At 32.1% G+C, this 60,948-nt stretch overlaps 3 protein-coding genes across 3 annotated transcripts; all 3 read right to left on the reverse strand.

Annotated features, from left to right (window-relative positions):
- Positions 1-4,220: 4,220 nt before the first annotated feature.
- Positions 4,221-8,678, reverse strand: LOC134688587 (mitogen-activated protein kinase kinase kinase 1-like). Its single transcript, XM_063549395.1, has 5 exons — positions 8,595-8,678; positions 7,718-7,854; positions 6,684-6,824; positions 5,630-5,719; positions 4,221-4,614 (listed from the first exon to the last, which is right to left on the reverse strand). Exons 1-5 carry the CDS (start codon positions 8,653-8,655, stop codon positions 4,546-4,548), a joined length of 498 nt encoding a protein of 165 aa, XP_063405465.1. The 5' UTR covers positions 8,656-8,678; the 3' UTR covers positions 4,221-4,545.
- Positions 8,679-8,856: 178 nt separating this feature from the next.
- Positions 8,857-12,710, reverse strand: LOC134688193 (uncharacterized). The gene is made up of 4 exons (XM_063548664.1): positions 12,599-12,710; positions 10,309-10,416; positions 9,692-9,839; positions 8,857-8,951 (listed from the first exon to the last, which is right to left on the reverse strand). Exons 1-4 carry the CDS (start codon positions 12,647-12,649, stop codon positions 8,857-8,859), a joined length of 402 nt encoding a protein of 133 aa, XP_063404734.1. The 5' UTR covers positions 12,650-12,710.
- A 17,629-nt stretch (positions 12,711-30,339) lies between these two features.
- Positions 30,340-59,410, reverse strand: LOC134688588 (uncharacterized). Its single transcript, XM_063549396.1, has 12 exons — positions 59,302-59,410; positions 54,065-55,831; positions 47,648-47,733; positions 43,705-43,868; positions 42,758-42,875; positions 39,477-39,584; positions 38,858-39,005; positions 37,976-38,110; positions 34,544-34,680; positions 33,612-33,752; positions 32,518-32,607; positions 30,340-30,706 (listed from the first exon to the last, which is right to left on the reverse strand). The coding sequence occupies exons 2-12, from the start codon at positions 55,752-55,754 to the stop codon at positions 30,638-30,640; spliced, it is 2,886 nt and encodes a 961-aa protein (XP_063405466.1). The 5' UTR covers positions 55,755-55,831; positions 59,302-59,410; the 3' UTR covers positions 30,340-30,637.
- Positions 59,411-60,948: the final 1,538 nt, after the last annotated feature.

Raw genomic sequence — 60,948 nt, forward strand, 5'->3', positions numbered from 1 at the left:
TAATAAAATCTTTACAAAATAACAAAGAACAATATGGAACCATATAGATCTAAATAGCAATAACAATAACAGAATAGTAACCGCCAATATAACTTACACAATTATTACCTCCAATATATAAATCACAATATAAATAACATCCATGTTAAGAAGAAAAAGCAGGAACAACTTGAAGAGCATTAGCATGAGTCTTTATCAAAAATTTACTCATTCGCCAAATATATTTACAATAAATACCCTAAAAATATAAATATAGATTCTTACATTGATACCAGTGGATTATCGGATTTATCCAATAGAGATAGTTAAATTATCAATTTTAAAGTCCGAGCCGCCTCTCGATTGGATAAATCCGATAATCCACGAGTAACTATGTAAGAATCTGTTTCTCTAATGATTAAAAAGACATTTTCTTTTTTAGTTAACCGAAAATCCCCTTCGAGTGCCTTTCACATTGCACGAGGTTGTCAATTTCATTAACACCTGTTATCATATTTTGATTCATTCAGTTACCTAAAAAGGTCATGACCCTCAAAATCATCCAATGATCTTTTGAGATCACCAGCAACCACATGTTGATTAATTTTTTTTATATGGGTTCGGAAAGCGATAAATTTCCATAGAGTTTGAGAAGTATTTTTATCACTCACATGGTATTTAAGGGCTGCTTCATACATAATAGCCACAAATGGAAGGCGCTTCAAATCTATCTATATGTTTTTAATTGATACAGTGGAAGAGTATAAGTAATTTTTAACAGATGGTTACCCCATTTCAAAGTGACTTCCCTTGATACAATGTATATTTTATGGAAAAATTGTAAACATAAAAATAAAATTACTTTTAACTAACTATTCTGTAAACTTTGATAAAAATAAGGCCTGGTGATTTGTTATGTGTAAAGTTCTAAAAACTGAATTCCTCCGTCAGATGAAAGTCTATTCAAACAAACCTGTACCCAACCCAACCAGATTCATTTAAATTTATTTATCCAGTTAAACCATTCAAAACTAACATTTTTCACAACATGATTTGCCATCTGTTAACAATTTATCACACTCCAAATACAACCATTGGATTCCTATAAAAGAGGGACGAAAGATACCAAAGGGACAGTCAAACTCATAAATCGAAAACAAACTGACAACGCCATGGCTAAAAATGAAAAAGACAAACAGAAAAACAATAGTACACATGACACAACATAGAAAACTAAAGCATAAACAACACAAACCCCACCTTAAACTAGGGGTGATCTCAGGTGCTCCAGAAGGGTAAGCAGATCCTGCTCCACATGCGGCACCCGTCGTGTTGCTTATGTGATTCCAAATCCGGTAAATAGTCTTATTCGGTAGGTCAAATTCATTAAAGGGAAGGGGATTGTACTTATGATGCAAGGAACATATCAGATATCATTTGTGAAAGATATAAATGATGAAAGTCTTTTCATGAAAACGGATAAATACAAATAAACTGTGTGCTCAAAAAATCATCCCTTTCTTAAATTAGATAATTAGTCGATCAACCATTCCGATAAACATGTACAATGGCAATAAAAAAGGTTTTACATAAAAATAATGACAAAGATTACATCATATCAATTGGACCAATGGTTTCACAGAAGATTTTTTTTTTAATTTAAAAAAAACCAGTAAATGTCAAATAATGGCAAGTATTACAGCTAAAATTACATATTTCTTTATAAAAAAGAAAAAAATGCCATATTAATGTTTTTAAACCTTTTAGTGCTAAAAACCAGAAATATGTGTGAGAAAAATGTTTGGTGAAAATTGCATATAACAGAGGTAAAAGGCACATAGAAAGCAAGCAATATATACAATGTTTGTAAACACTAGCAAATTTCAAGGGATCTGAAACTGAAAAATAGCAGTATTCTGCAGATGTTTTGATAAATTAAAATAGGTTATAAGATTGTATCAATATATCTTTGAAAATAAATACAGAATAGAAACTTTCACTGTTATTTCTAAAAAAAAATAAACAAAAGGTGAAAAGTAATCAAATTTCAAAGAGAGGCTTACAGCGGTAGGATGTTATTAACCAGAAAATATGAACAAGTTGCATAACATAGACAGCTTTTGAGAAAAACACCCAGCTATACACTTATAATGTACAAATACATTCATATGACATTAAAACACAGAAGCCAAATAATTTAAACATAAAAGCCCTATAAATAATAAAATAAGATCTAGAGAAACATATAATCTCTTCACATGTATTTTTATAAAAAAGAAAAGAAATACCATAAGAATATCTTCTCATAATTACAACTTACTCAAACACTATATATCACTTTAAAATCATCATTTCATTCTAAAAAATTTAAGGGTTCCTCGGAACCCAGTGTCTAGCCTACTTTTGCTGTTAGTCCCAAAAAAAATCTAGGAAAAGATTATTAAAAATATCCTCTAGATACTATCTTTTGATTAAAAGAAGCTGCTGTCCAAGTTTGGTAAAAATCCAAGATGGTTAATGAAACTTATACATGTTTTAAAAACTTCAACTGCAGACTGTCTTTGTTTTAAAAAAGACTGCATGTAATGGCAACTAGGTGCATTTATAAGTAAAATACAGAAAAATAGAAAATAATTTTTTACAAATTTCTTTCTAGATACTAGCTCTTGACCATAAATAAGCATCTGTCCAAGTTTGGTTCAAATCCAGGAAGTTTAAGAAATTTCTTAAAATTTGAAAAACATTAAACCACAGAGTGAATATTTGTGGAAACCGCCGCTGCCGTTGACGGGATGTAGGATAGCCATGTCTCATTATTGCAACAAAAGACATAGGCTTGACAAAAATGAAGATTACAGATAACTATATTTCACTTTCTTGTCAAAATCCATTTTGTTTCATAACATGTGTTATATATCTGCTAATTCAGATATGTGTGTAGCATTTATTATTTTGATTGCTGGCCAATCAACACAAATGACAGATAAAATTGTTGTGATTTTAGGAAATACTGAACACACATAATACTAAAAGTTTAATTTGTGTGTCAGTGTGAAATTTACCCATAGCTAGTCTTGCATTAATTTAGAACTTAATATGGGGATGAAGTCCCTAATAACGGTAGACAAATCAATAAAAAAAATCTAAAATTTCGGGAAAATTTCCCGAATTTTTCATTCTACTAATGAACTCAAAATCATTAACTTTTTTTTCAGATCTACTTCCGTTTCTGATCTTGTTTGCATGAGACTTTGAATAAAATCTATATTTATCAACATATAAACAAACATAGGAAGGAATTCAACACCCAATCATTTTTAATAATTGTTTGAAATGAAAAAAAACGTTACCTGGATACCAGCGTTTCTTTGTTTACATTGAAAATAACGTCACAACTAAATCCCTAACAACAGAACCGATATCGGAAACATTATGATATTTCCATTTCTTTTATCAACATGATTGAATTTTTAAAAAAAAAGACAGACTTCGTCCCCATTCACAGGTAATGCCTGCCTCATATTATTTTGTACAGTAATCTATCTAATTCTGACAACTATATGGTGACCTTGAGATGTCTTTCTTATTGTGTTGTATTGTCAAATTGCTGCCTTATTGAAACATAAACAATGCCTGGTTTCATTTATACTGAGCATATAAAAATGATACATATAAATAACACTGATCAGAGGGTCTGAATAGGGTGCTAAAATACAAAACAAAGGAGAAAAATGGCCTAAGTAACAAACAATGAAGACCCCAGTTTCGACCCTGATGTACAGCATTAAATAATTACAAAATAATAAACAAACAGTCCAATACATTATCAACTGTTACCCTGACAACAGTTCAACATGGATTTCTACAAAAAATCATGAGACAACTTTTAAATAAATGCTACAAATCGTTCTACTGTAAATTCAGAAATTATTGCGAGGTTTTTATTATTGCAAATAATGCGACTAAGTTGTAAATGTAATAGTTAAAACTCACATTTTGTAATATTTTAACTGAATTAAGCATGGCTTTTCTCAAAATCATAAAAATTCAAATCGCATTCAATTGTCAATGACAAAATCGTAATAATAAATGCACGCAATAATTTCTGAATTTACAGTATATACCAAAATTACATTAAGTGATCACAAATTGTTCTATTTACCAAAATTACATTGATGTTTTATGTGAATATTTAAAACATTTAAATATCAGTCAAAAATATATTACTGTAATTAATGAAGTACAGATTTCATTTTAAATGATATCTGGGATGATAGCATGTGCGCACATATTAATTTCAACAAACTGTCAAGAAAAGACATGATATTTGGTGGTCAGTTTGCATATTATAAACTTCTAATCAGTAACTTAAGAAATGGCACCGGTCAATTAATGGCACTAATAACTGTTCAGACAGGGGACAGTTTGCTACATGTTCACATATTTCCAGGTCTTGTTGGAAGTTACACTTTAGTTCTTAATTTCATCTGTCTTTCATTTCTTTAGTTCTTAATTCCATCTGTCTTTCATTTTTTTAGTTCTTAATTTCATTTGTCTTTCATTTGTTTAGTTGTATTTCCAGTTTTTAAGTTGATTCTGTAATTCTTCACAACCAATCCTGTTCCTTACATCAAACTACAAAGTTAATAAACAATCATACTCCATTGTATATTACTCAGGGGGAATGTTGTATATTAGTTACTTAAAAAGTTGAGAATCATGTTGAGGGTTTGTATGTTTTCTTTATGTCATTGTTTGTGTAATATAGTGTGCTTTTCATTATATTTCATCATTTAAGTGCATCATAAGCCTATTTGGCTGGATGATATTTTAAAACATGTATTTATGTGTATATTCAGGTTGCACTATAATAACTATTTCTTCTTCTTCTTCTATATTGTGCTCTCTATTATATACGAACGATACAGTGACCTATATCTGTTAATTTTTGTGTCATTTGGTCACTTGTGGAGAGTTGTCATATTGGCAATCATATCATATATTCTCATTTTATATTGCTTTATAGAACCTTGCTATTTATGATAATCTTTGTACTTTTTACATAATTTGTAACTTGTTTAAGTTCCTGTTTTACTAAATGTTAGTATAAACCGACTCTAAAACTTCAATTTCTATATTCTACCTTCAGTAGATAAACATGATAATGAAATGTGTATTGACCAAAACAAAATGCAAGGTACACAGTTTTCTGTTATGGTGCAATAGCTTTAATAGATAACAAGATACTATAATACTGGACCTACTGAGAGCATATCACTTGAAAGCTCGATTTTATCAGATAGTTTCAAAATAAATATAAACCTGAATGAGTAAACCATCACCTTCTGGCCATGTATGCTGTGATTGTCTTAAAACATCATAAATCAGAACTAAATATAACCAATCTAACAACTATGAATAAAGGCTTACCTCAAAACATCTAGTTAATACAGAATGGAAAATACAACTATAGATAAAGGCTTACCTCAAAACATCTAGTTAATACAGAATGGAAAATACAACTATAGATAAAGGCTTACCTCAAAACATCTAGTTAATACAGAATGGAAAATACAACTATAGATAAAGGCTTACCTCAAAACATCTAGTTAATACAGAATGGAAAATACAACTATAGATAAAGGCTTACCTCAAAACATCTAGTTAATACAGAATGGAAAATTCCTGGCATTATGTGTTTATGAATGTACTGTTGTGGACTAATATCTTTAGTTTTTATCTGCAAATGTTAAAGTTACAATGATGAGATTAATGAGCCGATAGATATAACTATGGTATTAGTACCTTAGTAAGACACACCTCTAAAGTAGATAGTTATATCATTTTAACATTGTATCACAATAAATGTTATATTGCACATGTATTGTGAAAACACCAATCTGCTGAATTTTCAAGATTACAAAATTATCTATTTTTTCATTTTACTGTTTGCAAATTTCTTAATATCTACATGTTTTTTCGTCTCCTTTGATTCACTTCTGTCTGACATTTAATGTCATTGGCCAATATCAACAGGATCCAAACTTTAATTATATTTTCCTCTTCTAGTGACAATAATTATAGTGAAAGTAATTCCATTCTATTAATGTATATAGATATAGGAACATGTGGTGTGAGTTCTAATGAGACAACTCTCCATCCAAATAACAATTTATAAAAGTAAACCATTATAGGTCAATGTATGGCCTTCAACACAGAGCCTTGTGTCACACCGAACAAAAAGCTATAAAGTATGTAGTATGTTTATAATTTTTTCAAGATGGATGATTTTTATTTCCTAGTCAGACTTTTAGACATTTTATTTGTCTGTGTCTCTCTTACATACTCACATCAGCATTACATACAAAGTATTTCTGATCGAAGACATTTATTAATTTCTGATGGTAGCACCAGAGGAAAACCTGACCTCTCACAGTCACACTCCATTGTTTCAATGACAATAGAGGACTAATGATTCTCAGACTTTCGACTATCTTTTGACCCTTTCCTTTATACTAAATATATCCCAACATTATTTCTAACATCCTAACCCTCCTTCTTACCCAACAATCTCTATGGTAACATATCCATGAAGTTCTCAATATACCAAAACTGTTTTTCTATCAACATTTCTAATGTCATACATTTTTTTGTACATCTAAGCCCAAACAGTTTTGTACCCTGACGTTGCTATGGTTACTTACCTTTTCTATAAGTTTAGTTTTCTGGTAATGTCTTTCATTATACCACATCTGTTTTCCTATTAACATTTCCAATGTCATACAACCTAATCCCCAACAGTCTGTCACTCCAGTTAACTTTAAGCTGTCATCTCCATTCATTATCTATTAAAAATATATAAAGATTTCATTCAGTATCTATAATAAAAAGTCAGGTTTCCTTACAAAGGTCATGTTTCGTCACTCCAGCTTCCTCCAATAACAAAAACTCGTCACCACAAAGAAATGCACAACAGCGTTGAAAATACCGTTAATCAACTAAACTTTTCAGACTTCTATCAATTAAATCAATCAATATGTATACCCATTTTGTTTCATGTCTGCTGATATTTAAGTTGTATCTAACCTTCAATTTCAGGGGTGTTAATTAAAATACTAACTTCAATGGCATATTTTTGAAGATCATACATCGTAATGTTCTAACATGTAAGCCGTGGTGTAGTGGCATGGTTACTGCATCGGACTACTTACAAATGTTCCTGGGTTTATCCCCGGTCAGGAGAGAAAATTTCAGGGACTGAATTTTTGGCTCTCCCTTGACATCATTTGCGAGTATGGTCTTGAGGAAACGATGATAGTCCATGCAGAAAGAGACAATAAATTGCTGACCAGTGTTGAGAGAGAGACATATCTCTTGCATGTAAAGCACACACTTCTGGATTTCGAAAAAGAGCAGACTAATGCAGCTATATGGCAGCACTTGCACCCACAAAGCGGAAAGGATTTAATAAAGTTGCAATAACTTGTTTCCCAAATCCACTATAAATATGTTTGAACTAACTATGTTATTTCATTATTCATTTTTTACCTCACGAAAATACGCTTAAATAAACATGCTATTTCTTCAATGTTTTATGCTGATGAAACAAAACAATAATATAGACAAACCTCTGGGGGTGTAAGACATGGGGGCAAAGACTGCTTGATATATCCAACATCAAAGTCTGATTTACTGGGTACAGAGAGAGACAAGTAATAAAACAATAATATAGACTAACCTCTGGGGGTGTCAGACATGGGGGCAAAGACTGCTTGATATAACCAACATCAAAGTCTGTATTACTGGGTACAGAGAGAGACAAGTTTGATATCAGGATATGCTTTCTGATGGGGTCAAGGAACAACATATTGGAAGCTGAAATAAAAAAAGGTTTTAGAAATACAAAAGTCATCATGTATTAAACAAAGTTTGAAAAGCATTGGTATAACTGTTCTCCACTAATTTTACACACAACAGGAGCCCTAAGTGGAGCAGGATCAGCTCACCCTTCCAGTGCACTTTCAATCACCCCAATTTTTGTTTGGTTTCTTGTTACTCAGTGATTAATTTTTATGTTGTGTTTTGTGTATTGTTGTTTGTCTTCTTCCATTTTTCTCTTTTGCATGGTGTTTTTTGACTGATGAGTATGAATGTCCCTTTGGTGTCTTTTTCCATGGTGTTTTTTGACTGATGAGTATGAATGTCCCTTTGGTGTCTTTTTCCATGGTGTTTTTTGAGTGATGAGTATGAATGTCCCTTTGGTGTCTTTTTCCATGCTGTTTTTTGACTGATGAGTATGAATGTCCCTTTGGTGTCTTTTTCCATGGTGTTTTTTGACTGATGAGTATGAATGTCCCTTTGGTGTCTTTTTCCATGGTGTTTTTTGACTGATGAGTATGAATGTCCCTTTGGTGTCTTTTGCCTCTCATGAAGATAAATAACAGCTTCTAGTATTTGTAAACGGTACTATAACAGTCACTGCTACCTACATATAACTTACTAGTCCAATACAAATAGTTAATTCCACATTTATCATGTAGATAAATAACAGCATCTAGCATGTGTAGAAGGTATTCTTGTACAATAACAGTCACTGCGACCTACATATAACTTACTAGTCCAATATAAATAGATAATTCCACATTTATCATGTAGATAAATAACAGCATCTAGCATTTGTAGAAGGTATTCTTGTACAATAACAGTCACTGCGACCTACATATAACTTACTAGTCCAATATAAATATATAATTCCTCATTTATCATGTAGATAAATAACAGCATCTAGCATTTGTAAAAGGTATTCTTGTACTATAACAGTCACTGCGACCTACATATAACTTACTAGTCCAATATAAATAGATAATTCCACATTTATCATGTAGATAAATTACAGCATCTAGTATTTGTAGAAGGTACAATTACAGGGTTTAATAACATTCTACTCTGCAGTAAATCTTCTAATGTGCCTCCTGTAATAGAAACACAGTTTAAGTTACCATCAAGACTTGCTTTACTTAATCATCTCTTACCTTAATTACAAACATTTGTTAACATTTTTTTTTAGTGTAATGTTTAACTTTATCAGCAATTTGTCCAATTTTACTTTGATTTTTCAAAATGCTTAATATTTGTTAAGATTATGAACAGGAATTGATACTCAACAATATTAGGCAATAACATATGTTCATGTCCATCCGCAATAATTAATTATACACATTCATACAACTGTGTATATACAATTATCACATCATTTTGGATGAGTAAAATATTTTTTTAATTGCTTGATATTTTATTTCATAATCTCTCAACACCCACCCCCCTCTTAAAAAAAATCAACCTTTTTCAAGACAAATTTCTGATGGAATAATTGCATTTTATTTTTGATACTGACTTCATCAGCTTGTATATCAGCCTACTCTAAAGGGCTCGCTTGATATTTTCTTGCTGATAATGCTATCATTCTATATGTATCAACAACTTGTTTCCATTTGTTTGAAATTATCCAATTATCAATGAACTTCCTCACGCCTTTAATGATGACCCAAATATAATTATGTTAAAACACAATCAAATTTTGAACGAAAATTGGAGAATTGAACATGAAAAAATACTTAGTTCTAAAGAATGTGGTCGATATATTGCCAAACTAAAACTTAATGTATATATGTCCTTCCTAACTGTACACTGAATGTGACAATATGTTGCCTACCTCTAAAGAATGTGGTACAGATATGAATTTCCTCTATATCATTGTAGACAGCTGCCCACATATGATCTACAATGTGTTTATGTTGTCTGTTGAACAATTTCTTATATACTGTATTGTCAATGTCAAAATCATAGTTCTGGAATTTTACCTACAAAATATGTTCAATTTTTTTATGTTTTGATTATCATTTTATGAAAATCATTCTACCTGTTGATTGAAAAGACTGTAAAATTTTATCTGTTAGTTGAGGGGGGATAGGACCTTTATCGGGACTTCGGGATCGGGTGTTATTAAGCTTGAGATTTTGGGATTGACACTTTCCAGATCTGGGGATTCTTTTTCGAATTTCGGGAACTCTGGATTCCGTATTTTTAAGCCCAGGATTTTAGTATTTCATGTTTTTAAGCCTGGGATTTCAGGATCAGGACCCTTCCTATCCCCCCTCTAAGTTTGGGCAGAGGAATAACAAACTATAGTATGAACAGAAAATTTTTAAAAATCAATCTATATTATATGGCAAATACATGTGAGGTTGTATTAGCTGCATGCTTGTTATTTTCTAGCTAAAATATCCATTTTTATGAACAATTTTAATTCAGATCATTTTATTTAATAACCTTTTTAATAACTGTTAAATCATCCATCATGTACACGTTGCCAAAGTCACCAAAGGTTGTCATGGTTTCACCATATTTAGCATGATCTCTTCTGTAGTGTTCATCTAACTGTAAAATCAAAGAAAGAAAAGTTACAAGTTGGTTTTTATTAGGGAAAGATTCTTTAATATATTATTTAGTAGGTATATAGGGCCTTAGAAGCCAGCGAGCTAAGTAGTCAAACTACTTTATCACTAGCCTGTCAATCCTGAGGTTGTAAGGTGGAACCTAACAAGAGGCAGGTGAACTCCACTCCAATCTTAATTGATTAGGATTGCCAGTCAAACTGAAGTTCAGTGGTTCAAAACACCAATCAATCAATACTAGGTTTGTTCATTGTTGAAGGAAGTATGAGACTTATTGCTGCTGTTATCAGCATCATCATCATAGGTTTCTAATATATTCCAATTCCATAGATTTTAGTCATTCCAGATTTTTTGCCCTGATAATAAGATTGGTAATATGTGTAGTTCTTATCACAATTAATGAAAAATGTGTTGATGGGACACAGATGATGCACTAGCTTGCATATCATATAAAGTTATAAAAGGACATAACTGAAGAATATTAAAAATTACTCTATCCAAAAGGAGTAAGTTCGGTAAGGGCCAAATGGCCCTGATTATAAAATTGAATGATATAAGATAAAATATGTTTTAATTTGTCTTAAAGACATGGGAGAAAGTAAAATAGAACTATTTGTGTCAATATTTTATTCTTAAGCGTTGATTTCTACATCCAAAACAGGTAATTTTACAAAATTGGCTGAATTTCAAGGAAATAAATTACTTTCTGCGTAGCGTAGATCCCCGAAGTAGTGTTTGTTCGTCTTTCAAATGAAGTTGAATTATTTGATTTATCGATGAAAATTCAGTACATTTTTATTCAAGCTGTATGCTATTAAAATAGAAGAGCTCAAAATTCCAAAAGCATCTTTCTATTATTAGTTTTCAAACACCAGTACTACATTATCTAGAAGTAGGACACATTTCCTAAAGTAAGTTAGTCTGTCTCTTTTCAGGTTAGGCCGATGCCTTAAGAAAGTTTATTGCTATAGCAAGCTATAGCAAACTTTCCAAAAACCAGGAAATATAGAGCACAGGGTTTGACAAACTAAATATTCAAGTTAAACATGCATAATGTCATTTCAAACATTGTGTTCAAAGATCTTTTTTGTCAACGTATGTGCTCCATTTTACTTGTCCAATAATCAATGCAAAAATTTTCATTGATTTTTTTGTGGAAAATAAAATTGAGTACTGTTTGTGACGTCATCAGTAAAAAGCAGGAACGTAAATTTTCAACAAAAAGGCTTAATTCCTATCTAGTCTATGTATTAGCTATGATTCATTGTGATATTGGTCAATAAATCCTGAATTGAAAATTTAAGGTTAAAAAAAAACTCATCATAGATACCAGGACTAAATTTTGTATATACGCCAGACGCATGTTTCATCTACATAAGACTCATCAGTGATGCTCAGAGGGCCATTTTAGGGCCTTATCGAACCTACTTGATTTGTCTTTTGTGTTAATAAGCATTGTACATAAGTTTCATAAATTTGGTTGAAGCAAACTAAAGTAAGAGAATGAAAACCTTGGGAAGGTACACTACAGACAGACAGAAGGGTCAAAATCTTAATACCTGATAATAATACTCCGGAACTGATTTAGAGAAATAATTTCACCTTTCACTGATAAGCGTGGAGATAACGGTATTGCTCTCCACTTTTTGTTTTTTCGTTAAAAAAAAGGGGAAAAAAATAAATTACATTCTATTTTTATCAGAATCGATACACATATATTGTAATATTTGTTTATACATACCTGTGAATTGCTTATATTAATCATAAATCATTATTAAAACTGGTAATTCCAAACCAGGAAGAGATATCAATACAATAATAGAAAATCGATAATGACAAGTGTGAATTATTTCCGGAAACTTTTTCTTTCTAAACAAACTAGATATACATATTGATAAATTAGAATTTCATATATACTTATTTATTTTACGGTTGAAAATGAAATTTATATACTATAATCTAGATAAATTGTACTTTATTATTGTTACACAGAGAGAAATAATATTGAAATGTAGGTACCCTTCACTAGAAGGCTGGACTAGTGGAGTCAATTGTTAACAGCAAGCAATAATTGTTGAATAAAAAAAAAAAAAAAAAAGATAATAATACTCAGTACAAAAATTGTATAGGGTATAATGATATCTGTTGGGCAAGATATATCTTACCTTGTAGAACTTATGAGGTTTAAGATTTGGAGGAAATACAGTAGCTGACATTACTGGGGTATCATAATATCTCTTCAGAGCTCTGTATACAAACTCTCCTCTTGGCTGGTCAGAAAACCTTCAAAGAAAATATATTGCAATCATGTTGCTCTAACATGATCAAATCTGTCTTTACAACCTGGTGTCTCATTTGACATATCTGTACAACCTGGTGTCTCATTTGACAAATCTGTCTTTACAACCTGGTGTCTCATTTGACAAATCTGTCTTTACAACCTGGTGTCTCATTTGACATATCTGTCTTTACAACCTGATGTCTCATTTGACATATCTGTGACCTTTAACACTTTCAAAACTGTTTTATTTGCTAAGAAAGGCCATAAAATTTTACTTTCTGTGGATTCATTATCATTCCTTGGGTGCTAATTTTGAGAATTGTATTTTTCTGGTGTAGAAAAAACAATTTTAAATGCCATTATTCTCTATTCTTTGAGCCTTTTGGTCATTATCCTCTATTCTGTTAACCCCACCCAAGGGGGCTCTTTTAACAAATAATCTCTCAACCAAAATTGATGGTAAATTGTACTGAAATGTTTATGACTGATGCTATATTGTAACTGAAGTGTTAATTTCTATGTCATTTGGTCTCTTGCAGAGAGTTGTCTCTTTGGCAGTCATACAACATCTTCTATTTTTAATTAAATTGGATATTCAAATATTATGGTGTAGGACAATGTTCATTCATATTTTACAAAGGATTTTAAAATGTGTTATAATATCATATGTACATAAACTTTTAATAAAATCATCGATCTCATCCGTGTGCTCCATAAAAGGAGAGAATTACAAAAGAAGAAGATTGGCGGAAATTTTAAGGTACCATATGATGCTGTTACCGTGGATACTTACTCGGCAGACAGGAAGTAACACCATTTTACTGCACACTTGAGCTCATCACACGGTGCTGTTGAATGTTTACCCAGACTATGACATAAATCATTGACATCAGGGCAGCATCCATATGGCCATTGTCCATCCAGAGTATGATTCAGACCTATAAAACCTTCTCTTACCTGAAAAGAATAATCACATGAGACAGGTTTGCAGTTACCTGGTTTTTGTAAACACAGAGTTATTTCACGTTCTAGAAAATAGTAAAGCATGTAAAGTTTACTGAGTTTCAGATAGCAGTATATCACAATGTATATGTAACTATACTCAACACCAAATGAAGCACACAACCTCTCTTAAGGTCTTTGAAGTAAAGTATACTTTTCAAATAACTTTTTCAACCATGCAACCATGCATGTATGTTTGGCAAATGTTTGGTGTGAGCCAAGGCTTTGTGTTGTAGGCCGTACCTAGACCTATAACTGTTTACTTTTATAAATTGTTACTTGGATGGAGAATTGTCTCATTGGCACTCATAACATATTTCAAAGAGAGAAAAATATTCAATGCATGACCTAACAACACTTTAATTTGTGAATGCGCGTAGTGCACAAGTTAATTATCAGTGTTGTTTGGTCACCAGTTGAATATTCGTTCAATTTAAACTCTTTGATTAGTTATTGAAAATGAACACGGAATTCAGTGATAAGTTTGTCAATGAAAAATCTCCAATTATGGGACCGAAACTCCAGCTCCAAAAATTCAATTCTCCAGTTATGACTTAATAACTCTGTCACATGTATGTCTCTAAATCAGTAAAAGGCTTCTGTCAAAGTTTTGTAAAACTCTCTGAAGATTGAAAAAATAATTAATGTGTAACAAAGGACTAGGGGCTATAAGGGCCATTTTTGGCCCCACACCCAAATTTCATTTAATTTGTCATGTTGTAAGTCTATACCATAGACCTTCTGAAAATAATTTAATTTTGGGTCTAGCTTGTTTATTATGTTGCCTAGCAACCAATATAATGGCGGAGTTAAAGTCAGAAAACATGATTATAATACAGCTTTAATATATCTATAATTGAAATTAAACCTGTTTAGCATGTAGTGAACTTTACATTTGTATACTATTTAAATATTACATGATCAAATGCACATTTTTGCCAAATGCACTGTTATTTCTCCCTAGCAACACATCTGTGCCCATGGCAACCGCAATTTGTTTTCTATTTTACAAGATTTAGTTTTAAATATTTTGCAACAGAAACGCATTTAACATGCAAATTGTCAAAAGTAACAAACTCCAAAGTAAATGTTACGGGGAAAAGCAATATTGAAACATCAACTAACAAAACAAGACACTGGGTATTGCTGATATATACAGATTGTGCATCTAGTGCTAGTTGGGGTATCACTTATCAGCAACAAAAAGAATAATAAAAAGTCAAGAACAAATATTTAGCGCTAAGAAATCTTAAAATTAATTATCTAAAATAAATAGATAGACACATGCATTAAAAGGTGTTTTTAAATGTCAGTGTATTTCCTTTACAGTAGTTATGTTTCAGGTAGGGGTTGGAGGGGGCACTTCTGTTTACAAGGTGATAGGACGTGCCTCTGGAATAGTTCACCTTTTTAAACTTAAGATACGTGAAAAGTTAAGAAAACTAACAGATATATATGATGAGTACAATAAAGTTCCCATAACTTCTTTGACTGTCAACTTGTTTGGTGTTCTTGCTGTGTTTTGATTAACCTATTAACCATCCATTTTTTTCTCTTTTGACACTTTTAAGTATTACTCTTTTACATTAAACCAAATGAAACCAAATCAAAATGGGAAAAGGTAACTTGTTTTCCTACGCAATACATGAAAAGGTATATATTTTTTTTTAATGTAAAACAGAGTGAGGTAACAAAACAGCGACACCCCTATCAATTAAGTATGGAAGAACACCCCAATCCCACCCCCTCTAGACATATCATGCATATGTAGAGGATAGTAAGGGTTGACTTTTCGAAATTCATCATATTTGTATTATCTATTTCAGACTTCCAGATTTATAACCATATCATTCTATAGCATCACAAAACTGGTACATGCTACTATCTCAAAAGAATCTGCATTCCTAAAAAAAAAATTATATTCTTTATATATTACATTATTTGTTTTATTAATAGTTCTTGTCACTGTAACTAGTTTATCTTTCCCCTTCACTAATCTTAGTGTCGTATGGCTTGGTCTTTGATTATCATGACAATATTCATTATATTTACATCAAAATAGTTGAAAACAAGAATGTGTTTTTAGTACATGGAGGCCAAAATTTGCATTACTAACAAAGACCAGAGAATTCTAAATTGTAACAGGCGCAAATCGGCCGGCTTAAACATGTTTTTTTTTAGATCTCAAACCCCCTCTCCCTTTACCTCTAGCCAAAAATGGAAAAAATCAAACACACAACAATATGCACAGTAAAACTTGGTTTAAAAGAAGTCTGAGTCTGATGTCAGATTAAACTACCTTGACTGAAAAACTTTAACCTGAAGTGGGCGGGACACAAGGATGATCGGTCGAACAGACAAACATATGCACGGACAAACGAACACACCGACTTGAAAACATAATACCCACAAATGGGGCGTAACAACAAAACCGGGTCACATATTTAAAATTACACTTTATTTTTACACATGATTTTTAAACTATTCAAAACATAACGTTTAAAAAGGTTACAGAAATGTAGGATGCCTACAGACTTCAGGCACTTGTTTTATGCATGGGAAGGTCAAGTATCCATATACTGTAAATTCAGAAATTAATGCAAGGTTTTTATAATCATGATAATGGGGAAAATGCAACTGTGTTGTAAACGCAATAATTTAAACTCGCATTTTGAAATATTTTACATGAATTTCACAGGACTTTTCTCAAAATCGAAAAATTTAATCAATTTTAGAGAACTTGGTCTCTATGCTCATTACCAACAAAGAAACATCCAATTGGAATATAGGTAGTTTCATTTTCAAAATAAATTTCCTATTTCTTGCCAATTTAATGTAAATTTAAACAAAATAATCTTTTAAATTCGCCCCCCCCCCTTTTTTTCCTAACATTATTCATGGATCTGACCCTAATACCAGAGAGAGAAGATAGCCCCATTCAAAAACGAGATTTTGAATGGATAATTAGCAGAAACAAAAGAAATATACATATTAAAGGTATATCTAAAATTTCATAATTAACAAAAAAATGTCCTCAAAGTTGTTATTGGCATCCTTACACATGTAGTTCATTGCTTTCAGATTTTTTAAAGGAATTTAACTAGATATACTTACGGAAGTAAAATGTAATATTAGGAATACACGTTACATTTATAAACAAAAAAAATAAAGTTTCTATAGGCATATGAATGTATAAACTAAACTTTGTCAGATCAATAGGTCCAATTTGGACGGCAAATTTCAGCTTTTTATTGCTCTGCTTGACTATGTAAAACCAGACTGAATATTTTTGTTTACTGTACATGTTGAAAAAAATCTAAGTCAATTTATCAGTAAAGTACGTAAAAATGGATCCTTATTGTGTATGTGTTTATAATTTATACTTGTATTTACCATAATAAAAATATTGTTTACACTAAAAATGAAAATAAATATATTTAAAAATTTGGCTCTGGAAACTGTTTTATTGTCATAAACAAGCTACTGTCTAAATTTCCTTGAAGGTTTGACAAAACTATTGATGACTGAAAATTTTTCACCACAGAATCACAGACTGAAATTATGGTCTTAGTTTTAAAGGAGAATCATCTAATATGCCCTCCAGTAATTTTTTAACTACATACAAACCATGACTAAACTAAATTCATGATTCTATAATTATTGTAGGTAACCGGTCGATATGAATACATTAGAAAACCTGTAAAAGGTAAACAGTTAAATTCCATCTTTGATAAGTTTTTTGGATGTAGTGGATTTACTGTAATATAATCAATAATCTTCTTATCTCATATATGTTGTACGTTATTACTGAATAACAGTTTAGAAAAGAGAACTGTGTGAATTATTTTTTTCTAAATATGGCCATGTCTCGTCCACAAGGACAATGTCCTATACAATGTCAGTTGTGTGAAGGAGACCCTAAAGTAAAATGGAAGTGTCTGGACTGTGACTTATTGATGTGTAGTAAATGTAAGGATAAAGTACATTCTAAATTCAAGTCAGAAAAAGTCCATAGAATCATTGACATTAAGGAAATAGGCCAACTAGGCAAGGAAATGGGATCCACATCTGGTCAGCCAAAAGCAAGAGTAAGCAGTTCTCCAACTAATGTTAAACTAATTAACATTAAAGAATACAAGACCAAAATTGAGAACATAAATGTGTTGGCAGTATCCCTGGATGGTTCATTATGGATTGGTGATGGAAATGAGAAGAAAGGTTTCCACCTCTTCACATCATATACAGCCCTACAGAATGTTAAACTAGTAGGAGATATAGTAAAAGTCATATCCAGTTTTAATCTGTTGGTTTGGGATGTAGCTGTTACTCCTAACAATGATATCCTACTGGCTACAGGCATAACAGTGGGATCAAGACTGAAGCAGATCAAGGCGGGATCCAATAAAGTGTCTGATTCTATATACTTTGTAGAACTGTCTTATATCAAAAGTGTACATGTGACTAAAGATGGCAGAGTGATAGTAGGTGGAGATAATGTGGTTGTTGTTATGGATACAGATGGTAAACATCTGACAAGGTATGAAAAGGATGAATACAAGAAAGTTATATTTGATGGAAATATTCTGTCTATAACCAGTACCCTGAACGGTAATATGTTTGTGGCCCAGCCATATTCTAATCCAAGAGTATTTGTGTTATGTAAAGGAGCTGTCATCAATAATTATACAGGACCTCCTTCTATAAACAGGCACAATTCATTCAATCCTCTGTCTGTTATAACCACACCAATGGACAATGTTATTGTAACTGATTATAGCAGTCATACACTACATATACTGGACAACACTGGTCAACTACTGACCACCTATAATACCAAAGACATAGGTATAGAATATCCAAAATCCCTGGCCATAACAATGGAAGGACCCTTTGCAGTGTTGTATATAGGATGTTATACATGGTCATATGAAGACAGTTCTGACATTGGAAGGCTGTACAAAATGAACATTATTGGATGTTAAATAAGTTTTCTTTAAATATCTTAACATTCAACAAAAACAAAACAAGACAAGATAAAAACATTCTGATGTTGATGTTAAATGTAAACTGTATGTAACTGTAACAATAATTAGCTCATAGACATAATTTAGTCATGTGACCGTGACGCTAATAACGTTTTTTCATGATTAACTCAGGTTTAAAATAGAACTTAGAATTGAATTATATTTTAACAGTCTATTTGAAATAACATAAAAAATGATGTACACACTTTAAAATAACCCGTGTATCTATATGTTGCTTTTTTATTTTTTTTTGTTTATCATAATACAATATCAAACACCCTTCACAGTACACTCGATATAAAAAAGTAAGAGATGTGGTACAATTATCAATGAATTAACTCTCCACCAGTGACTACATGACATACAAATTAATAACTAACAGTAACCATACAGCCTTCAACAATGAGCATAAACCAAACAGGATCCCAAGCTATAAGAGGCCAAGAAATGACAAATATAAAACAATTCAAACGAGAACAGCTGGTTAAAGTAATGGAAGAATGTGTGTCTGGAACACTGTTAACTAGCTTGTAAATATGCCAGAGCATGACTGATTTTTTTCCTTTGAAACTTTGGTTTATCTTGTTTCTGTATACTTTCATTAGAGACTGCTCCATGGTTTTGAGTGCTCTCAATATTCAATAACAAACAGTAATGGGGTAACTAGAAAACAGTTAAAGAGAAGCCATCACAGCAAATTTTGTCAATTTTTACATTTATAAAGGGACATAACTTATGAATGGTAAACAATCATAATGATGATTTATGTTCTGGTTATAAGCATAGGGTACAAATTTCAGACTGTATTATGCTATGTTCTGGTTATAAGCATAGGGTACAAATTTCAGACTGTATTATGCTAAGTCAGTTAATAGAAAAGCAACAGAGACGCAAAATGGTAGGTTGCAACAGAATGTTGAAGATTGTCAATACTAAACACTTTAAAAACATCATACATATTTTCATACATTTCAAAATGACTATATATAGTTGGAGATGTATAACTTCAATAGGTGTGATCATAAACTGTGCATGGCCTTGATGGCTGGAGCTGATTACACAAATAGCATGAATAGGGTTTTTCTTTCAATAATTTTGCTAAAAATGTTTGGAAAAATGGAGAAAAAAATCCCAAACTATTCTATTAAAGGACATTGAAACAGCTATAAAACTACCATAAAAGTTACCTTTAAACAGAATTTAAAACTACAATGTACATCCCTACACCTGGATGATTTCTCTACAGTGTCTGATGTTATTCTGGGCTGTATCACTGAAAAAGAGGGAAACAAATAAAGAAACAGTGCCAGGAAACTAACACCACAAATTTATCATAGCAATGCATCTATATCATGTATATGACTATATATATATTTCAATGCTAGACAATAATCTAAACCCATCCTATAACATGTCACAAAACTTCATTAACAAATTATGCCACAGGGAACAATTACTTTCAAGCATCCTATCTCCTGTGTATGTCTTATTAAACCTATTTCAAATATTTCATATTGAAAGGGAGATAACTGTCAGTTATTAATGCTGTAAAATCTACTACTTGTTTGACATTTTAAAACTTTCAACAGTAAGATCAGGTCTGAAAAAAATCAATTAAGATGTTCTATTGATATTGATACACAAGTAATTTCTACATTAATAAGCTTTCAGCAAATGTTCAGGGACTTGGTGTAATAGGACTTTCTATTAATTCCAACTTGAGATCTTACACATAATTACCATAAGTGTAATCCCTGGTGCTTGGTGTTATAAGACTTTCTATTAATTCTAACTTGAGATCTTACCCATAATTACCATAAGTGTAATCCCTGGTACTTGGTGTTATAAGACTTTCTATTAATTCTAACTTGAGATCTGACTTATATTTACCATAAGTGTAATCCCTGAAACTCGGTGTAATAGGACTTTCTATTAATTCTAACTTGAGGTCTTACTAATATTTACCATAAGTGTAATCCCTGAAACTCGGTGTAATAGGACTTTCTATTAATTCTAACTTGAGGTCTTACTAATATTTACCATATGTGTAATCCCTGGAACTCGGTGTAATACGACTTTCTATTAATTCTAACTTGTGATCTTACTAATATTTACCATAAGTGTAATCCCTGAAACTCGGTGTAATTAATATTTACCATAAGTGTAATCCCTGGGACTTGGTGTAATGGGACTTTCTATTAATTCTAACTTGAGATCTTACTAATATTTACCATAAGTGTAATCCCTGAAACTCGGTGTAATTAATATTTACCATAAGTGTAATCCCTGGGACTTGGTGTAATAGGACTTTCTATTCATTCCAACTTGAGATCTTACTAATATTTACCATAAGTGTAATCCCTGAAACTCGGTGTAATAGGACTTTCTATTATATCTAACTTGAGGTCTTACTAATATTTACCATAAGTGTAATCCCTGAAACTCGGTGTAATAGGACTTTCTATTAATTCTAACTTGAGGTCTTACTAATATTCACCATAAGTGTAATCCCTGGGACTTGGTGTTATAAGACTTTCTATTAATTCTAACTTGAGATCTTACTAATATTTACCATAAGTGTAATCCCTGGTACTTGGTGTTATAAGACTTTCTATTAATTCTAACTTGAGATCTTACACATAATTACCATAAGTGTAATCCCTGGTACTTGGTGTTATAAGACTTTCTATTAATTCTAACTTGAGATCTGACTTATATTTACCATAAGTGTAATCCCTGGGACTTGGTGTTATAAGACTTTCTATCAATTCTAACTTGTGATCTTACTAATATTTACCATAAGTGTAATCCCTAGGACTTGGTGTAATGGAACTTTCTATTCATTCTAACTTGTGATCTTACTAATATTTACCATAAATGTAATCCCTGGGACTTAGCGTAATAGGACTTTCTATTCATTCTAACTTGTGATCTTACTAATATTTACCATAATTGTAATCTCTGGGATATGGTGTTTAAAATAGGACTTTCTATTAATTCGGACTTTCTATTAATTCTAACTTGTGATCTTACTAATAATTACCATAAGTGTAATCCCTGGGACTTGGTGTTATAAGACTTTCTATTAATTCTAACTTGAGATCTGACTTATATTTACCATAAGTGTAATCCCTGAAACTCGGTGTAATAGGACTTTCTATTAATTCTAACTTGAGGTCTTACTAATATTTACCATAAGTGTAATCCCTGAAACTCGGTGTAATAGGACTTTCTATTAATTCTAACTTGAGGTCTTAATAATATTTACCATAAGTGTAATCCCTGGAACTCGGTGTAATAGGACTTTCTATTAATTCTAACTTGTGATCTTACTAATATTTACCATAAGTGTAATCCCTGAAACTCGGTGTAATTAATATTTACCATAAGTGTAATCCCTGGGACTTGGTGTAATGGGACTTTCTATTAATTCTAACTTGAGATCTTACTAATATTTACCATAAGTGTAATCCCTGAAACTCGGTGTAATTAATATTTACCATAAGTGTAATCCCTGGGACTTGGTGTAATAGGACTTTCTATTAATTCCAACTTGAGATCTTACTAATATTTACCATAAGTGTAATCCCTGAAACTCGGTGTAATAGGACTTTCTATTAATTCTAACTTGAGGTCTTACTAATATTTACCATAAGTGTAATCCCTGAAACTCGGTGTAATAGGACTTTCTATTAATTCTAACTTGAGGTCTTACTAATATTTACCATAAGTGTAATCCCTGGAACTCGGTGTAATAGGACTTTCTTTTAATTCTAACTTGTGATCTTACTAATATTTACCATAAGTGTAATCCCTGAAACTCGGTGTAATTAATATTTACCATAAGTGTAATCCCTGGGACTTGGTGTAATGGGACTTTCTATTAATTCTAACTTGAGATCTTACTAATATTTACCATAAGTGTAATCCCTGAAACTCGGTGTAATTAATATTTACCATAAGTGTAATCCCTGGGACTTGGTGTAATAGGACTTTCTATTAATTCCAACTTGAGATCTTACTAATATTTACCATAAGTGTAATCCCTGGGACTCGGTGTAATAGGACTTTCTATTAATTCCAACTTGAGATCCTCACTGATGTTCTGTTGCTGTAGAATCTCTCTTGTCATATAATATTTACAACTTCTATAATCAAAATAATCCACCCCTGACGACATCATGTGACTCTGATCTGTCTCTGATGCTGTGGTTCTACTGAAGATACCAGTATCTACTGATTCATGTATGGGTGATTGGAGGAGGCAAGTGGCAAAGGCTGGTGGAGATTGAGATTTCAGTTCGTCTCGTGTTTTACAGTATTTTTTCTGTACATGTTTGAGAGAGTCTGACGTGGCAGAAGATGATCCACTAGAACTGTTCCGACATTCATTTAAAAATACATCAAAGTTTGGTATTTGTATGGATGAATTACTATCCTCACTAGATGAGATATGAATGGATGGTTGACTTGGTTTGTTTTGATTGGTTGACTGAACTGATGAACTGCTGCCTGAATGGCTATCTTTAGATCCACCATTAATAGGAGGCGTGTCTATTGTTAATGATGATTGACTTATTGCACTTAAGTTTGGTATTAAATCATATTGTTTGTGTTTGTTTCCACTTTTTACAGTTATTTTTTCACTGTCAGATTCATTACTACTTGGACTTAACAACCCAAACAGATTGTCTTCTTTACAAGGATTACAACTACCATCAATCTGATCTGATATATGATGGTCTAAACTGGTTCTCTGTTCATCTGTTCTTTTTTTATCACTGTTTGCTCCTTGATGTTCAATACTGCTTTCCTCATGTTCTAAACCCTCTTAATTAAAACTGCCCCCATCAAAAACCGATCCCTAGCTGAGATTGAACAGAGCTAGCCTTGTCACTATCTCCTGTACCGTAGCCACTGGATCGGAACTCTCGTCTCTTTCTATCTGCATCAGAGGAGCTGTCGTCATCATCAGTTTTACTTTCAATAGAATTGTCCTAATTTTTTTTCTCATTTAAACTGAAACTGACAGACCGTGACAATTTAGGAATTGTTTGGCTATTCTGTCGTAAGATAGATATGTGTTCTTTGGTTGTGGCAATTGATTGCAATGGTTCGTTAGAACTAGCTGTACTTGACTTGTTGGAAGATGAACTGACAACATCAGGTAAATTATCTGACAAGTTCTGTCTACGACTTTTGAAACTGTCAGTTTCATTTTCTAATCCTTTAAGAACAATATCAGGTAAACTAAGTGATCTTTTAATTCCTGTGTCTTCTAAGTTGTCAGATTCCCGTGATCTATGATAAATCTCACGTCTGAGTTGAGCACTGGAGTTACTGTCACCACTACTTTCTTGACTGTCAGAATGAGGAACCACTTGATCAGAATTCCTCGTGAAAACATCATCATTTCCAGGCGCTATCACGTGATCTTCATTTGTCTGAGTGAAGACTTCATCAACCGGATCAATTGATTTCTTAATTTATTTTTTACTTTTTCTGATTTTTTTCAATAATTTTAAGAAAAAAACTGAGATTTTAAAATGAAATCATCAAAAACTACTTTATGAAAATTAACAGAATATGAAAGAAACAACATGTTGAACATAACAACCATAATAATCAGCACATATAATATATAAGGGCTATTCCATTAAAACAGATGTGGGATGGTAGGACAGGACATTATTTTTGGATAATGGTACACATCTTCTGATTGGCTGACAATGTGCTGTCTATCAGCTCATAGACGTACTTTTGTACTGTGACTGTGGTTATTCATGTTTTTTAGAATTAAATTATAAATAATGAATGTAACATTTTTTCTGTCTGTCCTAGATAATGTACATGTTGCACCACATGTAGTTGATCTTTTGAATATCTGAGAAATGGACCTCAACATGTAACTTAAATTTTAACCAAATGTAACTGTCATGATTAAATGATCTACCAACTATCAAATCAAAATCACTAAGCATGTCAAAGAAAGTGTGGAAAACTGATTATTTTAATGAATTTTCGAAGTCAAAGCACCATTAATCTGCACAAAATCATAAGACTGGAACAGAATTCGAACTTGATTTGTAAATTGTCATGATAAAACAATATTATAATTATTGAATTAATTAGAAATATTTTTAAGCATGACAAGAAAATGTGTGGAAAACTGAATATTGGAGTGAATTTGCCAAGTCCAAGGACCATAACTCTGCACAAAAATATCAGACCAGAACAAATTCAGAGTTGATCTGTAACTTTTCCAGATAAATCATAATAGTAAATATCAAAACCATATCTTCAAGCACAAAGAAAAATAGTGTGGAAAACAGATTTGTCTGACTGACCTGATGGACATACAGACAGAGTGCAAACCTTAAGTCCTCTTTGACTTCGTTGGTAGGTGACTTATAAAAAACATGTTGGATATATATACCAATGAGACAGCAACCCATCAACGAGTATATTTAAGTGTAACCTTCCTGTGGGCTTCATACACCACATGCTTCAATAAACCTAAAAAAACAAGTTATTGGTAACTATGACAACACATTTCTGTTAGATTGTTTTATTGAACCTAGCATATAATGGAATGGCAGTGTACAAATGATAAAACATAACAAAAACATTGCAAATACAATAAAATAAGGATTCAAGAAAATATTAAATTATTTCATGATTTACAAGTAAAAAGAGCATATATAATTATTTAAAAGATTCTGTATTATTTTCATTTCAAGGCAACTATCTGATATCATAATTTAAGTGATAAAATGCAAACTAAATACAAAATTTTAAGGTTAGCTAAAGGAAAATTCAGAAAAGAATTAAACACTTTTACATCTTTAACTTTTTCTGATTTTTTTTCAATACTTTTTAAGAAAAAAACTGAGATTTTAAAATGAAATCATTAAAAACTACTTTATGTAAATTAACAGAATATGAAAGAAACAACATGTTGAACATAACAACCATAATAATCAGCACATGTAATATGTTTGGGCTATTCCGATAAAACAGATGTGGGATGGTAGGACAGTATATTATTTTTGGATAATGGTACACATCTTCTGATTGGCTGACAATGTGCTGTCTATCAGCTCATAGACGTACTTTTGTTCTGTGACTGTGGTTATTCATGTTTTTTAGAATTAAATTATAAATAATGACTGTAACATTTTTTCTGCCTATTAAATAACGATATTTTGATCTCCATAGACAGAAAAAGTATAACAGTCATTCCTTAAGTATAGTTATTTCCTTACTATCCTCCCACATCTTTCTTAATGGCATAGCCCAAATGACAATGAAAGCACTCATGTAAACGGCATACCTGTGGAGCAAGGGAGTATGTATTTTGTAATGACAGTAAATGCACTTTTTTGGGACTATGTACATGTGCAGGGGAGCATGTATTTGTAATGACAATGAAAGCTCTTTTATTTACTGTGTACATGTTTCAGTGAGCACATATGTTTTATTGACAATGAAAGCATTTGTGTACACTGCATATTTGTGAAGTGGAGCATATGTTATGTAGTGACAATGAAAGCACATAATACACTGTCTGTGTATAAGTGAAGAGGTGCATATTTTGTTCAAAGGCAATAAAAAAAAAACACTTTTGACAACAACGAAACTTGTGTACACTGTCTATCTATGAATGGAGAGGAGGAAATTGTGTGTAAGAATAAAGAAAATAATTATGCCAATTGTCTACACCTGAATGAAGAGAAGAAAATATTGTGTAATGAAAATGATGATTTAAAACTTATGTATACTATCATATAAATGTTTAAGGTGGTTCCAAACACCTTGAGTAAAATTAATTTAATTTGGCCCGTTTAATTTTCATAAAATTTGGACAAAATATATACTTTGACCCTTTGACAAAAATATAAAAATTTACAAAACCTTGAAATATTTCATTGATAGCAGTTTGACAAACACTAATTTTGATCATTCAGAAGCAAATACAATGCGATTAAAACGTTTAGCTGACTTTACAGAGTTATCTCCCTGTAGTGTTAGCAATGGTTAGGTACCAACTTAAATACTGAATTTTTCACTAAGAAGTGCAATACACTAATTATGTCATCTGCTGCAGCACTTATTACTCTGATTCACTTAATTGTAATTTATCCACAGACAATTTAACAATTCTCATGGATAGTTGTCCAATTGTCTCCTTATTTCTGTAGTACAAAATTAATCATGGAAGGCTTCAGTTATAAATTCAAAAACAAATACTGAGGGGTAGGGGTGGGGGAAATATTTCTACAAAATTTGAAAGCTATATTCTTTAAAACTGTTTAAAAGCACTCCTACAATACATTAAAAATATATTGGAAACTTAAAATAACTCATATAAAGGCTTAAACGAAGAATACAAATTTCGCAAGACTGACAATATGGCACTCACATAATATTATAAACATTTAGTAAAAAAAGGATCTTGAGCAGACAAAGCACTGGTGTGCATAATAAATAAAGGCAACAGTAGTATACCGCTGTTCAAAACTCATAAATCCATGGACAAAAAACAAAATCGGGGTAACAAACCAAAACCGATCGAAACGCATTAAATATAAGAGGAGAACAATATAAGAGGAGAACAACGACATAATAAAATCTTTACAAAATAACAAAGAACAATATGGAACCATATAGATCTAAATAGCAATAACAATAACAGAATAGTAACCGCCAATATAACTTACACAATTATTACCTCCAATATATAAATCACAATATAAATAACATCCATGTTAAGAAGAAAAAGCAGGAACAACTTGAAGAGTCTTTATAAAAAATGTATTTTCTCGCCAAATATATTTACAATAAATAACCTATAAAATATAACTAAGGATCTTTATCACTCACATCATATTTAATGGCTGGTTCATACATAAAAGCCACAAATGAAAGGCGCTTCAAATCTATATAGATATAGGAAGATGTGGTGTGAGTGCAAATGGGACAACTCTCCATCCAAATAACAATTTAAAAAGTAAACCATTATAGGTTAAAGTATGGCCTGCAAAACAGAGCTTTGGCTCACACCGAACAACAAGCATATACATATGTGTTTTTAATTGATACAGTGGAAGAGTATAAGAAATTTTTAACAGATGGTTACCACCCATTTTCAAGTGCCTTTCCTTGATTCCATGTACATTTTATGGAAAAATTGTAAACATGAGAATAAAATTACTTTTTACCAACTATTTGTAAACTTTAATAAAAATAAGGCCTTGTGATTTGGTACTTGTAAAGTTCTAAAACATGAATTCCTCTGATGAAAATCTATTAGGATGATGATCAGTTTTTTCACAGAACATTATTTTTTAAAGTATACCATAACAATGATGAATGCCAAATAATGGCAATATCTTAGTTAAAACATTTTTTTTTAATAAAAAAGAGAAAATGCCATATTAAGATTTGTACAAATCCCTTAGCCCTAAAAAACAGAAATATGCGTGAAAAATGTCAGATGGGAATTGCATATAACAGAGGTAAAAGGCAAATAGAAAGCAAGCAATATATACAATGTTTTAAACACTAGCAAATTTCATGGCATCAACTATGTAACTGTAAAAAATAGCAGTACAAATGTATTCTGCAAATGTTTTGATAAATTTAAATACATTGAAGGCATCCATTTCATATAAAATACAAATTATGTATGGACTTTTGTCTAATTTTCTGAAAATATAGAGAAATAAAAAAAAGAACCAGTTATTCAATTTCTATGGATGCAAAGTTAAGCATATGTGCAATTTAGGTACTCTTCATTTCAGAATCTTGGATTGTTTGGAAGTCTGTTTGATTCAGTATGGATTCAACACTTAATTTTTGAGACTATAAGTATATATCTTTGAAAGTAAACACCATAGAAACATTTGTCGGTTTTGAAAATAAACAAAATGTTAAAAGTAATCATCTGAAGAGGTTAATAGCGACTGGATTATATGAAAATTTGAACAAGTTGCATAACATAGACAGCATTTTGGAAAAAATACCAAGCTATACACTTATGATGTACAAATACATTTATATAACATTTAAATACAGAAGCCAAATAATTTAAACATAAAAGCCCTATAAATATGAGATCTAGAGAAACATATAATCTCTTCACATATACTTTTATAAAAAAACAGAAATACCATAAGAATATCTGCTTATAATTACAACTTACTCAAACACTATATATCACTATAAAATGATCATCTTATTCTAATTTTGAACCCAGTGTCTAGCCTACTTTTGCTGTAGGTCCCAACAAAAATCAGGGAAAAGATTATTAAAAAATTTTCTCCAGATACTATCTTTTGATTGTAGGAAGCTTCTGTCCAAGTTTGGTAAAAATCCAAGATGGTTAATGAAACTTATAAATGTTTTAAAAACTTCAACTGCAGACTGTCTTTGTTTTAAAAAAGACTGCATGTAATTGTAACTGAGTGCATTTATAAGTAAAATAAAGAAAAACAGGAAATAAATTTTTACAAATTTCTTTCAAGATACTAGCTCTTGAACATAAACAAGCATCTGTCCAAGTTTGGTACAAATCCAGGAAAGTTTAAGAAAGTTATTTAAATTTTAAAAACATTAACCACAGAGTGAATATTTGTGGACACCGCCGCTGACGTTGACGGGATATAGGATAGCTATGTCTCATTATTGCAACAAAAGTCATAGGCTTGACAAAAATGAAGATTACAGATTACTATATTTCATTTTCTTGTCAAAATCCATTTTGTTTTATGATATGGGTTGCATATCTATTAATTCAGAAATTTGGGCAGCATTTATTATTTTGATTGCCGGCCAATCAACACAAATGACAGGTTAATTGTTGTGATGTTAGTAAATACTGATACACATAATGCTTAAACTTTTATTTTTGTGTAAGTGTAAATTCACCCACAGCTAGACTTGCATTACTTAAAAGAACTTTATATTTTGTCATCTATCTAATTCTGACAACTATATGGTAACCTTGAGATGTCTTTCTAATTGTGTTGTATTGTCAAATTGCTGCCTTAATGAAACATAAACAATGCCTGGTTTCCTTTATACTGAGCATAAAAAATGTTACATATAAATAACACTGACCAGAGGGACTAAATGGGGTTTACAGAGAATAATGGGGTGCTAAAATACAAAACTAATGAGAAAAATGGTCTAAGTAACAAACAATGAAGACCCCAATCTCGCCCATGATGTACAGCATTAAATCATTACAAAATAATAAACAAACAGTCCAATACATTATCAACTGTTACCCTGACAACAGTTCAAAAAGGATTTCTACAAAAATCATGAGACAACTTTTAAATAAATGCTACAAATAGTTCTATTTACCAAAATTACAATTAATGATGACAAATTGTTTTATATAACAAAAATTACAATTAATGATAACAAATCGTTCTATATAACAAAATTACAATTAATGATAACAAATTGTTCTATTTACCAAAATTACAATTAATAATAACAAAGTGTTCTATTTACCAAAATTACAATTAATAATAACAAATAGTTCTATATAACAAAATTACAATTATGTTTTATATGAATACTTAAAACATTTTAATATCAGTCAAACATATATTACTGTAATGAAGTACAGATTTCATTTTAAATGATATCTTGGATGATAGCATGTGCTGCATATTAATTTCAACAAACTGTCGAGGAAAAGACATGTCATTTGGTGGTCAGTTTGCATATTATAAACTTCTAATCAGTAACTTGAGACATGACACCGGTCAATTAATGGCACTTATAACTGTTCAGACTGGGGACATTTTGCTACATGTTCACATATTTCCAGGTCTTGTTGGAAGTTACACTTTAGTTCTTAATTTCATCTGTCTTTCATTTGTTTAGTTGTATTTCCAGTTTTTAAGTTGATTCTGTAATTCTTCACAACCAATCCTGTTTCTTACATCAAACTACAAAGTTAATAAAGAATCATACTCCATTGTATCTTATTCTACATAGCATTTGTACTTTTTACATAATTTGTAGCTTATTAAATGCTGAGTTCACATGTAATTCAAATTCAATTGCATTAACTAAGTTTAATTCACATTCGAAACGTTTTAAGTCCTAATGTCTATTCTAATTTGAATTGCAATCCGCGTCACATTCGCTTTACTGTCCAAACGATGTTAACTTTTAATTCGTATTCACAAAAGGGTATTTTTTATGCGAATTATCCACTTCGAATCAATTTGAATTAAAAAAGAAGAGTGTGTGACAGCAATTAGCGAATTTGATACCCATTTGATTTGAATTCAATTCAAATTAAATGTCTGTGTGAACGAGGCATACATTCCTGTTTTACTTAATGCTAGTATAATCAGACTCTAAAACTTCAATTACTATATTCTACCTTCAGTAGATAATGAAATTTGTATTGACCAAAACAAAATGCAAGTACACAGTCTTCTGTTATGGTGCAATAGCTTTAATAGATAACAAGATACTAAAATACTATAACCTACTGAGAGCATATCACTTGAAAGCTCGATTTTATCAGATAGTTTCAAAATAAATATAAACATGATGAAAATTCTGGCCATGTATGCTGTGATTGTCTTAAAACATCATAAATCAAAACTAAATATAACCAATCTAACAACTATAGATAAAGGCTTACCTCAAAACATCTAGTTAATACAGAATGGAAAATACAACTATAGATAAAGGCTTACCTCAAAACATCTAGTTAATACAGAATGGAAAATACAACTATAGATAAAGGCTTACCTCAAAACATCTAGTTAATACAGAATGGAAAATACAACTATAGATAAAGGCTTACCTCAAAACATCTAGTTAATACAGAATGGAAAATACAACTATAGATAAAGGCTTACCTCAAAACATCTAGTTAATACAGAATGGAAAATACAACTATAGATAAAGGCTTACCTCAAAACATCTAGTTACTACAGAATGGAAAATACAACTAAAGATAAAGGCTTACCTCAAAACATCTAGTTAATACAGAATGGAAAATACAACTATAGATAAAGGCTTACCTCAAAACATCTAGTTAATACAGAATGGAAAATACAACTATAGATAAAGGCTTACCTCAAAACATCTAGATAATACAGAATGGAAAATACAACTATAGATAAAGGCTTACCTCAAAACGTCTAGTTAATACAGAATGGAAAATACAACTATAGATAAAGGCTTACCTCAAAACATCTAGTTAATACAGAATGGAAAATACAACTATAGATAAAGGCTTACCTCAAAACATCTAGATAATACAGAATGGAAAATACAACTATAGATAAAGGCTTACCTCAAAACATCTAGTTAATACAGAATGGAAAATACAACAATAGATAAAGGCTTACCTCAAAACATCTAAGTTAAAACAGAATGGAAAATACAACTATAGATAAAGGCTTACCTCAAAACATCTAGTTAATACAGAATGGAAAATACAACTATAGATAAAGGCTTACCTCAAAACATCTAGTTAATACAGAATGGAAAATACAACTATAGATAAAGGCTTACCTCAAAACATCTAGATAATACAGAATGGAAAATACAACTATAGATAAAGGCTTACCTCAAAACATCTAGTTAATACAGAATGGAAAATACAACTATAGATAAAGGCTTACCTCAAAATATCTAGTTAATACAGAATGGAAAATACAACTATAGATAAAGGCTTACCTCAAAACATCTAGTTAATACAGAATGGAAAATACAACTATAGATAAAGGCTTACCTCAAAACATCTAGTTAATACAGAATGGAAAATTCCAGGCATTATGTGTTTATGAATGTACTGTTGTGGACTAATATCTTTAGTTTTTATCTGCAAATGTTAAAGTTACAATGATGATATTAATGAGCTGATAGATATAAATAAGGTATTTGTACCTGAGTAAGACACACCTCTAAAGTAGATAGTTATATCATTTTAACATTGTATCACAATAAATGTAATATTGTGATATTGGAATATTGTACATGTATTATGAATATCCCAATTTGCTGAATTTTCAAGATTACAAGATTATTTATTTTACTGTTTGAAAATTCCTTATTTTCTGCATGTTTATCGGCTGCTTTGATGAACTTCTGTCTAACATTTAATGTCATTAGCCGATATAAATTGGATCCAACCTTTAATTACATTTTCTTGTTCTAGTGACAATAATTATAGTGAAAGTTATTCAAATCTATTAATGTATAAAGATATAGGAACATGTGGTGTGAGTTCCAATGAGACAACTCTCCATCCAAATAACAATTTATAAAAGTAAACCATTATAGGTCTATATGTATGACCTTAAACACAGAGCATTGGCTCACATCGAACAACAAGCTATAAAATATGTAGTAAGTTTATAATTCTTCAAGATGGATGATTTTTATTTCCCAGTCAGCCTTTTAGACATTTTGTTTGTCTGTGTCTCTCTTACATATTCACAGCAGCATTACATACAATGTATGATTAAAGCATTACATACAATGTATGATTAGATTAAAGCATTTCTGATCTAAGACATTTATTAATTTCTGATGGTAGCACCAGAGGAATACTTGACCTCTCACAGTCACACTCCATTGTTTCAATGACAATAGAGGACTAATGATTCTCAGACTTTCTAATATCTTTTGACCCTTTCCTTTATACTAAATATATCCCCCCAACATCTTAACTCCCTACTTACCCAACAATCTCTATGGTAACATATCCATGAAGTTCTCAATATACCAAAACTGTTTTTCTATCAACATTTCTAATGTCATACATTTTTTTTGTACGTCTAAGCCCCAACAATTTTGTACCCTGACGTTTCTATGGTAACATACCTTTTCTATAAGTTTAGTTTTCTGGTAATGTCTCTCATTATACCACATCTGTTTTCCTATTAACATTTCCAATGTCATACAACCTAATCCCCAACAGTCTGTCACTCCAGTTAACTTTAAGCTGTCATCTCCATTCATTATCTATAAAAAAAAAAAAGAAAGAAAAAAAGATTTCATTCATTATCTATAATAAAAAGTCAGTTTTCCAAACAAAGGTCATGTTTCGTCACTCCAGCTTCCTCCAATAACAAAAACTCGTCACCACAAAGAAATGCACAACAACTTGAAAATACCGTTAATCAACTAAACATTTCAGACTTCTATCAATAAAATCAATCAATATGTATACCCATTTTGTTTCATGTCTGCTGATATTTAAGTTGTATCTAACCTTCAATTTCAGGGGTGTTAATTAAAATACTAACTTCAATGGCATATTTTTGAAGATCATACATCATAATGTTCTAACATGTAAGCCGTGGTGTAGTGGTTACTGCATCGGACTACTTACAAATGTTCCTGGGTTTATCCCCGATCAGGAGAGAAAATTTCAGGGACTGAATATTTGGCTCTCCCTTGACATCATTTGCGAGTATGGTCTTGAGGAAACGATGATAGTCCATGCAGAAAGAGACAATAAATTGCTGACCAGTGTTGAGAGAGAGACATATCTCTTGCATGTAAAAGACACACTTCTAGATTTCATAAAAGAGTAGACTAATGCTGCTCTATGGCAGCACTTGCACCCACAAAGTGGAAAGGGTTTAATAAAATTGCAATAACTTGTTTCCCAAATCCACTATAAATATGTTTGAACTAACTAAACATGTTATTTCATTATTCATTTTTTACCTCACGAAAATACGCTTAAATAAACATGCTATTTCTTCAATGTATTATGCTGATGAAACAAAACAATAATATAGACAAACCTCTGGGGGTGTAAGACACGGAGGCAATGACTGCTTAATATATCCAACATCAAAGTCTGTATTACTGGGTACAGAGAGAGACAAGTTTGATATCAGGATATGCTTTCTGATGGGGTCAAGGAACAACATATTGGAAGCTGAAATAAACAAAGGTTTTAGAAATACAAAAGTCATCATGTATTAAAAAAAGTTTGAAAAGCATTGGTATAACTGTTCTCCACTAATTTTACACACAACAGGAGCCCCATGTGGAGCAGGATCAACTCAGCCTTCCAGTGCACTTGCGATCACCCCAATTTTTGATTGGTTTCTTGTTACTCAGTGGTTTTTATGTTGCGTTTTGTGTATTGTTGTTGGTCTTCTTCTTTCTTTGTTTTTTTCCATGGTGTTTATAAACTGATGATGAGTATGAATGTCCCTTAGGTGTCTTTTGCCTCTCATGAAATAACAGCTTCTAGTATTTGTAAAAGGTATTCTTGTATTATAACAGTGTTTTTAAAAGTCACTACGACCTACATATAACTTACTAGTCCAATATAGATAGATAATTCCACATTTATCATGTAGATAAATAACAGCATCTAGCATTTGTAAAAGGTATTCTTGTACTATAACAGTCACTGCGACCTACATATAACTTACTAGTCCAATATAGATAGATAATTCCACATTTATCATGTACAGTACAGTTCAAGAGTACCAACTCTCCCACACCCTACACCGAGGAAAATGTCGGAGCCACTCCGACAAACTCCGAGATTCCTCCCAAAATGTTGGGAGGAATTTGGGAGTAATCTCTCCCAAAATCAGGTAAATGTTTATTGTGATAACGAGCTCACTCTCTACACCGAGGAATTAATTGCCCTTATCCTACTTTGATCTATACCGGCACAAGACTGAATGGGTAATTGGATTACCTGACAGGTAAAGGTTGAAGTAATAAAGAGTTATATTTCCGGTCTACTGTACCAGTTTAAGTGTCAAACAGGTGTATAATTTTAAATGTCTTTTATACTAATTAAATTTCATTTGTGGTAATAAAAACTAAAGTCAAAATATTTTCGTATTTTTTGTTAGCCCATCTAAAAATATCTTAACCTTAATGTACTTGCTTTAAAAAAAACGATTATAAAATATAGCGGAATATGTGAAAAACAAAATATTCTACTTCAAAGTTAAAGTCTTCATTTAAAAATTATAAGTCTAAAAGTTTTATATATGCAAGTAAAAAGGAAAATTTATTCACCATTCATTAGACAAAATGATTGCCCCGTATTAATTGTGTAAATCTACGGCATTTTCTTTTTACGATTATCTAATTGCTGGAATGAATAAAAGACTTAAAAGCAAAATGTTGTTGTTAATTCTTTCAATTGTATTTAAGTTTTATAAAAAATGAAAACTACTTAATTTTGACCTCGATGTCTTCACCAGTAAATTAATATTTTTTTTACGAAATGAGCATACTTGTGTAAAAATAACCGGAAACTTTCGCTAAATTAATCTGAGCAGTTAAATAAAATTACGTGTTTGAAAGTTTTGTATATTCAAGTTAAAAGGAAAATATTATTCCCCATTCGTTATGCTTAACAATTACGGCATTTTCGTTTACGATTTGTTGGCAGTACAGCAGAATAATAATACATTTCCGTTACAACTGGAATACTTCCAGCTGCATTGTTTAATATTAACTTTCGCACAATGAATGTAAATTTGTGTATTTTCAACAAAAGATTTTAAAAACAATTATTTGCCATGCGAAGACAATTCCACGATACACATCTCAGTTATCAACAGTTTGGGTTGAACTTGAACTTGACTTACTTAACAATGTTAAATGCTAAAAATAGTTAACATCAATGTTATCCACAGCACGAGTTTTTTAAAGGGCGGGAAAAAATATCGCGTACTAGTTAACTCAGGTGACCTTTCTGGCCGACCGTGGGAAAGTCCATTCAAGGTTTCTAAAGTTGCAAAACGACATTTTTGTGCAATCGTATTGAGGCTCCAGAAGGTCCTTTTACAATTGATTTATCGGGAAAATATAATTCTTATCCGAATAAACGTGAACACATTTTTAACTATTTGAATTTTAATGTTTTATCTTTCAAAAAAGAAAGTACATTAGACTAGTTATATGTCCATGGTCAATAATATAGATTTACAGTTGGTGATGTATTAATTGAAATTATGATGGAAATTGTCCGGGGTGACTGATTGTATTCAAATGACAATAATCATGATAATACGATAAAGAAATGCCAATTGTAGGCGGTTGGGAAATTTTGAAAATAAAATGATGACTGATTTAACTGGAATAGAATATTATGATGGGCAATTATGAGGTTTGATAAATTTTATTAATAATTAAAGGATTAGTGACCTATCGGATGGCGATAAGCGGATTACTTATCATCACAACTTTTAACATCTTTTGTAAACGTAAAATGATTGAGCGTCATAAACTTGTCAAACACCGGTAGAATTATAGTACATTTATAATATAATTAATGTGAAAATATTTTTCACTTTCCAAATTCAAATGACGAAATTGATATAAATACTTTCGTCAATTTGAAAACCGTTCCATAAAATGCGAAAATGACGAGCACTATCAATATCACTTGAAATTATTTCCTTTGTCAACAGAGTTGTCATTTAACAGTTTCTGTTCGTAATTTGAATTATTCAAGTCTGTATAAATGTACCGAGGTGGTGAAACATCATATTTTACATTGCTCAATAAATTAAGTTTACTTGATGATCCGATGAATCGGGTTACCGAAAAAAAAACATGATTTTATTAGCCAGTTGATTTTTTAATAATGAACAATTAATGCGCTGATATTGCTTATTGAATAAGTTATAAAAGAAACTAATTGTGGCAAAATCGTCCTTGCTGAAAGAACACAATGTATGACCTGACCGGACTGTAATAGAAACACAAAATAACAATTTTCTTCATACTTTTTCGTATGTACGTTCTATTTTAAAGATAACGGCATAAGACAAAAATATAAAAGATAATAATTATCTTATTCTAAATGATATTGTCACATCTTTATCTGTCAAAGAAAGGAAAACATTTGTTCAATTTATAATACCGTGATTTTAAAGCACACCTGTGCAACCAAGATCGATTAAATGTTCAAAGGTAAATTATCTGGGTAATCCAATTATGTTGTCACGCGTCGTTAATTTGAAGTACATCCGATGGGCAATAAACCAATTAACAGCCACGCGGTGTTGGGAGAGAATCTTTGGAGGATTTTAGGAGTGAAATCCGCGGTACTCGGTGTGATTCCGAGAAAATCGGAAATCGGAGAAAAAAGTTATCGAATCGATATTTTTGAACAGTACTGTAGATAAATAACAGCATCTAGTATTTGTAGAAGGTACTATAACAGTCACTGCGACCTACATATAACTTACTAGTCCAATATAAATAGATAATTCCACATTTATCATGTAGATAAATTACAGCATCTAGTATTTGTAGAAGGTATTCTTGTACAATTACAGGGTTTAATAACATTCTGCTCTGCAGTAAATCTTCTAATGTTCCTCCTGTAATAGAAACACAGTTTAAGTTACCATCAAGACTTGCTTTACCTAATCATCTCTTACCTTAATTACAAACATTTGTTAACATTTTTTTTTAGTGTAATGTTTAACTTTATCAGCAATTTTTCCAATTTTACTTTGATTTTTCAAAATGCTTAATATTTGTTAAGATTATAAACAGGAATTGATACTCAACAATATTAGGCAATAACATATGTTCATTTCCATCCGCAATAATTAATTATACACAATCATACAACTGTGTATATACAATTATCACATCATTTTGGACGAGTAAAATAGTTTTTTTTTTTTAAATTGCTTGATATTTTATTTCATAATCTCTCAACACCCACCCCCCTCTTAAAAAAAATCAACCTTTTTCAAGACAAATTGCTGATGGAATAATTGCATTTTATTTTTGATACTGACTTCATCAGCTTGTATATCAGCCTACTCTAAAGGGCTCGCTTGATATTTTCTTGCTGATAATGCTATCATTATATATGTATCAACAACTTGTTTCCATTTGTTTGAAATTATCCAATTATCAATTAACTTCCTCACGCCTTTAATGATGACCCAAATATAATTAAGTTAAAACACAATCAAATTTTGAACGAAAATTGGAGAATTGAACATGAAAAAATACTTAGTTCTAAAGAATGTGGTCGATATATTGCCAAACTAAAACTTAATGTATATATGTCCTTCCTAACTGTACACTGAATGTGACAATATGTTGCCTACCTCTAAAGAATGTGGTACAGATATGAATTTCCTCTATATCATTGTAGACAGCTGCCCATATATGATCTACAATGTGTTTATGTTGTCTGTTGAACAATTTCTTATATACTGTATTGTCAATGTCAAAATCATAGTTCTGGAATTTTACCTGCAAAATATGTTAAATTTTTTTATGTTTTGATTATCATTTTATGAAAATCATTCTACCTGTTGATTGAAAAGACTGTAAAATTTTATCTGTTAGTTGAGGGGGGATAGGACCTTTATCGGGACTCCGAGATCGGGTGTTTTTAAGCTTGGGATTTTGGGATTGACACTTTCGGGATCTGGGGATTCTTTTTTTCGAATTTCAGGAACTCTGGATTCCGTATTTTTAAGCCCAGGATTTTAGTATTTCATGTTTTTAAGCCTGGGATTTCGGGATCAGGACCATTCCTATCCCCCCTATAAGTTTGGGCAGAGGAATAACAAACTATAGTATGAACAGAAAAAATTAAAAAATCAATCTATATTATATGGCAAATATATCTGAGGTTGTATAAGCTGCATGCTTGTTATTTTCTAGCTAAAATATCCATTTTTATGAACATTTTTAATTCAGATCATTTTATTTAATTACCTTTTTAATAACTGTTAAATCATCCATCATGTACACGTTGCCAAAGTCACCAAAGGTTGTCATGGTTTCACCATATTTAGCATGATCTCTTCTGTAGTGTTCATCTAACTGAAAAATCAAAGAAAGAAAGTTACAGTTTTGTTTTTATTAGGGAAAGGTGCTTTAATTGACTATCTAGTAGGTATTTGGGGCCTCAGTAGCTAAGTGGTCTAAGTAGTCAAACTACTATATCTCTATCCTGTCAATACTGACAGTCGTGAGTCGAAATCCCAAAAGTGGCAGGTGCAACCCTGGCTTCTTCCACTTATAAACACCGACTACCTCAAAGTAACACAATAGTGTAAACAGCTATCAATCAATACAAGTTATTGGTTTGTTCATTGTTGAAGGAATTATTGTTGCTTTCATCAGCTTCGTCATCATAGGTTACAAGTATATTCAAATCTCATAGATTTTAGTCATTCCAGATTTTTTGCCCTGATAATAAGATTGGTATATGTGTAGTTCTTATCACTATTAATGAGAAATGTGTCAATAGGACACTGATGATGCCCTAGCTTGCATATCATATAAAGTTATAAAGGGACATAACTGAAGAATATCAAAAATTACTCTACCCAAAAGGAGTAAGTTCGGTAAGGGCCCTGATTATAAAACTGAATGATATAAGATAAAATATGTTTTAATTTGTCTTAAAGACATGTGAGAAAGTAAAATAGAACTATTTGTGTCAATATTTTTATTCTTAAGCGTTGATTTCTACATACAAAACAGGTAATTTCACAAAATTGGCTGAATTTCAAGGAAATAAAAGACCAGGAAATATAGAGCACAGGGTTTGACAAACTAAATATTCAAGTTAAACATGCATAATGTCATTTCAAACATTGTGTTCAAAGATCTTTTTTGTCAACGTATGTGCTCCATGTTTCCTGTCCAATAATCAATGCAAAATTAACCAATTTTCATTGATTTTTTGTGGAAAATAAAATTGAGTACTGTTCGTGACGTCATCAGTAGAAAGCAGGAACGTAAATTTTCAACAAAAAGGCTTAATTCCTATCTAGTCTATGTATTAGCTATGATTCATTGTGATATTGGTCAATAAATCCTGATTTGAAAATTTAAGGTTGAAAATAAACTCATCATATAGATACCAGGACTAAATTTTGTATATACGCCAGATGCATGTTTCGTCTACATAAGACTCATCAGTGATGCTCAGAGGGCCATTTTAGGGCCTTATCGAACCTACTTGATTTGTCTTTTGTGGTAATAAGCATTGTACATAAGCATACCTGCCAACTTTTGAAAATGCCCATGGGGGTTTTAGCGCGCGACAACAATTTCAAAGGTTACAATTCTTTGCGACGACTATTTTGCGCGTGTTATTTTGTGGTCTAGAAAAAGTGTCATATTTTTAAGATGAGCTTACATGCCTTTTTCTTAAGTTTATTTGCATGATTATGGTTACAATATCAGCAGAAAATATGGACAAGTAACTGTAAGACCAAGAATGTTTTTCATGTGCAAGGATACAAAATAGTTGTTGACTTTTACAATTCAAAATTATACCCAAAGAAGGACCTTTATCAGCTGCAGGTTGGTATTAACACCTAGGGATACCCCCTCAATGTATGGACATTAAAAACCACTGATGAGCACACCTTCATATTATTTGAAGAAACTTTGCCAAAGAACTATACATGTTATGCTCTATCTGGTATTATAGTTAACACATGAATTTACATGTAGATATGTTCTTTGCCTTATATCTTCTTTATTATTCAAAATAATAGGACCCTTCATTTAGAAAAGCTGTTCCAAATATAATGTCTGAATTTCCCATTTTTAAGTTAATAAATCTTCATTTTTCTATTTTATTAATTTTACAAGAGTGACTCCTTGACTAGGGGTAGTCCTTCATTTAAGTGATTCCTCATGTTGATGTGGGGGGGGGGGGGGGGTCCATGTGAAAAATAATGAATAGTACATTATACTTTAAATGATTAAATACATTGATTGATTGATTGTTGGTTGCTTTACGCCACATTAGCACAAAAAGGCTATATTGCGGCGGTGATTAAATACATAAATAAAATTATGTTACAGCAAGTGTAATGTCAATAAATTTATTAGTGAATAAACTACTATTTATTATCTTCATGGAAGTACTGCATCATTGAAATTTGTCAATCAGCCATGCTTTTATTCTTATTCTGTGTAAGAACCTCCTTGCAGTTGAAAAATCATTTGCCATGTTCACGTTTTTGCTATTCTAACCACCAACAAACAGAGGAATACAACACAAGTTCAATATCTAGCATGTTAGAACAATCTTGAGAGAAAACGTTTTTGATTGGCTGATTAATTTTATGATGAGAAACATACAATTTGATTGGCTGAACACGATTGTCCGCCATTGGACACAGTTCAAAATCGGGAACAACAATATTTTTCGTGTAGATTTTCACCAAATCGTGTTTTAGAGGGTTTTTCAGGAACACGATCGTGCAATCGTGACAAAGGGTCAAAATCGTGTAGTACACGCCTAAATCGTGAAAGTTGGCAGGTATGCATAAGTTTCATAAATTTGGTTGAAGCAAACTAAAGTAAGAGAATGAAAACCTTGGGAAGGTACACTACAGACAGACAGAAGGGTCAAAATCTTAATGCCTGATAATAATACTCCGAAACTGATTTAGAGAAATAATTTCACCTTTCACCGATAAGCGTGGAGATAACGGTATTGCTCTCCACTTTTTCCGTTAAAAAAAAGGGGAAAAAAATTAATTACATTCTATTTTTATCAGAATCGATACACATATATTGTAATATTTGTTTATACATACCTGTGAATTGCTTATATTAATCATAAATCATTATTAAAACTGGTAATTCCAAACCAGGAAGAGATATCAATACAATAATAGAAAATCGATAACGACAAGTGTGAATTATTTCCGGAAACTTTTTCTTTCTAAACAAACTAGATATACATATTGATAAATTAGAATTTCATATATACTTATTTATTTTACGGTTGAAAATGAAATATATATACTATAGTCTAGATAAATTGTACTTTATTATTGTTACACAGAGAGAAATAATATTAAAATGTAGGTACCCTTCACTAGAAGGCTGGACTAGTGGAGTCAATTGTTAACAGCAAGCAATATATTGTTGAATAAAAAAAAAAAAAAAAAAGATAATAATACTCAGTACAAAAATTGTATAGGGTATATATAATGATATCTGTTGGGCAAGATATATCTTACCTTGTAGAACTTATGAGGTTTAAGATTTGGAGGAAATGCAGTAGCTGACATTACTGGGGTATCATAATATCTCTTCAGAGCTCTGTATACAAACTCTCCTCTTGGCTGGTCAGAAAACCTTCAAAGAAAATATATTTCAATCATGTTGCTCTAACATGATCAAATCTGTCTTTACAACCTGGTGTCTCATTTGACAAATCTGTCTTTACAACCTGGTGTCTCATTTGACAAATCTGACTTTACAACCTGGTGTCTCATTTGACAAATCTGTCTTCACGACCTGGTGTCTCATTTGACAAATCTGTCTTTACAACCTGGTGTCTCATTTGACAAATCTGTCTTTACAACCTGATGTCTCATTTGACATATCTGTGACCTTTAACACTTTCAAGACTGTTTTATTTGCTAAGAAAGGCCATAAAATTTTACTTTCTGTGGATTCATTATCATTCCTTGGGTGCTAATTTTGAGAATTGTATTTTTCTGGTGTAGAAAAAACAATTTTAAATGCCATTATTCTCTATTCTTTGAGCCTTTTGGTCATTATCCTCTATTCTGTTAACCCCATCCAAGGGGGCTCTTTTAACAAATAATCTCTCAACCAAAATTGATGGTAAATTGTACTGAAATGTTTATGACTGATGCTATATTGTAACTGAAGTGTTAATTTCTATGTCATTTGGTCTCTTGCAGAGAGTTGTCTCTTTGGCAGTCATACAACATCTTCTATTTTTAATTAAATTGGATATTCAGATATTATGGTGTAGGACAATGTTCATTCATATTTTACAAAGGATTTTAAAATGTGTTATAATATCATATGTACATAAACTTTTAATAAAATCATCGATCTCATCCGTGTGCTCCATAAAAGGAGAGAATTACAAATGAAGAAGATTGGCGGAAATTTTAAGGTACCATATGATGCTGTTACCGTGGATACTTACTCGGCAGACAGGAAGTAACACCATTTTACTGCACACTTGAGCTCATCACACGGTGCTGTTGAATGTTTACCCAGACTATAACATAAATCATTGACATCAGGGCAGCATCCATATGGCCATTGTCCATCCAGAGTATGATTCAGACCTATAAAACCTTCTCTTACCTGAAAAGAATAATCACATGAGACAGGTTTGCAGTTACCTGGTTTTTGTAAACACAGAGTTATTTCACGTTCTAGAACATAGTAAAGCATGTAAAGTTTGCTGACTTTCAGATAGCAGTATATCACAATGTATATGTAACTATACTCAACACCAAATGAAGCACACAACCTCTCTTAAGGTCTTTGAAGTAAAATATACTTTTCAAATAACTTTTTCAACCATGCAACCATGCATGTATGTTTGGCAAATGTTTGGTGTGAGCCAAGGCTTTGTGTTGAAGGCCGTACCTAGACCTATAACTGTTTACTTTTATAAATTGTTACTTGGATAGAGAATTGTCTCATTGGCACTCATACCATATTTCAAAGAGAGAAAAATATTCAATGCATGACCTAACAACACTTTAATTTGTAAATGCGCGTAGTGCACAAGTTAATTATCAGTGTTGTTTGGTCACCAGTTGAATATTCGTTGAATTGAAACTCTTTGATTAGTTATTGAAAATGAACACGGAATTCAGTGATAAGTTTGTCAATGAAAAATCTCCAATTATGAGACCGAAACTCCAGCTCCAAAAATTCAATATTCCAGTTATGACTCAATAACTCTGTCACATGTATGTCTCTAAATCAGTAAAAGGCTTCTGTCAAAGTTTTGTAAAACTCTCTGAAGATTGAAAAAATAATTAATGTGTAACAAATTTTAAAACCAGACTGAATATTTTTGTTTACTGTACATGTTGAAAAAATCTAAGTCCATTTATCAGTAAAGTACGTAAAAATGGATCCTTATTGTGTATGTGTTTATAATTTATACTTGTATTTACCATAATAAAAATATTGTTTACACTAAAAATGAAAATAAATATATTTAAAAATTTCGCTCTGGAAACTGTATTATTGTCATAAACAAGCTACTGTCTAAATTTCCTTGAAGGTTTGACAAAATTATTGATGACTGAAAAATTTTCACCACAGAATCACAGACTGAAATTATGGTCTTAGTTTTAAAGGAGAATCATCTAATATGCCCTCCAGTAATTTTTTAACTACATAAAAACCATGACTAAACTAAATTCATGATTCTATAATTATTGTAGGTAACCGGTCGATATAAATACATTAGAAAACTTGTAAAAGGTAAACAGTTAAATTCCATCTTTGATAAGTTTTTTGGATGTAGTGGATTTACTGTAATATAATCAATAATCTTCTTATCTCATATATGTTGTACGAATAACAGTTTAGAAAAGAGAACTGTGTGAATTATTTTTTTCTAAATATGACCATGTCTCGTCAACAAGGACAATGTCCTATACAATGTCAGTTGTGTGAAGGAGACCCTAAAGTAAAATGGAAGTGTCTCGACTGTGACTTATTGATGTGTAGTAAATGTAAGGATAAAGTACATTCTAAATTCAAGTCAGAAAAAGTCCATAGAATCATTGACATTAAGGAAATAGGCCAACTAGGCAAGGAAATGGGATCCACATCTGGTCAGCCAAAAGCAAGAGTAAGCAGTTCTCCAACTAATGTTAAACTAATTAACATTAAAGAATACAAGACCAAAATTAAGGACATAAATTTGTTGGCAGTATCCCTGGATGGTTCATTATGGATTGGTGATGGAAATGAGAAGAAAGGTTTCCACCTCTTCACATCATATACAGCACTACAGAATGTTAAACTAGTAGGAGATAAGGTGAAGGTCATATCCAGTTTTAATCTGTTGGTATGGGATGTAGCTGTTACTCCTAACAATGATATCCTACTGGCTACAGGCATAACAGTGGGATCAAGACTGAAGCAGATCAAGGCGGGATCTAATAAAGTGTCTGATTCTGTATACTTTGTAGAACTGTCTTATATCAAAAGTGTACATGTGACAAAAGATGATAGAGTGATAGTAGGCAGTTATAAAGAGGTTGTTGTTATGGATACAGATGGTACACATTTAACAAGGTATGAAAAGGATGAAAACAAGAAAGTTATATTTGATGGAAATATTCTGTCTATAACCAGTACCCTCAATGGTAATATTTTTGTGGCCCAGACAGATGATATTCCAAGAGTGCTTGTGTTAGGTAAAGGAGCTGTCATCAATAATTATACAGGACCTCCTTCTATAAACAGGCACAGTTCATTCAATCCAATGTCTGTTATAACCACACCAATGGACAATGTTATTGTAGCTGATTATAGCAGTCATACACTACATATACTGGACAACACTGGTCAACTACTGACCACCTATAATACCAGACATAGGCATAGAATATCCAAAATCCCTGGCCATAACAATGGAAGGACCCTTTGCAGTGTTGTATATAGGATGTTATACATGGTCATATGAAGACAGTTCTGACATTGGAAGGCTGTACAAAATGAACATTATTGGATGTTAAATAAGTTTTCTTTAAATATCTTAACATTCAACAAAAACAAAACAAGACAAGATAAAAACATTCTGATGTTGATGTTAAATGTAAACTGTATGTAACTGTAACAAATTATAAAAATAAATGTATACATGTATAATTTTTGGATGTAACAAGTATTCTGGATGGCTGACAGTGTTTTGTCTATCAGCTCATAGACATAATTTAGTCATGTGACCGTGACGCTAATAACATTTTTTCATGATTAACTCAGGTTTAAAATAGAACTTAGAATTGAATTATATTTTTACAGTCTATTTGAAATAACATAAAAAATGATGTACACACTTTAAAATAACCCGTGTATCTATATGTTGCTTTTTTCATTTTTTTTGTTTATCATAATACAATATCAAACACCCTTCACAGTACACTCGATATAAAAAAGTAAGAGATGTGGTACAATTATCAATGAATCAACTCTCCACCAGTGACTACATGACATACAAATTAATAACTAACAGTAACCATACAGCCTTCAACAATGAGCAAAAACCAAACAGGATCCCAAGCTAAAAGAGGCCAAGAAATGACAAATGTAAAACAATTCAAACGAGAACAGCTGGTTAAAATAATGGAAGAATGTGTGTCTAAAACAATGTTAACTAGCTTGTAAATATGCCAGAGCATGACTGATTTTTTTCCTTTGAAACTTTGGTTTATCTTGTTTCTGTATACTTTCATTAGAGACTGCTCCATGGTTTTGAGTGCTCTCAATATTCAATAACAAACGGTAATGGGGTACCTAGAAAACAGTTAAAGAGAAGCCATCACAGCAAATTTTGTCAATTTTTACATTTATAAAGGGACATAACTTATGAATGGTAAACATGAAGCTACAGAAATTCAATCAAAATGATTCTGGTTATAAGCATAGGGTACAAATTTCAGACTGTATTATGCTATGTTCTGGTTATAAGCATAGGGTACAAATTTCAGACTGTATTATGCTATGTTCTGGTTATAAGCATAGGGTACAAATTTCAGACTGTATTATGCTAAGTCAGTTAATAGAAAAGCAACAGAGACGCAAAATGGTAGGTTGCAACAGAATGTTCACATGGTTCAAGATTGTCAATATTAAACACTTTAAAAACATCATACATATTTTCATACATTTCAAAATGACTATATATAGTTGGAGATGTATAACTTCAATAGTTGTGATCATAAACTATGCATGGCCTTGATGGCTGGAGCTGATTACACAAATAGCATGAATAGGGGTTTTCTTTCAATAATTTTGCTAAAAATGTTTGGAAAAATGGAGAAAAAAATCCCAAACAATTCTATTAAAGGACATTGAAACAGCTATAAAACTACCGGTACCATAAAAGTTACCTTTAAACAGAATTTAAAACTACAATGTACATCCCTACACCTGGATGATTTCTCTACAGTGTCTGATGTTATTCTGGGCTGTATCACTGAAAAAGAGGGAAACAAATAAAGAAACAGTGCCAGGAAACTAACACCACAAATTTATCATAGCAATGCATCTATATCATGTATATGACTATATATATATTTCAATGGCATTATTGGCTAGACAATAATCTTAACCTACCCTATAACATGTCACAAGACTTCATTAACAAATTATGCCACAGGGAACAGATTACTTTTGAGTATCCTATCACATGTGTATGTCTTATTAAACCTATTTCAAATATTGCATATTGAAAGGGAGATAACTGTCAGTTTTTAATGCTGTAAAATCTACTACTTGTTTTGACATTTTAAAACTTTCAACAGTAAGATCAGGTCTGAAAAAAATCAATTAAGATGTTCAACATTGTTCTATTGATAAACAGGTAATTTAAACATTATATAAAGCTTTCAGGGACTTGGTGTTATAAGACTTTCTATCAATTCTAACTTGTGATCTTACTAATATTTACCATAAGTGTAATATCTGGGACATGGTGTTAATCAAAGAGCAGAATGCTCTGAGGGATACGATTGCCATAGTTTTCATTGACACATGTATAGCAGTTCTGCCAAATTTTCATTAAACAAATGCATGAGATTTGGCCAAAATTCAAAAGATCAAAGAGGAAAGAAATAGATCCAAGAATACTGTTGCAAAAAAAGCATGAACATGCGCGAGTCTCAAGCATTTTTGGCCGGTAACCCTGGTACAGCTGGATAGTATTATTCTCTAAACTAATTCAACTGCACATGCAAAATGTAACAATCTGAATAGTCACTCAACTTAAAGAATAGCCAATCCCTGTTACAAGTGTATGAGCCATGTACTTATTGTGTTTTATCGAATTATAGTTATACTGTACCATTGTAAACTCGTACCATTAAAAAAAAAAAAAACTCGAACCATTGCTAACTCGTACCAACTTATTTAAATGCATTCAAATGGTGTTAAATGATGAATATACATGATATACGTTACTTTCACCCAATACCTCTTAAGTCTGTAAAATGTATATAATTTGAAAGTACAATGACCAATTTGTAGCTTATGTTCCTTGTATATTGGATAGAAAATACTGTGGCAGATGTAGATAATTAAGGTATATACAGTTTCACCCGAAGAAAATTTTTCATGAATAATAAAATCTTAGCAGTTAGTCAAAATGATTGCCAAAATTATTTTTACTGTCTATAAATAAATGTAACAATGAAATTTAACTGATTCCTGTTAAGGGGGTCCGCATTTCCCCCGCAAAAAAAGCACATGGCTTTCAACAATTGTAAACATAGCATTCAATTTGTGATCATGGATTACAGCTTTAATTAACTTAAATTGGATATATACATATTCAACATGTTCAATTTTAATAAGGTACAGTTAAAGCAATGTTTTAACTTTCCTCTGGATTAAGTTCTACAGTGGCGGATCCAGAACTTTTCCTAAGGGGGAGCCCGCTGACTGACCTAAGAGGGGGCCCGCTCCAGTCATGCTTCAATGATTCCCTTTATTATCAACCAATTTTTTTCCACAAAAAAAGGGGGGGGCTGGATCCGCCTATGTTCTAGTTTGAAAGATCAGTTAAAACATTAATGCTTTAAAACATTCTTTATTTTTGTCTAAGTTTTCATTTAACTCCTGTGTAAAATTCAAGTAATTCAACTTTATTTCTATTAAGTTTACAAACAGAAACCCATAAAACATCATATTTTTTATATATTTTTCTGAATGTTACCACTTCCCAGTAGTACAAGTTAACTTTTTTGGTTCCAATGCCGTGGTACGAGTTAACTTGCTTCCGTATCTTATCACCGTAATTCTAGGAGGAACCCTAAACTGGACCCCTATCATATTGTGTTCACTTATCGCTACACTGACCTTCGGTGCGAAGCTAGGGTATCACCAGCCCAGTAGCCAGTACTTCGGTACTGGCATGAAAATACGGATTGTTTGTGTTATTAAAATTTGCTGTTACAAAATATTAGAAATTATTTTAAATTAAGGAATGTATCTCCCTCATGCAAAGCTCTGATTCCTTTCACTGATTTGGCTATACTTTTTGGACCTTTTGGATTATAGCTCTTCATCTTTTATATAAGCTTTGGATTTCAAATATTTTGGCCACGAGCATCACTGAAGAGACATGTATTGTCGAAATGCGCATCTGGTGCAAGAAAATTGGTACCGTTAATTTTATTATATATATATAGAACGGCGGACCAGTTTAGGAGGAACCCCATTTCTTACTCTTTAATTATTGAAGTTCCTTTGGGTCAGAGGGCATGACTCCTTTCCGTACACACTCCTCTGTTTACATTGAGATCGTTCTTAATATAATACGACGTTTACCGGCATTAACGAGTTAATTCTTCTTGACGAATACTTCGAAAAGGGAGACAACTCGAAACGATAACATGGAAGATTCCATTTCTGCTGAAGGGGTGTTATAGGTAATTTTTACGATGAAACATTTATTTTAATTTAAATTATGCATGTGATTTAAAATTATGCAACAACAACAGCCCTCCATATGCAGACAGACATAGAAAGAATCCTATGAGTTTCAAATTAATCAATGAAGCGGGGAATCACTCAATCTGATACCCCTTGAAATCAGGAAAACTACACGCAGGGGGTCTCACTAATTAGCGACAAAAAGCGTCAAGAAGCGACAAGAAGAAAAATAATAAGTGACAAAAAGCAACAAGAAGCTATTTAGCGACAAGAATACATTTTGTTATCACATACATTAAAATATTTTTTAGGATTATATTGAAAGATGAAGAAATAAAAACAAATTCGATGAAGAGATTGTGTACTTTTTATTATCATATTGATAGATGTAGAAATTAAACATGTGTAAGAGCAAAGGAAATGTAAACGCTATAAAATGAAAATAAAAACAGATTTGTCACCTTCCTTTTGAAGGATTTAATAAAACAAAAACATGAAATATTATTTCCTTCCTAACTGTACAATTAATTTTTCCTGATAGGACCAACATTAGCTGTGGCTTCACTCTAAGGTAATACACAATTAAGAGCAACAAATGAGATTAACTAGGTGCGTGTCCTTTGTTTTATTGCAACAATAACATCCATTAACACCTTCATCAATTACACGCACCAGAATATAAAATTATTGTACCGAATAGTGAACACCTGTTGAAAACTCAAGATTGTCATCAGTTTCCTTTAATCTTCAATCTATATGCATAAACATGATAAATATCGTTAAATGAGACAATACACTAAATAAAATGATGAAAAATATTCACATTGTAATTATGTTTTCCTCTTGTTTGATTTCAGTTCTTAATTTGTATTTCCATGACAATTTGTGTATGAATTTTCTGGACAATTATGCACAAATAATGCATTTTGCAAGTTAATTATATATTGTACAAAAATAGTTTTAAAAACAAATAAAAAGACAAAATATACTTCCTGTGATACCTTATAAAATATCATGTAAATAAATGTAGCAACTGAATTAGATTTACAAGTTTCATTTTCCCCCCCTATCAAAATTAACTTTCCTGTCGTTGAAATTGTTTTCTTTTGCATATTTTTTTAATATTTATTTCGAATAAGTAATATAAATAAAAAATGTTTTCTTGTCGCTAAATAGTTTCTTGTTGCTAATATTATTCTTCTTGTCGCTTCTTGACGCTTTTTGTCTCTACAATTCTTTTTGTCTCTAATTAGTGAGACCACGCATGGACATTAATACATAAACAAACCGCGACTTGCGATTTGGAACAAGAACGTTTATTAAATGATATGATGAATGGTTCTCCATTTCTTTATGAGAGTACAGTATCAAATATCAGTTTCATAACGGTAAAATATAGAAATACTCCACTTCAGTTCTTGTGACAGAAATAGAATTATCGATCGGCTTTCAGAGAACTCTCGCAAGTTATCAAAATTTGGGAATTCCCTCTGACGTGTTTCTAAATTTATAAAAACACTAAATATAAATACTGTTTAATTCTGATTTTCCGTATTGTTAAAAACACGCATATAAGTCAAGGAAAATATCATACATGAAGATTATGAGTAAAACATTACAGGAAAGTTGTTTATGTTCAATTGTTTTGCTTGTTTTTACCTTTTAAAGCAAGACAATCATAAGAATCTGAGATGTTGCCGAATGATTAGAATAAAACGAATGACGTGAGGGAGTGTGTCATAGGGTCAATGGTAAAAGTCTACAGATTGCTTGACAGCAATCGTATCCCAAAAATAGGACTTTCTATCAATTCTAACTTGTGATCTTACTAATATTTACCATAAGTGTAATCTCTGGGACTTGGTGTTTAAAATAGGACTTTCTAATAATTCAGACTTTCTATTAATTCGGACTTTCTATTGAATTCTAACTTCAGGTCTTACTTATATTTACCTAGGACTTGGTGTAATAGGACTTTCTATAAGTTTTAACTTGAGATCTTACTAATATTTACCATAAGTGTAATCCCTGGAACTCGGTGTAATGGGACTTTCTATTAATTCTTACTTGTGATCTTACTAATATTTACCATAAGTGTAATCCCTGGACCTCGGTGTAATGGGACTTTCTATTAATTCTTACTTGTGATCTTACTAATATTTATCATGAGTGTAATCCCTGGGACTTGGTGTAATAGGACTTTCTATTAATTCTAACTTGTGATCTTACTAATATTTACCATAAGTGTAATCCCTGGGACTTGGTGTAATAGGACTTTCTATTAATTCTAACTTGAGATCTTACTAATATTTACCATAAGTGTAATCCCTGGAACTCGGTGTAATGGGACTTTCTATCAATTCTAACTTGTGATCTTACTAATATTTACCATAAGTGTAATCCCTGGGACTTGGTGTAATAGGACTTTCTATTAATTCTAACTTGAGATCTTACTAATATTTACCATAAGTGTAATCCCTGGAACTCGGTGTAATAGGACTTTCTATTAATTCTAACTTGAGATCTTACTAATATTTACCATAAGTGTAATCCTTGGACCTCGGTGTAATGGGACTTTCTATCAATTCTAACTTGTGATCTTACTAATATTTACCATAAGTGTAATCCCTGGGACTTGGTGTAATAGGACTTTCTATTAATTCTAACTTGAGATCTTACTAATATTTACCATAAGCGTAATCCCTGGACCTCAGTGTAATGGGACTTTCTATTAATTCTTACTTGTGATCTTACTAATATTTACCATAAGTGTAATCCCTGGGACTTGGTGTAATAGGACTTTCTATTAATTCTAACTTGAGGTCTTACTAATATTTACCATAAGTGTAATCCCTGGAACTCGGTGTAATAGGACTTTCTATTAATTCTAACTTCAGGTCTTACTTATATTTACCTAGGACTTGGTGTAATAGGACTTTCTATAAGTTTTAACTTGAGATCTTACTAATATTTACCATAAGTGTAATCCCTGAAACTCGGTGTAATGGGACTTTCTATTTATTCAAACTTGAGATCTTACTAATATTTACCATAAGTGTAATCCCTGGGACTTGGTGTAATAAGACTTTCTATTAATTCTAACTTGAGATCTTACTAATATTTACCATAAGTGTAATCCCTGGGACTTGGTGTAATGGGATTTTCTATTAATTCTTACTCGTGATCTTACTAATATTTACCATAAGTGTAATCCCTGGAACTCGGTGTAATGGGACTTTCTATTAATTCTTACTTGTGATCTTACTAATATTTACCATAAGTGTAATCCCTGGACCTCGGTGTAATGGGACTTTCTATTAATTCTTACTTGTGATCTTACTAATATTTACCATAAGTGTAATCCCTTGGACTTGGTGTAATAGGACTTTCTATTAATTCCAACTTGAGATCTTACTAATATTTACCATAAGTGTAATCCCTGGAACTCGGTGTAATGGGACTTTCTATTAATTCTTACTTGTGATCTTACTAATATTTACCATAAGTGTAATCCCTAGGACTTGGTGTAATGGGACTTTCTATTAATTCTAACTTGAGATCCTACTAATATTTACCGTAAGTGTAATCCCTAGGACTTGGTGTAATAGGACTTTCTATTAATTCCAACTTGAGATCTTACTAATATTTACCATAAGTGTAATCCCTGGAACTCGGTGTAATGGGACTTTCTATTAATTCTTACTTGTGATCTTACTAATATTTACCATAAGTGTAATCCCTAGGACTTGGTGTAATGGGACTTTCTATTAATTCTAACTTGAGATCCTACTAATATTTACCGTAAGTGTAATCCCTAGGACTTGGTGTAATGGGACTTTCTATTAATTCTAACTTGAGATCTTACTAATATTTACCATAAGTGTAATCCCTGGGACTTGGTGTAATAGGACTTTCTATTAATTCCAACTTGAGATCCTCACTGATGTTCTGTTGCTGTAGAATCTCTCTTGTCATATAATCTTTACAACTTCTATAATCAAAATAATCCACCCCTGACGACATCATGTGACTCTGATCTGTCTCTGATGCTGTGGTTCTACTGAAGATACCAGTATCTACTGATTCATGTATGGGTGATTGGGGGAGGCAAGTGGCAAAGGCTGGTGGAGATTGAGATTTCAGTTCGTCTCGTGTTTTACAGTATTTTTTCTGTACATGTTTGAGAGAGTCTGATGTGTCAGAAGATGATCCACTAGAACTGTTCCGACATTCATTTAACAATACATCAAAGTTTGGTATTTGTATGGATGAATTACTATCCTCACTAGATGAGATATGAATGGATGGTTGACTTTGTTTGTTTTGATTGGTTGACTGAACTGATGAACTGCTGCCTGAATGGCTATCTTTAGATCCACCATTAATTGGAGGTGTGTCTATCGTTAATGATGATTGACTTATTGCACTTAAGTTTGGTATTAAATCGTATTGTTTGTGTTTGTTTCCACTTTTTACAGTTATTTTTTCACTGTCAGATTCATTACTACTTGGACTCAACAACCCAACCAAATTGTCTTCTTTACAAGGATTACAACTACCATCAATCTGATCTGATATCTGATGGTCTAAACTGGTTCCCTGTTCATCAAAACTTTTCCTTGTTTTATCACTGTTTGCTCCTTGATGTTCAGTATTGCTTTCCTCATGTTCTAAACCATCCTGATTAAAACTGCCCCCATCAAAAACCGATCCCTGACTGAGCTGAGATTGAACAGAGCTAGCCTTGTCACTATCTCCTGTACCGTAGCCACTGGATCGGAACTCACGTCTCTTTCTATCTGCATCACAGGAGCTGTCGTCATCATCAGTTTTACTTTCAATAGAATTGTCTTCATCTTTTTTCTCATTTAAACTGAAGCTGACAGACCGTGACAGTTTAGGATTTTTTTGGCTATTCTGTCGTAAGATTGATATTTGTTCTTTGGTGGTGGCAATTGATTGCACTGGTTCGTTAGAACTAGCTGTACTTGACTTGTTGGAAGATGAACTGACAACATCGGGTGAATTGTCTGACAAGTTCTGTCTACGACTTTTGAAACTGTCCGTTTCATTTTCTAATCCTTTAGGAACAATATCAGGTAAACTAAGTGATCTTCTAATTCCTGTGTCTTCTAAGTTGTCAGATTCCCGTGATCTGTGATAAATCTCACGTCTGAGTTGAGCACTAGAGTTACTGTCGTCACTACTTTCTTGACTGTCAAAATGAGGGACCACTTGATCAGAATTCCTCATGAATACATCATCATTTCCAGGCGCTATCACATGATCTTCATTTGTCTGAGTGAAGACTTCATCAACCTGATCAATTGATTTCCTTACAACCTTTTCATTGGTTGGCTGAAAGACTTCATCCAGAACCTGTTCATTGGTTGGCTGAAAGACCTCATCAAGAACTTGTTCATTGGTTAAGACCTCATCAGTAGATTTGCCTTTGTCCTGATCATCTGAATCATCCTCTCCACTTCCAAACAAATCTTCATCAGCCACCGATATCTGAGCTGCCAGTAATGCTGGACAATTGACAACATTCAATTTTTGTGCCATTTCTCTATGTCCAAGGTAACCACATGTTATTTACTACATCATGAGACCAGTAATACAGCCTCTACATTGTTATCAATCTGCAAATAAATATTAAAAGTAATTACAGTGGAAAATATTTTCTAAAAATCTACAAAAGTTTATGAAAAATGTTAAAAAATGACTATAAAGGGCAATAACTCCTAAATGGGTCAACTGACCATATCAGTCGTGTTGCCTTATTTGTAAATCTTAATTTGCTGAACATTATTGCTGTTTACAGTTTATCTCTATCTATAATAATATTCAAGATAATAACCAAAAACAGCAAAATTTCTCAAAAATTACCAATTCAGGGGCAGCAACCCAACAACAGGTGGTCAGATTCATCTGAAAATTTCAGGGCAGATAGATTTCAACCTGATTTACAGTTTAACCCATGTCAGATTTACTCTAAATGCGTTGGTTTTTGAGTAAAAAGCCAAAAACTGCATTGTACCCCTATGTTCCATTTTTAGCCATGGCGGCCATCTTGGTTAGTTGGCTGGGTCATGCCACCCATTTTTTAAACAAGATACCCCAATGATGATTGTAGCCAAGTTTGGTTTAATTTGGCCCAGTAGTTTCAGAGGAGAAGATTTTTGTAAAAGTTGACAACGATGACGGACACTGGACGCCAAGTGATGAGAAAAGCTCACTTGGCCTTTTAGGCCAGGTGAGCTAAATTAGAGGCTCTAAAGAGCCTCTGTCGCTCACCTTGGTCTATGTCAATATTCAACAATGGACGGAAATGGATTCATGACAAGCTTGTGTTTTGGTGATGGTGATGTGTTTGTACATCTTACTTTACTGAACATTCTTGCTGCTTACAATTATTTCTATCTATAATGAACTTGGACCAGTAGTTTCAGTGTAAATGTTAGTAGAAATTTACAAATTTTATGAAAATTGTTATAAATTGGCTATAAAGGACAATAACTCCTTGGGGGGTCAATTGACCATTTTGGTCATGTTGACTTATTTTTAGGTCTTAATTTGCTGTACATTATTGCTGTTTACAGTGTATCTCCATCTTTAATAATATTCATTGATATAACAGCAAAATTTCCTTAAAATAACCAATTCAGGGGCAGAAACCTATCAAAAGGTTGTCCGTTCCATTTGAAAATTTCAGGGCAGATAGATTTCGACCTGATTAACAATTTCACCCCAGTCAGCTTTGCTTTAAATGCTTTGGTTTTTGAATTATAAGCCAAAAACTGCATTTTACCCCTATGTTCTATTTTTAGCTGTGGCAGCCATCTTGGTTGATTGGCCGGGTCATGCCACACATTTTTTAAACTAGATACCCCAATGATGATTGTAGCCAAGTTTGGTTTAATTTAGCCCAGTATTTTCAGAGGAGAAGATTTTTGTAAAAAGTTAACGACGACGCTGGACGCCAAGTGATGAGAAAAGCTCACTTGGCCTTTTAGGCCAGGTGAGCTAAAAAATGGTTAAAAATTGACTATACAGGGCAATATCTCCTAAAGATACCAGAGGGAGAGTCAAACTCAAAGATAGAAATAAACTGACAAGCCATGGCTAAATATAAAACGACAAACAGACAAATAATAGTACAGAAGACACAACATAGAAAAAGAAAGACTAAGCAACACCAACCCCACCAAAAACTTGGGGTGATCTCAGCCTCAGGTGCTCTGGAAGGGTAAGCAGATCCTGCTCTGCATGTGGCATCTGTCATGTTGCCAGTTGTTTATGTTAATAAAAATCTGGTAAATAGTTTAATTTGGTAGGTCAAATTCCTAGGGGGAATGGTATAGTTACCACATAAGGAACATATCCGATATCATCTGTGAAAAATATTCCTTAATGGTCCACCAACTTGTGGTGGCGTCCATAATGTTCTGTCTTTCATGTCCTTAATAAGACTTAAATTATATAAATTGGGTAGGTTATACATTATAACAGTCAGGGGACTTACTGAAATAAGTGATTTTTTAATCACTTATTTGAGTAGCAAATTCAAGGTTGTATATCACAAATTGGGATTTTGTAGTTTTTTCAAAATTTTAAACACATAGGTTTAGATAATATCTTTTAATTAGTAAAATTTAAAAAATATGTACTTTTTGCTTCTTTTAAGTAGCAAGGTTCAAGCCTTTGATGCCATCATTTAGCTGAAAATTCCATTTTAGTTGAAAAAATGCTATAATAATGGCTTTACATAATGAGCTGATACTTTCTTAAAAGATTTTTCAAAGCAGTAGGAGTATATTTCCTGTGAAGTTCAAGGTTTCATCTTTCAGATTATGTAATAAAATTCTACCGTTCGTTCGCGATAAAATTTCACTGTTCGGGGGTGTTGAAATTAGTTTGGGTTATTAACAGTATGATACTTTAAGAAGTGATTTTTGGGAAGGAAATTGAGGTCTGATACGTAAACAAGTGATTTTTATGTCATTATCCTAGATTCAGTACAAGGTCATCACCTGAAATGACCTGGCCATCCTAGACAACACAGATGTTGGTTCTGATAAGTTTAGAAACATAATTAGTCCCTGGATCATTAGTATTCTATATTTAAAGCTACATTAAAATTAAATCACGTCTTCTAGTGATTTATTTGTACTACTTAAACAGGTGATTATTAAAGAAAGACAACTCTAACGTCCAACCTTTATGGAAATAACGTTACTTGAATCAGTGATTTAGAAAATCACTTGTTTAAGTAAGTCCCCTGACTGTATAATATTATGTTTTCTTATTTCTTACACCATGTACACGGACTATGAGTGGAATTCTTCTTGACTCATATTGAAGTTTGCTTTACTAAATATGTCTGAACTGTATCAGATTTTTTCAGAGCCGGATTAAAGGGGTCTCATTCGGGGTGTTTGATCCTGGATCCCGCTTATTGTTTTCTGAGAATCCCATATATATCCTACTTCTCCTTGCCATAATAACGCATGTAAGTTCCTCTGTACCGCCAGACTTTCCTGTTTTCACGCTTAATTGTTCAACTTTCACTTATCATGCTTAATTGTTCAACTTTTACTTATTCAACTTTCACTTATCATGCTTAAAAAATCAGCAAATCCTGTGTCACACTTAGACCCCAATGAGACCCACATAAGGGTGCTCAGGGAACCGTGCTCAGGACCCCCCCCCCCCCCCCCCCCCAACCCCAACCCCTTTTTTATGGAGTTTTATTTAAGGCTAGTCCAGTTTTTTTTACCTCTACCATTATAAATTGAAATAGTTTGATAGCCCATGAATGGGGCTGCCTTTCCAAGTCTCCTCTTAGGCTCTTAAGTTTTAATAACGAAAAAAGTCCAAAGATGTATAGATAATGAAATGTATAAAAGGAAGGGAGAAAGCTGAACAGCATGACACTATTAAGTAACAACCCTAAAATGCCGAAAATACATGCTATAACTTTGTATAAGAAGCGATTTAATAATATTGTTGTTGTGGGAATTCCCAACTAATTTTTAATCATATGACATCTCGTTTGTTTTTACGAAGAACAACCAATTCTACGCAACCTAATTAGTTAATGTGAACTTACCTAGCACCTTAATGTCAACCTTTTACCTGTCAGCATTTCATATGTTCATGAACCTTGAAATTCTTAGAATCCATAACGTTACCCATTCAACGGGACTGGGAAAAGAAATGGGTCACGGAGTTCAGAAAATCATCATTCGGAAATAACTAGATTTATCCTCGCTTTGCCTTTTAAAAAAGACCAGACTACGGACTACGACAATAATAAATATTTCAGGCATAGACCTACATGTTGGTAATAAGAATGATTAAAATTGTCAGAATAAATTCTATTTGTAATTAAATATTATAAATACCAGGGGCGGACCATAGACATTTAAAAAGGGGAAAGGTTATTTCCTTCGGATTAAATATAATATACTGCCGAGCAAAGCGAGACAAAACAAAATTTAGATGATTTTTACAAAAACAAGAGTGAAAAACATAATGAATTTTCATGAATGAAAATAATATTTGATGCATTATGAAGGCACTGTCTACGCCCACTGGATCCAATCCATCCGCGTCACTGTATACCTTTTTGAATCATATAATTATAAATCATTTTCCTGACATCACTGGACATTCTAAATATCTCTAAAGGCTCTCCCCAAAATAAATGCCGGAAAATGAAAGAAGTGTGCTAACTCCCCATTACATTGAACAAACTCAATGACAATCTTTTCCATTAGATTAAACAAACCCATGACATCACTTTCCTTTCCATTAGATTAAACAAACCCAAAGTGACTATCCTTTCCATTAGATTATTAAACAACCCCATGACTATCGATTCGAATAGATTAAACAAACCAACGACTACAGTCATTGGACAAAAGTGAGTTCCCAGTCAAAAAAAATCCTATCATTTCAACTAAAATCTATATTTTTCAAAAAATTATTATAAAGTAACTATATATATATTATATATGAACGATTTTCATAATATAGATACCAAAAGATGTAGAAATGTCTGAATTTAATTGTTTATTTGTTTTGTAGCGTTGTCGTTTTTGTATGGATTCGTGTTTGTCGATGTGTTATTTTGGTAGCGTAAATTACGTAAAATCCATACTCAAATGGCACAAAGAAAACAAACCACAACACAAAGTTTCAAATCAAATCACTATATTATCTGTTAAATGTATATCAGTTTGACACAATAAAACAGTTGAACAATAATCCTAATTCACTAACACAATATTACTCTCAACACTTCTAGCTAACAATCTCAATTCTAACTCTTTCTATTACTACTATTCCACTCTGATCTCTCTCGCATCCCCTTATATAGTACAGGCGGTACCCCGACGGTTCCAAAAATGGGGTACCGGGCGGTTCTAAGGATACCGGGCGGTACCTCAACGGTTCTAAAGATTGGCTACCGGGCGGTACAGTTTTAAAGATGAGGTTACCGGACGGTACCCCGACGGTTCCAAAGTTAGGGTACCGGGCGGTTCTATAGATACCGGGCGGTGAATTTAAATGCTATGATATGAAACCGTTCAAATAAATAAAAATACTGGGCATTGCCCTGTAGAAATGTAATTTAACCCAAACGTATTAATAAAAAGATATCTTACATAATAATAAATTATACAGTCAAACTAAAATCGCTACAATCCACCCCCCCCCCCCCGCACCCCCCCCCGTTGAACTAGCAATTGAA

This window comes from Mytilus trossulus, chromosome 10 (assembly GCF_036588685.1).
Source record: "Mytilus trossulus isolate FHL-02 chromosome 10, PNRI_Mtr1.1.1.hap1, whole genome shotgun sequence".
In the NCBI taxonomy this organism is placed as follows: domain Eukaryota; kingdom Metazoa; phylum Mollusca; class Bivalvia; order Mytilida; family Mytilidae; genus Mytilus; species Mytilus trossulus.

Excerpts from the sequence above, each read along its gene's own strand:
- LOC134688587 (XM_063549395.1), bottom strand. The coding sequence starts at position 8,655 with ATGCTAGATGCTGTTATTTATCTACATGATAAATGTGGAATTATCTAT. Across the intron at positions 6,825-7,717 it reads CATGTCTGACACCCCCAGAG|ATAATGAATGGAGATGACAG; the intron begins GTTAGTCTATAT and ends TATTTTTAATAG. Across the intron at positions 4,615-5,629 it reads TATTAACTAGATGTTTTGAG|TTTGATGTAAGGAACAGGAT; the intron begins GTAAGCCTTTAT and ends TTAACTTTGTAG.
- LOC134688193 (XM_063548664.1), bottom strand. The coding sequence starts at position 12,649 with ATGTCAGCTACTGTATTTCCTCCAAATCTTAAACCTCATAAGTTCTAC. Across the intron at positions 10,417-12,598 it reads AACCTCATAAGTTCTACAAG|TTAGATGAACACTACAGAAG; the intron begins GTAAGATATATC and ends TTGATTTTACAG. Across the intron at positions 9,840-10,308 it reads ATTTAACAGTTATTAAAAAG|GTAAAATTCCAGAACTATGA; the intron begins GTTATTAAATAA and ends CATATTTTGTAG.
- LOC134688588 (XM_063549396.1), bottom strand. The coding sequence starts at position 55,754 with ATGGCACAAAAATTGAATGTTGTCAATTGTCCAGCATTACTGGCAGCT. Across the intron at positions 42,876-43,704 it reads TGTTACTTCCTGTCTGCCGA|GTTTTCTGACCAGCCAAGAG; the intron begins GTAAGTATCCAC and ends TTTTCTTTGAAG. Across the intron at positions 30,707-32,517 it reads TATTAACTAGATGTTTTGAG|TTTGATGTAAGAAACAGGAT; the intron begins GTAAGCCTTTAT and ends TTAACTTTGTAG.